The sequence below is a fragment of the Passer domesticus genome, chromosome 13 (genome assembly GCF_036417665.1).
Source record: "Passer domesticus isolate bPasDom1 chromosome 13, bPasDom1.hap1, whole genome shotgun sequence".
NCBI lineage: Eukaryota > Metazoa > Chordata > Aves > Passeriformes > Passeridae > Passer > Passer domesticus.
The window spans coordinates 2,717,802-2,789,890 of record NC_087486.1 but is presented as its reverse complement, the minus strand read 5'-3'; positions in this window follow the sequence as shown (position 1 = coordinate 2,789,890).

The window sequence follows — 72,089 nt, the reverse complement described above, 5'->3', positions numbered from 1 at the left end:
TTATGAGTGATGCTTCCTGCACCCAACATCTTATTTTCCTGACTTCATATCACATTGTGCCCTGAGGCAGTATCACATCTGGCAGCTGCCTGCCTCCACCTTACTGCTGCAGCAGCTTGAGGAAAGGGGGAAATGCCCTGACTGAAAAGGCACCCAGAGCAGCAATGGTTTTATGTGTGTTTTTCTGTTTTTCACACTCCCAAATCCTGCAGACAAGATGCTGCACAAGGAAAGGAGCTGTAGTAAAAGTGGGGTGGCTTTGCTTTGGGCCAAACACAAGCTCAGTGTTACACTCATTAAAAAACTTTCCTGAGGACTGAAGGGACTCCTTTGCCTTCAAAACATAAATGTACTCCTATCTCTATGGTAGGAAAGGAATCAACCAGATTTATTATAATAAAAATCCCACTCCTTTCTTTCCCCCCAGATGCAAACTGCACCTTAGAGATCTGTTTCCTTTCCAGCCCCTCAGGATGGCTGCCCTGTTTCTGTTGGTTTCTAGGCACCTTTCCACCTCAATCTGCCTTGCCAAAACCATCAGATATCTCTGTCATGTGAACTAGGCAGCGAGCCAGCAGGTCAGGGCTTACACAATTTGTGGCGCCTACTTAAAGTGTCTGAGATTCTTACCAAGCAGTCTGAACCTGGGGCAAAGTGTAATTCTTTCCCTCTCGACCCTATTTCTAAAATCACACAAAGGTAAACCATGGCACTGGTGGGTTGCTCGGCTTTTTTTATTTTTCTGTGGTGGGGGACTCAGAAAATCCTGCTTTGTGGTAAAGGTGCAAAGCAGCTCGTGTGACAAATGTCAAAAAAAAAAAAAAAAGCAGGTTGGGTTAAAAGGAGCTGTATCTAGAAACAGGGTATGAGAGCCTTGCCCAGGCTTTAGTGACTTCTTTCTCAGGCAACATTTTCATTGAGCTGAATTGGGGATTTCCTGTCACCAATGAATTTTTAGGCACAGTGCAATACAGGCTGGCTACGTTGCATTTAATTACAAATATACACATTTTCCCAGGCATGAATGGTATTATAATGCTTTAACCGAGGTGAACGTGGAAAAATTGAGTCTGCCAAAAAATGACCTGGGGAGAAAGAATTTTAAAAAGAACAATTCTTCCAGTTCCTGTTGCATTTTCTTCCTCTTTAGCTGCTGTCTGGTTCCACATAGTTTTGCTGTGTTCCTCCTCAGAGCATTGCCACACCGCTCCTGCTCTGACCCAAACACACCCACGCCCTCAGCCAGGTCCTGTCTGTCTTCCCAGCCTCAATTTTTACATTTTCTCCTCTGCAACACCTACCTACTCCACTCACACATGGCTTGAAAGCAGAATAAAATGGAAGAATAACCCTCTGCCTGCCTGTCATCTCCTGAGACCACAGGGACACTGGACATAAAGTGCTCCCTGATTGTTCTGTGACCTCCCCATGGCAGGAGCTCTATGGATGACACTGTGCAGTGCCAGAATTTAGCACTGGTGTTTTATTAAATGTTCCAGGCAGACTCCAGCTGGGTTTTGGTGCAGGTGGAGCCGGGGTTTGCTGAGGTTCTGAGCAGCTCCAGCCTCGCTGCTCCCTGCAGATGCTGGGCTGCTCCTCCACAAAAAAATGCACCATCACTCGCCTTTTCTTCTGCCAGGAGCTGAAACACATGGCCTGACTTGGGCAGGGATTTTTCCTTCCTCCTCTTCCTCCAGGACAGAGCTGTGAGACTTCAGTCTGGGCCTCTCTCACCATCCCAGAGGCAGCAAAATTGGGAATTGCTGCCAAGTCAGGGAGCCCCACGGTGCCCCTGGGATCCCATCCCTCATGTCTCTGGATGGCTCCTTTTCCTCCTGTCCTCACCTCAAACACATTGAGTGAAAGTGAATTCCCCTCCAGCAGCCACTCAATAATTGGAATTTCAGCTGCTGTGCATTGCCATGCTCTTACACATGCTCAATGCATTTAATCATAAAAAGAGCTCATGGATGGAAAACACATGCCCAGTGTGGGCAGGCCAGCCTGACAGCTCTGAGTCAAAGAAATTGTGGATATACCCCACAAAAAATTCCAGGAAACTTTTTCTTTAGGTTACACACAGAACACATAAATGAAGTTATAAAAATCAGCTGTGCTCTTTTGCTTCATTTCGTGTTTTAGTTGTTTGGGTTTCTTTCACCCCAAAATGAATATTTCCCTGGGCCTCTAATAGTTTATCCCTCAGAAATACATTTTGTTCCTCAGCAGCATTAATTTGTACACCAGAGCTGTGTTAGCATTGGGACGCTGGATGGAAGCCACAGCAGACTTGTAAATTGGATTTTTCAGACATCTGCAGGAAAGGATCACACTTCTTCAGTTTTCTAGGAACATGTAACAGCTTTTATGACTGGAAAAAACCACTGGGAGATGGTGAAAGCTGGGCCTGCATGGGTTGAACTTGGACGAGGGTCAGGGTTTGGGGGCTGCTGCCAGGACAGTGCCAGGGGGGAGCAGAGGGCAAGATTTAGATGGATTTTGGGCAAATAAAATGGGAAATTCAGCAGGTTGATACCAGCACAGAAGATCTGCTCCATGATGCTGGTGATGGCAGCATTGGCACCTCTGCCATGGCACTGGGAGTACCCAAACCCAGCCTCCTCCAGGCTCCCATTCCTCCATCCTGGGATCAACTGGCTGGGAAAAGATTTACTTGCCTTGTGCAAAGGTGTTGTGCTGCCACAGACACTCTGCCCTGAGGGATTTCAGAGGGATTTACAGGCTAATTAATAAGGAGCAAAGGCTGACTGGTAGAAATGCCAATTTAAAGCCCATCACTGCGCCCTGGATGGGACAGAAAGCTGCAGCACACGAGGGATGGCTGCACACAGCATTTTTGGGCTGCTCTGTCCCTCAAGCATGGCCAGAATAGGAGCATAAATAAAAGTTTTACTAACTCAGCTACCACGGGAGTGTTGGGAGCCAGCAGTGCAGGCCCGGAGTTACATCATCTACTCTCATGTTTTTCTTACTCATGCCCAGAAGTATGAGGAAATACTCTTCTTCAAAAGAATATTTTGCATCTCAATAAGCTGCTTCATCCAAGATCTCAAAGGGCTCTATATCCAGTCATTAAGTGCAATTCCTATCACGCTGGTGCTCGTGGAGAAGCTGGTAACTGAACTCAGAAGGATGCACCCAGGAGACCTGACCCCCCCTGCACTCTTTCTTAACCTGCAAATTACATTTTCCTTAAAAACAAATAAATGAGCCTAAAAATCCCTAAGAAGCTTTAGTTACAGAAAGAACAGCAAGAAGCACGGTCTGGGTTAGTGATACCACAAACCCTCATGCTTAGGCTGGAACTGTTGGAAATATTCAAGAGCCTGTATGGAAATATAACTGCAACCATGTGGCTTTGGGAAGTCATCACATGCCCAGCCTGTTACTGGCTTCAGGAGCTGGGTGCAACTCCTTCAGTGTTTATAGAAACAGAAAGCTGGCTGGGAAACAAGGCTGCGTGAATTCCTGGGAGTGCAGCACTTCTCCAACGTCTGATATTTCCTCTTTGCTGATATGATGATATCTGAGGCTGGAAGCCTGGAAAGTCTGGCACATGGTGCTGGCAAACTGGCAATGTATGACAGTATTCTTTTGATTCTGAATGCAGATACCTTGATAGTGTGCAAGAGTTTTAATCTTAATAATAACTCAGTGTGTGAGGATGGGAAACAAGAGGAGAAGAAGGAATTAACTGAAGTCAGAAAACTCTCTCTTTTGTTCCAGTCCTGCTGTTTTGGTGGTGGGAAGGAAGAGTAAAATTCCTTCCTGACAAGGCTGGCGCATTTGCAACAAAGAGCTTGGGAAAGGAGGGAGCAGAATCCTGAGAGAAAAAGCAAAATCTGTGTGTGTGGCAGATTAACTCATCCCAGAGACTCCTGGGACAAGGTGTGCCCACCTGTCAGTGCTTCAGCTGCAGACAGAGCAGGACACTGGCTCTAATGAACCTTTGTGACTCTAATTAGCCTTTGTGACTCTAATGAGCCCTTTCCAGGCTCTTGGGCTACGGTTCTGAATTCAAAACTTCAGACTAAGGGTCTGCCTGTGTTATAGTTCACAAGTGAAGATTCTTTAGGATGATGGCCTGTCACTGCTAAAATTCCTGAAGAATGCAGGTAAGAAAACCTGTTTGTGTCCGAGGCATCTCAGTTTGCCTCAGCCATGTGAAGGTTTTACCCCCAGATCTGTCTCCATTATTTGCAAACTTTTGTCTTTTTGTACATTCCCAGAGGACTCCCTGGAAAACAAAATCTCCACATTTATGCAGATTACAATCCTGAGCACTTCCTTTGTTTCTGAATTTCAAGTGAGTTGTGTGTCTCACAGCAGTGGAGGGATGTGCCATAAAATAGATTTGCACTTAAATCATGTCTCCATGCCTTCTTCAACCAGCAAAATGATAAAGGATTTGATTATACAAGCATTGCAGGGACTTCAAGAAGCTGGGATCCCAAGCCTCCCCTTCCCATCCTCAAGGGGAAAACAGGACATTTGCCATAATTTCAGTACCACAACTCCCCACCATTCTCAGGGAGAAGGCTCAGCTTGGGGACCAAGGTATGAAAAGCATCTCCTGGGCCTGGAAGCTCCAAACAAGATTTTGAAATGCTCCTCCTAAAGAAAGAGCCCAGACTGATATTATGATGTCCCTGTCTCATTTTTCTGATAGCTGACACACCCATAAAATGAGTAGAGAGGGGAGATAACTGAATGCAAATGTCATATTTAAATCCCAAGTGAATAATCCCAGAATTTGGAAATCCAACTATTTATACAGGACTTGTATAATGATTCCAAAATCTTTGTCCCAGTGCCTGGCTAGAATCTCAACACTGAGAAAAATGTCATTTTTTTAGTTCCACTGGCCTTTCAGTGCCCTCTTTGGCTGCTGACCCTGAGGACTTTCTTTTCATTTCATTGGTGTTAGACACAGGTTCCAATCTCATTCTTTCATCTTCCAAACCCACTCCTTATCATTACTCTATATTCCAACCCAGACTGATATAAATACAGTTTTGGTCTTGTTTCTCTCATTTCTTTTTATTTTTAACTACAAAATTCAATCAAAGCTTGACAAATAAAAGTTTAGCTGCTTGATTGATGCAAAATATGACTCAGTGGCAGATCTTGAAATGAATATGCAATATTTCAAGCAATTTTCAAGGCTCCCCCTTTCTTTTTAATGCAGGAAACTAGAAAAGAAGCGAAGTGAAATGAAATGGTCCCTTCATAGAAAGACTCCCATCTGAAAATTGTTTTAATTCAGGGCAGCCGTGGGTATAGTTTACATAATAAAAAGCAGTTTTACTAAAGTGTCTGTGGTTATACTTACCCAGTGTAGAGGTCCTGATCAAAGCTGCCTTGCAGCCAAAGTCATCAGCATCCCGACAGCGTGCTCTGCTGAAAAGGACTTTCTTTCTCAGCTGGGATGGCTCAGACCCACTCCCAAGAAACCCAAAGCTAAGCAGAAAAGATGGTGTAAAACCAGACACCTTTTTTTGCTGTTTCGGTATTGGGGAGAGCTGCGATGGAAATGTGGATTTTTCATTATTATTATTTTATTTTATTTTTATTTTTATTTTTATTTTTATTTTTATTTTTATTTTTATTTTTATTTTTATTTTTATGTATTTTTATTTTTATGTATTTTATTTTATTTTATTTTATTTTATTTTATTTTATTTTATTTTATTTTATTTTATTTTATTTTATTTTATTTTATTTTATTTTATTTTATTTTATTTTATTTTATTTTATTTTTCTCCATGAGCAGTCAGAGTTAGGGCTTGGTGTGAGCAGCCATGAGACTGGGGATGGTCACTGCTCCTCTGTTTCCCTTACCAGCTGCAGGGAGGGACAAGGCTCAGAAGGAGCATGCCTCGATCTCTGCAGAATAAATTTCAGAGCTGAGGATGTAAAGGCAGAATGAATTCCCCTCATCACAGAACAGATTAATTTCCCAACAAGTCAGCCTGTTTTCCCTTCCCTCAGCTCCCAGCTGTATTCTGCAGGCCTTGCAGAAAGGAAGGTGCACTATTGTGTTACAGTGATGTGACAAAGGCAGCCAAGGAGGGGCAGATATTGAGTGTACAAAGCTGCTTCCCCAGCTGATCCAGGACCGGGCATATCTCACCCCACAGGAGCCTTTTGGTTTTGGGTTGCCCCTTGGTCTTTTCATGTTTCCTCCCTCCCCTAAGTATGTCACTTCTAAACATCAACCAAATACTTCTCTGGGCACAAAATGAGGCCGCTACAGGCCTTGTTCTTTTGAACTGGGATCCAGTTTGATTGGCGTCTCCTGACTTTTGGTAAACTGTGTGTTCTGAAGTGTGAGAGAGATCCCTGCAGCAATAATGTCCATATCAAATCATAATTAAAAACAGCAGTGAGGAATGTGCTGAGATTTGAACTGTAGACCTCCCAGGCCTAAAGCCCAAACTGCAAAACAGGACTTAAAAGGCTCATGGAAGCTTTAAACATCAGACATTTAATCACAACGAGTCTGTAGGGATGATTTCCAAAAAAAGAAACTAAATCGCACCACCACAGAGAATAATAACAAGATCTGAGCTGTGTGTTAGAGCAGAGAGACAGTTCCTTCACAAAGGGGTCACACGCTGTGCATCTACTTTTCCATCTACCAACGACAGCTTGAACATTTTCAAAGACATCTGCAGTGGGAACCACATCGAGCCAAAGCTGGGGGAGAGGGAAGGAGGCTCTGAAGCAAGAGGATAACGTGCTTGTGATGCAGTGGCAGCCTGCCATGAGTGGGAGGGCTCCACCCAAAAGCATCAAAAATAAATTAACACACCTATCTTTTCTTAGACTTCTTGGAACCTCGACAGGTACTGCTGTCGGTTTCCTTTACTAAGAGATGCACTTCTCCCAAACTGGGTCAGCGAGGAGGTGAACGAATAAAAAAGGTCAAGTCTCTGGGTCTGCCTGCCTCAGTTCCTAAGAGCAGATACGCAGGGATGGCATAAAAATGGGCAAATGTCAATGGAATGTCCTGCTCCTCTTTAAAAGTGGACAGCTGTGGCTCACCAGTGAGACCAATGAGTGGAAATAAAGTGAAAAAAAGTTTGAACTGCTGTTTTTCTCATGGACCGCAATAGGACTTGAGAATCTCCATTGATGCCAAAGCAGGGCTGAGTTTAAAGTGTGGGATTCTGATGAAATGTTGGTGACAAATGAGCTGGGCTCTGAATGGAGTGCAGCCCATAGGCTGTGTGCCTGCTTCACTGGCAGGGGGGACCCACAGTATTGAAAAATCCCAAATTCACGTCATGCTGCCCAGCAGGGATCAGCCTGACCCTTTGCCTACAGGCACAGGTACATGGCTAAACACTGGTTTTCACACAGCCCTGTCAGTGCTGGGGAAGGATTTTCATTTCTGTGGCTTTTTTACAGCCCTGCTGATGTGCTTGGTGACCTTCAAAGCTCTCTGTGACACGGAGCCTGTTTGAGTTCACTGATTAACAAACTGATCACTCTAATTTAAGAGAGTGATGATTTTATTGCCTGTTAGGAAAAGGAGTTGGGTTTGTGGGGTTTCCTGGCCTCTTCCCACAACCTCTCAGCATTGCTGATGGGGATGGATCTTTGACTGATCCTTTCTATCAGCAGAGGTGGAGGGTGGGGATCAAGAAGACTCCCTGGTGCCTGTGTTTGTCCTAACACCTAAATACAATGAGATTTCTATATTTAAGAGAGGTTTTTTCCTTGGTGGCCATGGTGGATGTCTGCTCTCAAGGGTTCCATTGACCGAGGCAACAATGCTAAAGCCAGAACAAGAGTGGAATGTAACTTGGGGGAAATTAAATCATGGAGTCAATCACGGTTGGAAGGGACCTTAAGGTCATCTCCACTGTCCCACCATGGACAGGGACACCTTCCACTATCCCAGTCCAACCTGGCTTTGGATGCTTCCAGGGATCCAGGGGCAGCCCCAGCTGCTCTGGGCACCCTGTGCCAGGGCCTCCCCACCCTCACAGGGAACAATTTCTTCCTATATCCAATCTAAACCTGCTCTCTGTCAGTGTGAAGCCATTCCCCCTGTGCTGTCTTGTAGGAAATAGGAAAAAATCTTGGCTTCTCTTCTGTCCCAAAAAGGAGGGATGGATTAACTATGGAAATTGTAACCCAGATTTGAAATCAACCTGTAACCAATCAAACACATAGATCCTGCAAAAACAAAGAGTGAGACCAAGGATTTTGTTGCCCACAGAGACTTTTTTGGTCACTCAACTGCTCCCTGTCCTAGACTGAAGCACAGAGCTCCAGACATGGCTATGTTGAAACGAGAATGTGATGAGAAAAGGGAGACAAGGGAATGCTAAAGATGACAAAATAGAAGAAGTGGATCATGGGTATGGCTGTGAGAGGCAGGGAGGGAAAATGGGCAGATGGGTGTAGCCACATTCCTTGTACCTGCTCAGGTTAATGCTGTTATGGGAATCCCAGCTGGGATTTCACTGTTTGGGAAAGTGATTTGCAGACCTGCTGGGATTCCCGCCCCAGTCTCTGGTCAGTGCTATTATTTAAGAACTTATTTTGGTTTCTAAAGGGTTCTCTTTGATGCCCTTCAGCATCAGACCTTCCTCACTGTTGTCTTGTACAGGATCTCACACTTGACTTTTTGTAGGAAACACCTTTCAGACTGGTCTGGCCCTCTGGCTCCTCATGATATTTGGGAGAAAACAGAAGAAACATCTTCCAATATTCCTTTCACACCTGAGCCAGGAGCCCTGTCCAGCTGAGAAAGGTGGGACAAAGACAGGAGAGGCAGTAGCAGGACTGAAGGTCTCACAGGAGCATTAATGAGAGGCAGATAATCTCCAGGCTGATCTCTTCACGTGGAGGGAGGAATGCTACTGTTGGTACACGATATCCCCAAGCACACATGGGGCAAGAGGCTGCTGATGACATAATTATTGTGCCTTTACAGCACCTTCAATCCACAGCCAAGATCAAAGGCAAAATCAGGCTTGTGCTCTTACAGTAAAAACAAGGTGACAAAGGGAAGGATTACAGGAGTGAGGGAACATGGAAAGGGATCCCACGTGTGGCTTTCAGCCTTCTGGGACCAGGGTTCAGAGCAGATGGCCCTCACCTCCAGCATTCTTCCTCTGGCACTGTTGTGTTGCAAAGAGATGTTTATTCACCTGTGTGTGTGTAAACACTGATATTTGTCAGGAGCTATTTTTTTAATATCTTGGGATTTTTTGATTTCCAAATTTGTGTGCAGCTTGGAGGTTCATATGCCTATATGGAACTTGATCCAAAGGTGAAGCTTTATGTTGAAACAGAAGTGCTCAAAGTGGCTCAAACCAGACCACCTTGGATGGCAGGACTGGTAGAGCTTCACTGCTGCCCAGCATTCCCCCTGATCCGTTTGGACTCCCAGAAATGGGATCTATTCACCCAGAAGAGAGGCATATTAAGGGTTTTGGGCCAACCTTCAAGTCAGAGCTTTCAGGTCCAGCTTCTCAGGTAGAGCTGTGCCCTGCAGAGCTCACCCTCCATCCCTGGAGGGAACTGGGACAACAGGATGCCTCCTGTACCACACCAGGCTAAAAATAATCCACCAGAACAACAGGCAGCACAACAACTTCTGCGAGATGTTTCTGTCCTCAGCTCTTGGCCAACTTCCTTCCAAGGCTGCCACACTGCCCAGCCTGTCTGAATCCCATCTCCAGCTCCAGGAGTTTCCATCTCATCCTGTGCTCAGGCCATGAATAACTGCCTTGTTATGTACATGCAGGGTGGAAGGGTGGGGTGGAAAAAACCTCTGGTAGGAGCCTGTCTTGAGCTTGCAGTAAATACTTACCCAACAGAAATGAGATTTGGCAGCCGTGAGGAGAACTTCTGGAAAATCATTTCAGGTTCCTAGGAAGTGAGGGAGGCATTTGGTAAAGGGTGGGGACAATTTTCTTTCCCTTGATATTTCTTGTCTGAGAAAGGGGAAGATCTAATTGCTCATTAGTGATCTAAGGAAATCCCCTGTACCTAATAAAATACCCTCTGCACCTTGCCCATGCTTGTCCTGTCCTTAGGGAAGCTTCAGCAGGAACCTGGAGCAGGGAAGTGCCAGATCTGTCCCTCTCCACCAGTCCCAGGAGCTGTGGGAGTCACCCAGGGTGCCTGTCTGGGAATGCCAGGCAGAGAAAGGCAGAGAGCACAGCAAAATCTGTCAGGAGACATCGCTTTAAATCACTGAAAGGTTCCTGTTATTCTAAACCTTTTGACTACCGGGGAATACAAACAGCATAAAGTAATATTTTGTTTTGCTTTTCTTCATTGTGTTCTGTTCTAATCCTTGGAACTAGCCCACAACTATTTACCCAGCAGGGAATAAAATTTGAGGATTAAAGCTACTGTTTAATTCATAATAGATGAGCCTTCAGTGCAATATATTTGTTTTACTGTATAATTTATAAACACCTGGTCTTGCTTCTGCAACTTACAAGGCACCAAGGATTTCTGTACCAATAATAAAGGACATCACTTAACCTAGGCATTTGAATGGTGAAGGGCTTAAAAGTTATCAAAATTAAAAATTCATTGTTTCACAGATTTTTTTTTAACCAACAAAGTCCTTCAATACTTAACCACTTGTTCACAGATATAAACATGTGAAGTAATTGTTTCATTGCTGGGATTATGACTTAAGGCAAAATTTGCACCAGCCTGGAATAATTTATGGGAAATATGTGCATCTCAATCACCTAAATGGGCTGGAGATTATTTACATGTTTTTAAAATATTTTTATATATTATACATATTCCCTATATTTTATACATATTCCATTTAAAATTAAAAATCCAGCTCTATAATGCAGAAGGCCATAAGTGTGTGAGTGCACTCCCTTTAAAAGGAACATTTTTAATATGGAAGTACTCTATATACATTTTTATTCCTTATTTCACTTTGCTGCACTTTTGTTTTTATTCTTGCTGCCACAATTGTTGCTAGAGACCTGAAACAACACATTTGTCTTTGTTCTCCTCCTCCAGTCAGAAAAGTTGGTTGTCCAATCATGGAATTACCTTTAAGTGATGTTCCATTTGCTCTTTACACCACTTCCACCCTTTCTGGTGTTCCTCCTGAAGGGTGGGAAGGTTCTAAATATTAAAAAACGTAGAAAGCAGAACATTGTGGAGAACCTTGTGCTGTTGCGGGGCTGAGCTCTCACACCTGCACCAGGCTGTGAGGACATGAGACAAAATTTGGACATTTTGACTCCAAGGAGTCAAATCCTTTTGCTCAACAGCTCAACTCTTCTCAATCGGCAGAAGGAGCAGCACAAATCTTCACTACCAGAGTTCCACCTGCCCTCTGGGTGGTTGGAGTTTACAGCTCCTCTTGTTTTCCTCACAGCTTTTTTGTTTGCTCCGAGGTTTGCGCGGCGCTTCCGTCCTGTTTGCATCTACAACATCTCGCTCTCATGCAGAGGGTGGAGGCACCTCTGCAGACACTGATTCCTGTAAACTGATGGCTTTGATTAGTTTAGATGAAAGAAGCTCTTATTATAAACCAGCCCATGCTGGGTGCATGTCTGTGGGTGGATGGTTCACCCCGAAAGGAGAGAGAGGCTCCAGACCCAGGGCTGGGGTTTGGTGCTGCAGGAGCTCCATCTGGAGACTTCTAACATCACCCTTTCCATTCCATCCACTGCCTCCTGTGACACTGATAATGCTTTTGAGGTAAATAGGAATGACCACTTTGATTTGGCCATCCCAGAAGTGATTTTGCCCTCAGCACAGACTCAAAGGCCATCCTCCATCCCGAGCCTGAAGGCTGGGGGTAATCAAACCACCAAACAAATTCTCTGCTAATTCAAGGATCTTTATTTGGAACAACTGATTAATTTATTTTGTTCCTCTCTTTTATTTTTCATATTGGCTGTCATGAAGGAACAGAAAATGCAGACAATGCTGGGATTATTGACTATTTGTGATTTTTTGGGGAGCTGTACAGGTGGAACCTTTGACAGGGGGTGCTACATTTGACATTGTTCTGACACAGAAGGAGGATTTTTTGTCAGCTGGGTAATGAGGGAGTAAGGCCTTGTCAGGCTTTAATTTGTGTGAGCAGAATGTGTTTAGACTGGGTGAGGAGGATGTTTTGGCATTGGGCGATGAGGATGTTTGGTTAAGCCGCTTGATAAGTTGGGTAAATCTGACATCAAAGACTTTGATAAGGTATTTCTAAGATCTTTGTGGCTTCAGTGATGTTGTTAGTACAGAAATGATTTCAAGATAAATGAACTGACACTTCACCAGCTAAATAGGTTTCCCCCCCAGTGTATTGTAGGGTGGATCAGTGTACACAGCTCGGGGTGAGCTGGGGAAAGGAATGGTTTCCCAGAACTCTTCCTAGCAAATTGAACAACCACCTGCTGGTCATTTCCTTCTGCTGGGCAGGAGAGGTGTGTACGGGAGGAATGATGAGCTGACACAAGCTCCTTGGATTCTGGCAGCAGAAATCAGGAGACTCGCTGAAATCAGCATGTGATGACTTGCAGGGCTTTCGGTGCAACCAGCACCAAACCCAGCAAAGGCAGCAGGGCTGTAATTAGATCTTACCTAGACAGGAGGCCAACGAGGGCCTTGGGCAGCAGAGCTCCAGCAGGGAGCTACGAGCAGAGCAGGAGACCCAGAAGATGCAGGGATGGTGTCAGATCTCACCCAGAGCTCTGTTTGCTGCAGAGAAAACCCTTAGGGTCCCACAAAGGTCTGTGATCCAAACTCTCTGTGACCTCGTGGGACAGGACAGCACAGCCCCTTGGGAGGCACTGGGGGAGCACTGATGGGCTCAAAGCTTGAAGATGTCCTGGAAATAACCAGGTTGTGGGGCAGGGCTCCCAGGGAATGGGGAATGCCCTTTCCGGGGCACTGAGGAGCAGTGTTCTGCCCGTGGGTAGCCCAGACAGGGTAAAGGTTTCTCCTTTCCCACCAGCACGGGGGGTGAATCATGGGGCTGCTTTGCTTGGCTTCAAGTGGTAGATGACTGTACTCAATCTCAAATTTTCTACCTTTTCCACCACAGCAAAAGGTGATTTTAGTGCAACTAAAGGCAGTGATTTTAGTGCAACTAAAGGCAGTGATTTTAGTGGACTGATGGGGCCAGCAAGGTTCTTCACCCTCAAGTTTGAATTCTGTCCCAGTCTGCCTCCATTGTGGTGGCCCAGGGCTGCTCCAGCTCCTGCAGTTGTTTCCCACCTTCCCCAAGACCTGGTCAAGCAGCTCAGGGGTGGAACTCACCCAGCTGTCCCCAAGGTCTCTGAGAAGACTTTCTTTCACCTCAGTGGGTATTAGAGCACGAAAGCAGCAGGAGGGGTAACCCTTTTTTGGTGCTCTCCACTTAATTTTGTCATGGGATCATTTTTGGATGTAGGTTTTCGTTCCTAAGCTGTGACTGGCCAGGGAATGAAGGTGATGGAAAATAAGGAGAAAAGGAGTTGTTCTTCTAAATAGTAAAAGAGATTTTCTGCGCTGAAGTAAATGCCTGTGTCCTTTCTTTTCCAAGGACTCAATGCAAAACATGGGCCAAACCCAGCTAATGAAATTCTATTTATCTTAATGATCCTCTGGGCACAGGACATCCTTGATGATCAAACTGAGTTGACACCTGCCACTATTAAATTCTGCTCCTCAAAACTCTGAGACAATCCCAGCAGATAAACAATACAACATGGTTCCCATTATGATATTACCATAAAGCCAGACAGCCTCATGTTTACCCCATAAATAATTAGTCACCAGGCAAATCAGAAAAAAAAAAAAATCCCACCATCACCTTAAATTACCTGTCAAACATTTACCTCTGTTTGTCTTTTAGGGCATCTATTTTTTTTGCCGTGTGGTCCTGGTCCTTGATTAGTTTAACAACCCCCCTGCATTTTGACAGCAGAAGAAAAGAAGAGGTGATTATTACAGTTACTGCTCTTGCTTTGCCTTGAAAGTCCATTCTAAAGAAGGCATTAGAGGAGGCTTTCTTGTGGCTGAGAGATCAGATTACCACAATTAAAGTAAAAAGGTGTGGTGCTATTTACTCTGCATGTTATGACACATGAAAGAAAGTGATTCAGGCAAGAAAAATAATTACACATTAATTTGTGTTTGGCAACTTCGTTTCATATACGTGGCCCACAGAGCTTAGATAAAAAGCTATTTTGTCCAGCTTTGTGTAAACTGGGAGGAGGGTTTGTGCTGCAGTTTACGAGGAGGTGTCTGTGTGTGAGTGGGGATGGGGAAATAACCTCCTGATCCTCCACCACGGCTGCATTTTCCACCACGAGGCCCCACAGTGCCCACTGGGTTTCACCCAGCTGAGAAATGGTCCTGCAACGCAGAAACTCGGCCTGGGTTTTGCAAAATTCTCGCAAATTTGGGAATTCCTCAAGGTTTTGAGCAGTTTCTGAGCCTTGCGGGTGATTTGTGTGAATCACAGGCACAGGGGGGATTGTTGGGGTGCCCTGTGCAGGGCCAGGAGCTGGCCTTGGATCATCCTTGTGGGTCTTTTCCAACTCAAGACATTCTGAGATTCTGGGAATTCTGGAAACCCAAATTCACACAGGTTTCTGTAAACTCGGGGTGACTGCAGTGTGGGCTCAGCACAGCTCGGGAGGAAGTTCAGCCTTCACAGCTGAGCAAAATGTGAGCAATAAATTGTGTGGCAGCTCCTCTTGTGCCTTGAAAATATCCCCTTGATCATCCTGGCGATGACACAGGGATGAAAACACAGGGAAGAAAGCTCCAAAACACCCAGGAGGGTTTCAGGGGTGTCCTAGAGAGGCAGGATGTTAGAACTGGGAAGAATGATTCAATCTGAATATGACAGCATGACCACAGTCCCGCTCCCTTACTGTAAATGATCCCACAATAAACCCTTGACAAACTCTCAGACAGTGCAGTTTCTGTGCTAGGCAGATGTTAATTTTACAAAAATGATCTCAAACTGGCATTCCTGCAGCTTTTCATCAAATGGTACACAGACATTTGTAGCAGGTCTGTGAGCACAAGAGCCTCTTCGCTGGGGAAACCACTCTCAAAATTGTAAGAAACAGCCAAAGAAGCTTCAAAAAGAAGATTTGCCATCTTATTTTCATTTTATATTTTCAGAAGAACTCTCTGTAAAAAGTTGTGGAGTCCTTTTGACTTCAGGACAACCAGAAGTTAATGGGGCGATGACAACAGCAGAAGGTTTGGCCCTCAGGAGAATCTCCTCAAATCCCTGCAGGAATAATTGAGTTCAAGCAAACAGCAGGAATTCATAACGTGGAGAGGACAAATGCATGAAATGCAAACCCACAAAACTTCATTTTCCCACAAAGTAAGCTTTTTGCATAAATCATCATTACCCATTGCAGAGAGGAGGTTTTAATATTAATGAAAGGTTGGCCATCCTTATATCAATATGTATGTTGGACTGGCTGCCTGGGTATGGAAATGGAATGTATTTACATTGGTAAATAAAATAAAATTTCTGAACCTACAGGGGGAAATCCAGCCAATGGAATTGTGTTTGTTTCCTCATAAAAGTTTGTGGGACATTTTTTACAGCGCAGTTTAAAATGGTATCATTTATTCTGCGTGCTGATTAAAAATTATATTGATTTAATTTGGCAATTATTGTCCCTTTTCTTACTGCCAACCTATTTTTAGCTTTCCAGACGAGAGACACTGAGCTTTTTTACATACCACTACAAAGCATTAATTCTAATCTGTGAGCTGCAGAGCAGAGGGAACGCAGGATCCTTTGCAAAATGCTTTTCTTGGCATGGCCCTGGCATGGCTGCATGACTGGCAGAGCTGTCAGTGCCTTCTGTAAACTCCACCGGTTCCTCATAATCCCCTGACACTTCTGGCAGTCGTTTATTCTGGGTATTGTGTGGCTCAGCAGCACCAGCACAGCTGCGCCAGGTGAAATGCGAGTTTTTTTTCCTGGTTGTCCATCCCCAGCACGGCTCAGTAGCAGATTTTGTGGATTATTCCCCAGGATTTGCTCCAGCTGTTTGTGGCTCAGGGGTATCACCAGCCAGAGCTGCCTCCTGCCAAACCAAGAACATCAAACATGCAGAAAGGCACTTTCATGTGCAGGACAAAGTGTGTTTATGAGAGCTGCAGAATGTCCATTCTGAGCCACCAGCTGCTTCTGATCCAAACGTTTCTCTCTGGAAATAAACACACGAGTGGTGCAGCCCTTTCTGTGCTTACTGGCAGGTGTCAGCACTAAGAAACATAATTAAGGTCTGGATAGTCCTGGATCATCATGGTACCTCTGCTTGGGAGCTTCAATTCCTTAACATTCACCTGCCCCAGGGACTTGGAAGGTGGCCAGAGCCATCGACAGGTTCATAAAATGTAGGTGGCACCCTCTAAGGTCTCAGAAATGCTTTCAGAAAAACAAACAAAAAAAAAAAAAAAAACAAAAAAAAAAAGGAAAAAAAAGAAGTGTGGTGTTTCCATTGTGCTCCAGAAAACAAACCCTTCAGGAAGAAGAAGAAAAAAAAATAATGGAAACATATGAAACATAAATTGGATACACTCAAAGTTAATGAAAGGAAAATCTTTTTTCCATTTTAGTTAATGTCTTAAATTAGAATTTTGGTATAAAAGCTGGAAAACAGATGGAGAGGATATAGATTTTTTTTAAAAAGAATAATTTGTTAGTGAATTTGAGGCTTGTGAATGAGAGTACCTAATAATAGCATTGGCTTGAGCAAGCCTTGGTGTAGACTGCAGCTACTTTGGTTCCTGCACTGGATTTCTCCCAGTGCACTGCAGGAATGTGTCTGTGTCCTGCAGCCACATCTAGCACCTCCTGTGGGTCTCATTCAGCCAAAAACTGCTCCATCCAGTATTCATGACTTGGATGACATTTTCCTCTGTTTCTCCATTCTCCCTTGGACCCCAGCACAGCTCACACTATGTGTGGAGATCTTTTATCCCACCTTGCCCAGTCTGATGTAGATTGTCTTGAAAATATTAAATTGTCCTCAATTACTGCCCTTCCCAGTCTTTGCTCACCTTTACCTGTGGGCATCCTATGATAGAATTCAGATTTTCCACTACTTTTGGTAAAACCCATCAAGCTGTACCTTAGCAATTTACACAGAAAAAAATAATAAGGAAAGGTTATAAATCCTTATTTTGAAATTGCCCATTACTGTTTTTCTTTTAAAAATACCCAATTATTCCTCTTTTTCCATTCCACAGAGCTTCTCATATATTCTTTCCTGTGTGTTTATCACCCATCTTGTTTGCATAGCTGCTCCCCAAGAGATCTGTCACGGCTGGCTCACAGCACACTCTGCTGATTTACAGCAGCAATTAATAATTCCACATCTCTTGGGAGGGGATGGATTTCTATCTCACGAGGAAGAGCAGCAGATGATACCCACAAAATGCTGATGAGCCTTTTTTCCATCTGAATCCAAACACAGGGTTCATGCACGGGTGACAAGGTGGGGAGGAAGGTGTCGAGCCAGTCTGGAGGGATCAGAGCTCCAGGGAAGCCCCAGGTAGGGAAGTCCCAGGGAGTGGGGCTGACATCCTGCCCTGACTCCCTGGGCTCTGTCCCTCCACCCCTGTGGGTCCAGCTGGCCCTGTGGCCATCCCACACTGGGACTGGCTGGCCCTGCAGGTCAGCAGCTCCGGAGCTGGGAGCTGAGTTGTGCAATTAAACTTGCAAAGCACCAGCCCACACTCAGACAGCCCTATCTGATCCTCCATGAACAACCAGGCTGACACACACCATTGATTGGTAGGCAGAGGGAAGGCAAAAATGACCAGGTTTGCTGCTTTCATTAAAATAATTCTGGGCCTGAGTTTTGGTCTCTGCCCTTCTTCTCATGCCACCCTCACAAAGGGGAATTTGTGGGGAGCTGCTTTCCCTGCACAGCAAAAACCAGGGGTTTGTACCAACACAAAGCACCAGGAGACCCTTCCTTCACCCTGGCCTTTGGTTGCACTTCTGGGCATTCACTCAGTTGGAGAGCACCAATTTTCTCAGACAGTGGACTGTGAAAAGCCTGCGGGTGCAAGAGGCACGCAGACCCCATCGATAATAACAACAATCTTACTCACCAGTCGTCCATAAATTTTTCCTGCCTCAAACTCTGTTTATTCCAACGTACCTGAGTGTTCCTTGGCAACAGGAAAACTGGACATCTTAAAGCTTCCAGGGCTGTCTTTGCCCTGACCTTGTATGGCATATAAACCCCTTCACAGCTTAGCACATTTTTGACCTTGACCCACGTAGGCTGCATGGCTTTCCCTTCCCTCCCCGCTAATCCCTCCACTCTCCTTTTCCAAAGTTGTCCCACAAACACGCTGATCTAGGTTTGGGAAGCAGCAGGAACAAGAACACTGAGCTAAATCTCCAGGTTCGGCCCAGTCTCTGTGGTGGTTTGTTTTTCAGGGCAGAGGAACATCTATCAGATGAGAACAATCTTTGGGGTTTTGGCTGTCCAGTGCCGAGCACACAGACAATACCCAAAATGCTGAGGATTGACCTGAAACATCAGCATTGTTCTAGATCTTTACAGGGATAAACTGGGAACTTCTGGAGGCACAGGCAAAGAAGGAAGGGAGAAAGTCTCCCTGGGTTGCTTTTAGTGATTTGAAGTGATCCTAAGCTGAAGGCACCTCGGCTAAGGCTTTGCACACACATCCAGATCCGTTTAACAACCTGGATGTACACAATTGCCTTTCAACCTAGAGCATTATATAACACTTCACATGGTTTTGCAAGGAGTGTACCAGGGAGTATTTGCAAGGAGCTGAGCCAAGAAGCTGTACAGACAGCAAGGCGTCTGTGTTGCCACTACAAAGTGGATGTTAATTACCTAAAACAATACATGTAATAGGCGAAGAGAAAAATGCTCTGCGCTGCCTTGCCATACCCACTCATCTAGTGCATCTCTAACTGCACAGTTATTTAGCCTGCAGGGATCATAATTAGCTGCTTCATAAATTAATAAGGGAAAGGAGGAGGGAAGGGGGAAAGCTACCAGTGCAAGAATGGTGGGAAACTTTAGATAGGATGTTTCTCGAAGAATGTCGTTAGCAGGCATAATTGCTTCATTAAATAAAGGCACAGACAAATGCACAGGGATCCTCTGTCCCTCGAGAGAGGAGGGTTGGAAGGGTTGCTTGATAGGCACTGTGAGGATCTGAGTTGAAGGACACCCTGGAGGTGCCACCCAGTGCCCAGCACGACAAAATCTTCCCAAAAATCCATGAAAAAGTGACGTGTGCCTAACAGATTCATGACCCCCTCTAACACCCTCCATCCATGCACTCAAAGTTTTGCAAAAACCAATTAGGGAAGTCCTGCAGGGCCTGCCAGGAGCAGGGTGAAGACACTGTCCCTGTTGTGCAGATGGAGAAACTGAGGCAGGCAGTGACACATCCTGCTCCGAGTCCCCTGGCAGGTCAGGATCAGGCCAGCTGCACCAACCAACCTGGGCATAATGAACCTGTTGGAATCCCATTTACATCGCTTCATTACGAGTTCATAAAAACAATGGGGTTCATTTCCTCTATTATGCAAAGAATTTACAAGGTGGGAGAAGCTTCTCCCCGCTGCCATCAGACACCAGCCCCATTTAGGTAATTAGCTGGTTCCAGGCTGGCATTCACACATCCTCACACACCATTACCACAGCCTGCTTTGGAACCAGAGCCTCCTGTGAGGCAGTGGAAATAACTCCAAAATCCCAGGAAAATGGACAAAGCTCCATCTGACTGGAGGTGCTGCACCATGTTCCTCCTTTTGTGAATTTTTATCTTCACCGACTTCCACACTTTTAATCTCTTAATCCACCACAACTCTTCTTGGATCCAGAGCCTGCCTTTACGGGCTCTTTCTGCATATTTTTTCCCTTAAAAGCCAGGCTTCTTGAATCACAGGGAGGTGAGGGATGTGACTTGACTGTGCTCCAGCAGCAAGTCTCAATGATTCAAAGTCAGGAGTGGAATTCAGCTCCCAGGCTTCAAGGAGAACTGGGCCAAAAGGAAACTCTGCTTTTCCCATTCTCTCTTGGCCAGCCAGCTAAAAGTGAGGCAAATGGGAAGCCTGTCCCACCCTGAGCAATGTGGAGAGAGTGCTTTTTAAAACTGCAGCTGGTCGGGTTTGGTGGTGATCAGCTTTCTCCAGGAATATGTGGGATTTTGAGAGAAAGGCATGTGGAGTATTTTCCACTTGATTCTGAAGTATCCCCTGTGTGTGCTTGTTTGCGTTCATCCTTGCTAAACACCTCATCTCCTGAGCTTCCTCCTTTTCCCTCAGTGCTAGGATTGGGTTTTTTTGCTGTTTTCAACTGTCTTTATGCTCTTCCTTCCTTTTCTCTTCCTGGCCAAGGCTCTGGCAGTTTCTCTAATGAAAACAGTTGCTTGCATGCAGAAAGTATTTTTGCTGTACATTAAAACCTTCCATTCTTTCTTCCCTCCAGAATGCCCATTTTAGGATCATGTGTCTCTTGCAGAGTCTTGCTTTATTTCCTGAGCTCCCCACGTGCTGCTCCACCATTATTTGGTTTTATCTTTCCACATTTTTTCTCAGTGTCTAACCACGGCTCTGTTCCTGACTGTTCTTTTTTCCTTTTTCCTCCCTCTTCTTGAAGTTTCCTCTGCCTTTCCCAGCCCATCTTGAGCTTCCCACCACCCTGTTAGCTGAGGACACAACCTCATTGTTTTTATTTGCCCAGAAAAGTAACTTTCTTCCCACGTTACCGAATTCAGCAGAGCCATTGGGATGTACCAGCCTGCCCATGAGTTAAACTTGTGAAAAGTGAATCTAGAATCTTATTTGAGGAAATTTTATTTGAGGAAAGTCTCACTCTGTGGGACTGACTTTCTGTGGCTGACTCTGCCAGGTCCCTGGGTCTGCCCTCTCCCTTCCCCAGGGAGGATTTCCATCAAGGACTGAGCTGGCAACAACAAACCTCTCCCCTCCCACCCCTTTTCTCCTTCTAAATTTCCATGGCACAATAAAACATTTTCCAACCAGGACCAGTGCTGAGCATTCTGACAGAGCTGAATTCGTTGAGCCGTTTAGATTTGGGGTTTTCTGCTCGGTTGGCTTCCTAAAACTGTTGACCTCCAGTGGCAAAGTTCCCACTGACTCCAGAGAGCCTTGGATTTCAGCCTGTGTGTGGCTGCAGCATCTCTGACCCTGATCAAGTTCCTAAAGGTAAACAAGCACAAGTGGCAAAATAAAACTTCCAGATCATTCCATCTATAGTAATTCAGTATTAATTTCTTACAGTGCTGTAAAGTGTGTGAAGTATACCCCTTAAAATAGATTTTTGCACTCTTATTGATGTTTTTCCATAAAGGATCTGCTTTTTGCCCTGAGGATATTCAGTCTCAGGCCTTTCACCCACCACAGAAGCAGTGCAGAGAGCTTTATGATAAGCAGGAACTTTTTCAAGATTTATTCTGCCTGAGTTGCTCTTTGACAGCAATGATAAGGAACCTATAGTTGTCAGAGTTGGAAAATCTCCTATACAGAAAAGCCTTGCAGTGGTTTAGGTCTAAGTAGCTCAGATTCCTGACTTCAGGCCTCATCTTAATTTCATATATTTAACTTAATTGATTTCAATGGGCTTATGATGACTTGCAGTGGGGGAGGTGGGTCAGGCCTCTCATTTCTGTTTTGATGGTGCAGTGAGATTCCATAAGCACCCAGATAAATCCAGTTCTCCCTGTGAGTGTGAGTCATTCCCTGGCTGGTGAGAAGGTGAGCTCTGCTCTTCTCCTGGCATTCCCTGCATGCCAGAAGGGAGCTGGAGTGAGATCAGGAGCTGTGGCATTGCACCAAGGGCTCACCAAGACCAAGAGAAAATGGAGACAAACATGGCACAGTCCCCCAGGATCACCAGGGGACAGGAAATGACCTTTCCGAGCTGTCCCATTCCTTCACTCACTGCTGGCAGGAGCTGGGGATAGCTCTGGCCATGCCCTGCTGAAGGAACTCCCTCAGGAAAAGTGGCAGCTCAGTTCTCCAGGGATAAGAACAGTCCCATGGGGATGGGTACTGTGGTCAGGCACTAACCCTAATCTCAATTAATATTAACAATTAATAATTCTGGTGCATGAGGCATTTGATTCACTCTCCAGCTGTGAGAGGGGTTTCAAACCCCTTTTTCTGTGGTGGCTGATGGCACTCAGGTCCAGCCTGCAGCAGCAGCCAGTTTTGCCTCCCAAGTCAGTGACAGAGCTGTAGCTCTTCACTCAACAACGTCCCAAGTACCTGAGCAGCACTGACCTTATCACTGCAAAAATCACCCAGCAGGCAAAGCCTCTGTCAAATAGAAACCCAAATTAATTTCAGGAGCTATGAAATACAGACCTATTGGACTCAATTAAACCCCAAGCATTTAATTTGTGCAAGCGCAAGAGTAATTAACTCTTCCAAATCCTGAGTTCTTGTGTGTGCAGCAATTCCAGTTGCTCTCAACACAGCCACATATAGGCATGGATTTCTGTCTGCTGAAAGTGCTGCTGGAACCAGGGAAATGGGCTTTGATTCCAGCCCTGGTGCTGTTCAGGGTTTGCAGTGTGGCCCCTCTGTCCCTCCCTCTGCTCTTCTTCAATCCCTTGCAGCCAGAGCATGGCCTGAGTCCTCCTTCCTCTGCTGCCTGCCTGATGTCAAACCTTGTGGTGTTTATTGGTGATACCCCAAACCCCTCCTGCAGTGGGAGAGGAATCAGGGACTGAGACCACGGCACAGAATTCTGCATTTAGGGAGCACTGGTGCTTTCCCAGTGCTCCTTTTCTGAAAGGATCTATCCATCCTGCTGTTCTGGGATCATCCTCAGCCTTTCCACGGGAGGGTTTTGTGTTCTGCATCCATTTGGAGAATCAGGACCCTTCCAGCAGAGCTCTGCTCTCAGCCCAAATGTCAAATGTCTCTTCCACCCTGCAGAGTGACTTGCTGCCTCTGAGATCACAAAAACCCAGAGCTCTTTGCGTTTCTCTGCTGCCTCTGCATTTTAAAGCTTTAGGAACCTGCAGAGGATCCTTCAACTCCCCCTCCCCAGGAAATGTATGCCCTGCACTGCTGAGGCACTGAAAAGTTAATTGGTTTAATGTAAGTCACACCACATCCTTGGCAGAGCTGTGGAAGGAACCCGGGAGAGCTGGGCAGGGAACCCCTCCTCAGCCTGGGGGCTGGAGGGGCAGGAGATTTCAGCAGCACAGAAATGCCACCGGACTCTGCTCACAAACAACTTCTGCATCTCCCTTGGGAGAGCCAGCGGATGACAGAAGTACAAATAGGGATGAAAATCTTGTTGAGGAGGGGATTTCAGTAATGCCAAGTGGCAGCTGAGGTGTTGGGGGGTTATATTGCAAAAAAGGGGGTTTGTCATGGATGGTCCAGAACTGCAGCACACAAATTTCCCGGTTCACACAGTGAAGGGCTCCGTGTCTCTCCCTCAAAAATGTTATTTTGTCTTATAATTCAAATAGATGGGTAAAAAAACAGAGTGGGAGACCAGAGAAAGAGAACTGATGAGGCTCCCCTCATGGAAAATAGAAAGCTTTGCTCTTGTAACAATTCTTGTAAAAAAAGGAAAATAAAAAATAAAGAATTGCAAAGCTGGAAAAGACAAACTTAAATCTGAATAAAAACTTGAGCAAGCAGGACTTGAAAGAGAGCTTGTTTCTTCTTCTTTATTTTTTTTTTCTTTTTTTGCCTTCTGGAGAGATCTTGGGTAAATAAAGCCTGGCACAAACCCTCCTGCTCCAGAAGCACATTTTGAACAAGGATGAAATCAACACGTTGAAGTGGTATTTATATATTAATTAGTCAAATTAGCTGAACCAGAAGCAATCATACAGCTCAGATTTGTGGCTTCTTGTGCCAGCCATGCATGGGACACCTGTCTTTGACACTGAGCACTCTCACACAAGGCTCTAAAGGAGAAAATCACTTCCTTTTTTCCTTTCTCTGGCCCAGGAAACTCTGTTTTTTTTGGGTTTTTTTTTGGGTCTGCTCTTTTTCCCCCTATTCTTTTTCTCCTTGTCTCCAAGATTTCTGACTCACAGCACATGGAGAGGGAATTAGTCACAAGCTATTTCCTGTTTTCCAGATAACCTCACAGGCTGGGGCTTCGTGGTCAACAGCACAACCAGGTGGAGTGCAAGGTAGATGAGAACCAAGCACTGCCATAAAAACTCCACAAAACTCATTGTTTTATCCTCACAGGCAGCTTTTGTGTTGTTGTTGTTTTCTAGAAAGGAATGGCATTAAAGTAATTTTAAAAGGCATTTTTAAAGGCATTTTAAAGTCATTTTAAAGTTCTTTATATTCATGGATTTGCCTCCTGTGAGGTTTCACAGGCCAAATGTGCCTTTGCTTGTGCTGCTCTTGGAGCAGATTTGATCATCAGCTGGTGAAGCTCCTGCCTTGTTGCAAACCTCTCAGGGGACAGGAGCATGCCAGGAAATGTTGGGAATAATTAGAATAATTTCCTGCATCCAGGGCACCACCTTTGCTCTGCCACCCCATTCCTTGTGCAATGTTTGCTTTGCAAATGCCAGCACAGAGAGGTGACATTCCCCCACTCAGGCAGGGTTTCTGTCCAGGCTGCTTCAGCCCTGTGCCCTCAGCTGCTGCCAGCTAAAACCCAGACCCGCCTGATGCCAGCTCAGCAGGCAGGAGAGGATTCCATGCCCATCACCAGGGAACCTGCCTGCTTCAGGGAGAGCCCTGAGCTGCAGTCAGAACTGCCCTGAAATGGATCCCAAGTGGAATTTTAGGGGTGCCAGTGGGCACTGAAGGTGCTGGATCAGCTCCACCTCTTTTCCTGCTCCCAGCTCAGCTCTGACCTCGTGGCCAGGCTGGCAGTGTCATCACACCTTGGGTGTCATCCCTCAGATTTTTGACACAAAATCAAGGCTCCCTGAGCTCCTGCTGGACTGAAATCCAGGCTGTGACAGCCACCAAGTACAAAGACAGCAAAATCAGAGCTCCCCAAGGAACACTGGCACCCCTGACTTGCACTGGGAGCTCTGGGGAGGAGATGTCGGCCCTGATTTATTGCTGTGCATGTCGATAGCAAGCCTGTAGTGCTTTCTTTCCAAAACACCTCAATTTTCAAGTGTACTGGCACACGTGTCCCCACCCTTGGAAGTGCAGCTGGCTGGGGGGAAGATGTTTTCAAGCAAGTTGCAGCATTAAACAAGCACCTTGGATAAGGAGACGAGAAGACTTAACCTAAAAGGAACTGCAGGAGATCTGAAAGCAGGAGGCAATTATGCAAATTGCAATTGGAACGGGATTACTCAGGCTGGAGCCATTTAGTGCAGCACAGGCTGGGAGGTGGGATGTGCCAGGGGCAGTGGGGCTGGACATTCCTGGGACCTGCCACTGCCTGTCCCTGGAGATGCCACAGCTGCAGGCACAGCAGAGAGGGAGCTGGCAGCAGCTCGGGCTCCCCTGGACAGGGCAGCACCACTCCCTGTGGTCCTCATCTCCATCAGCAAAGGAATTTTCAAATGTACAGGACAACCCTATGGCACGAAGAGGAAGAAAAGGATCAGGATTGTTGCTGAGCCAGCCAGGACTTGGCTCATTTTTTTGGAAGGAAGATCCCAGAGTGTTTTCATGGCCCAGGCAGATTTAAAGGGTTTTGCACCATCCAGCCCTACTCAAATATACTACTCTATATGGAGAAAAAGCTCCACTGGAAAGCTGGGCTCTTCCCACAAGGAAAACACCCTGGTGGTTGTCATCTCTGGATGTTGTTTTTGATATAATTCACCCAGCATTCCTAGCGCTGCTCACTTGGGGATTCAATCATGATGAATCTTCCCAAACATCTCTGGGTTTTGAAGAAAAAAAATAAATATCAATGAAAGGTGACTTCATAGGTGCCTTAAAATAGAAGGAATGGAAAGCAACTCATTAAGCTCATAAAGATGGGATAATATGTGCTGAAAGTAATTGTTATCATCAAATGTGGTTAAAATTAGTCACCAGCAAGTTAAAACTAAGCCTTACATCCAGGTTCCCTGCTGAAATGCTCTTGCTACTGTGTGAAGTGCAGAAAAGAGAATGAGTGCAGGAAAAATCTTCCTCACTTGTTTGGTTTTTTTTGGACAATGCTAACAGAGCAGGGGTGTTCACACTCAGACATGAGGAAAGGTCAGTGAAACTTCAGCTTCTGAGCTTGGCCAAAAGCAGGGAAAACAAAATGAGGATTTTCAAATCTTGAAATGCTGATGACAGTTCAAGCCATCTATTACTGCCTCTGTAATCTGGGCTCTGTGCTTTAAAACCTGTTCCAGAATCACAGAATTATGGAGTCATTTAGGCAGAAAAAAACCCCTCAAGACCATCAAAGTCCAACCTCTAACCCAGCACTGCCAACCCCACCCCTGAACTCTGAGTGTCACAACTTCTCAGCTTCTGGTCCCTGCAGGGATGGCAGCTCCACCACTTCCCTGGGCAGCCCCTTCCAGAGCTTGACAGCCATTTCCATGAAGGAATTGTTGATGAAATCCAGTCTAAACCTTTCCTCTTGTCCTGTCACTTCTTACTTGTGACACTACCCAGCTGTCCCCTCCTGTCAGGAGTTGTGCAGAGCCACGAGGTCCCCCCTGAGCCTCCTTTTCTCCAGGCTGAGCCCCCCAAGCTCCCTCAGCTGCCCCAAATCCTTCCCCAGCTCCATTCCCTTCCCTGGACATGCTCCAGCTCCACCTGGGTCACCCCATCAGAGCAGCTCAGAGCTCAGTCCTGGGGGTACCACTGCAAAAAGGACAACCCAAATCATTAGAAAACATGAAAAGTGACTTTTATTTTTTTGGTGCAAGACCTCCCACCTTTGTGAGGTCTTTGTGAGGATCCTTTGTGGTCTTTGAAGGTTTCATTTGTCACGGGTTTGTGTGCCTGTGAGCTGTGCACGTGCTGGGGGACGTTTGCTCTCCCATCCCCTGACAGACCCGGGCACACCTGAGGCTGAATTCACTCCAAAATGAGACTGTTCTAAACTCTCCCTGCCAAAACTTCATTAAGTTAAAAGGGGTACAATTATAACTTACCTTGCACCAGGAAGGGCAGGTACAAAGCTTGATCCTGCAGAGTTTTGGACGGGATCCTTGGAAATCTCTTGGTTCTGGGTGGAAATGACTCTGGGAGCTTTTGGAAGTACTTTTGCTGTAAAAGAGTGATTTGCACATAATCAAAGCCTCTTAAACACCCAGACTGGCTGCCCTGAGGAGACTCCTTTAACCTGCTGCATTCATACCCTGCTTAGGACTGGACAAACCAAAGCCCCAGATGATGAATCCAATGTAATGTGAATATTGACAGACTCTGCTAATTACTCATGGGTGCTTGTCATCTGAGGCTTATAAAACCCAAAATCCCTGCCAGAAACAGGATTCCCCTCAGTCTTCTCCTGACAGAAAGTTTTGTCCTGGGTGAGGAGCAATTCCCCAGTTGATTTAAGGACTGTTACACAACCAAGGAAAATCACTGAGGTTTTGTGATAAGTTCCCTCATGGTGTTCCCTCCACTGAAAATCAGTGTTTGCAGTCCCAGGAGTTGACACCAGTTTTTCCTCTGGTGTCCCCCTGAAATTCCAGCAGCTAAAATTCTGTCAAGCTCCAAGCACTCAGGGCAGCCACTGAGTGAGGGTAAAATAAAGGTCAGAGAAAAGCAGATAAAGCCTCATTTTTAACCTGCCCAAGGAAAAGTGGGACCCCTCGGGGAAATACATCTCTGAATCCTGCCTGTGACACTCTGGTTGTGGCAAAAATCTTCCTAAACTCACAAACCCACTCAGAGCCCAGCAAGAAAAGCAACATGGTCAGTGTGTGATGGATAATTTCAGAGTGTTGGTTTTGTAGGTTGCAATTTGCAGTTGTACACTGGAGTTATACAAGTGAGAAAAATGTTATTCTCCCTCTCCAAAAACAATCTTTTGCTACTTGGGGTTAGGTTGGTGTAGTCCTAAATCTCTGTGAATGTAGTTGCAATTCCTGTTTAATAAAACTCCAGAGGTGATCTCGTTTTATCAGCCTTCATCTGTAATTAAGGCATTTAATATTCAAACTCTTTGATGTCATGTCATCTTTGAAACATAAATAAGAAGTTTGTCTCCATCTTCAAAATTAAGATAAATGAGTTGGAAGGGCAAGTCCCCAGAGAAACTTTTAAAAGCTCTTTGGGTATTTTAATAGCTACCAAAAAGAAATAAAAAACAACAACACTGATATTAAGAAAACACATTGGTAGAAAGCTGAAAACAGTTTTATAGGAAGTGAGCAAGACAAATTCCATCTGAGCAGAGAAGCCTGGACACAGGCAGGCTTGTGACTGTTTGTTGTTGGGTTTTTTTGGTCCAGGTGATTTGTTTGCAGCGAGGATCTCAAAGCACTGCAGTGCATTCCCAGTCACCCTCCCCGCTGCTATCAGATGGCAAAACAAGTCCTGGCACCCCGTGGAGCTGTGCCTGATGTGCTGAGATACCCAGGACACCCCCTGGGCTCTGCCCCCATGTTTAATAAGGAAATCAGTGGGAATGGGGCACCCACTCTGCCCCGGTGCTGCCTTGGCTGGAGCACGTGGGATGTCTGATGGAAAAGGGATCCCCTCTGTCCAAGCTTGGGCAGAGACCATCCCACGGGATCTGAGCTCTGGGGAATGCTCTCCTCACCCCTCTTCCTCCCCTCACCTGCCCTGGAGTGAATCTCACCCAGGGCAAGCTGGAAGTCTCTCTCAGCAGACCCAGGCTCCAGAGCTGCCTGTCCCTCCTGCCTCAGCAGCACCACTGTCCTTCACTCCCACCCACAGGCACTCAAGGATGTGCACTTCCTTTCCTGCCATCACTTTTCCCTTCAAACTTGTCAGGAATCTCTCAAGTTCTTCTGGCTGCAGGCCCGTTTCCACCCTCTCCATCCAGTGCTGGGATCCCTGGGTCTGAGCCAGCTGGGATGGGAGCTCTCCTCCTGCCTGCTCCTCATTAGAACCTGCACACGTTGAAGTTTGTTTTCTTCCCAAAGCCTTTCTTGGAGGGTTGGAGGTGTGTAGGAGGGCAGGCACACAAATCCTGTTATTTGTAGGTTCAGAGCAGTGCGTGGGAGGAAGATACAGGAATCCCATTAGTCATTAATAAGATTTTAGAACAGATTTCTCAGGCAAGACTTGGAAAAGCTTCTCCTGGCTGCCTTCTGATGGTGTTTAGGTCTTCCAATGCTCCACCAGTCCATGTCCAGTCAGGCTGGGAGAGTTCCCTCTCCCCTCCCTCCCTCTTCCTCCCTACTTCCTTTTACTTCTGTTTTGAATCACGCAGAATTCTTCTCAATTAGCAAAAATTTGCCACCACTGTTAATTAGATGAAGAAACAAGCAGCAACATTTGCATTAAGGCCTTGCTTTGAGCTCTGCACCACGGTCTGCACAGACCCTCTTTCAACCCTAAATGATGAATAATTCTCCCTGACACAAACTTTTAATTTCCAGTGTAAAGTGGAAAAGTTTCCAGGACTAAACTGGTAAAAAATAAACTTGGTAAAAAAGCCAATATCCAGAACTTTTGATCCTCTGAGGACCCGGCCTCTTTCAGATGTTTTGAAGCACTTGGCTGAATTTTTACGTGACTGTGCATTCCTCTCTCCTGAACACGAGCCAGGGTGATTGATTGGAGCACTATTAATCACAGGAGAGCAAGGCATGATCCCAGTGAAGTTCACAGAGGAGCTCTGAGCAGTGAACACACGAGGAAGAGCAGGTCAAGTGCCAAAGAGATGAGTGGAGCCTGCCCTGAAGTGATTGTATTCCAAAGGCACAAGGGAAGAGGAAAAAAACAGCCAGACAAGACACAACACATCCAGAGTGGGAAGTGGGTATTCAGGCTTGGATGTTTCTTGAAATAGGTGGGGTGGCAGTGGCAGTTTGCTAAAAACAGTGTGGGAGCTTGGCCCAGAGCAGAGCTCCTCTTGGCAGGTGGGGCTGGGGAAGGCTGCCAGGATTTTTGGGTGAAGGAGACTCAAGGATTGGTGGCTGATCCTTGGGCAGAACTGTCACCCAGTGGCTGATATTCCGTTTTCTCTAAGCCCATTTTGACACCTGCTTCTTCCTGGATGGGATTTTTCTCCACTTGCTGGATCAGGTGGCGTTGCCCAGTTATCTGCCACGACATCTTCAGCACATTTTCCCTGCCCCTTATCTAAGGGAGTTTGAGGGACTCAGACCAGCTCCTACCTCAGCATCTGCAGCCTTTTCTGTCCCCTGGGACTTGGGGGGCTCCAGGGAGAAGCCTCTCCCAGCAAGGAGAGCACTCTGCTGCCTGGGATGTGTTTCCCATCAAGCACCAGATGTGTTTTCCATCTTTTCTTAGCAGCTCCTCTAAACTGGGGATGAAAATCCCCAAAGTCCATCTCCAGAGCCCCACCTGAGCAGCCTCCCCCAGCTGCAGGAGCCCATCCTGGAGTGCAGAGCCACGTGTGGGTGGCAGCAGAGTTACAGTGGCTGCCCCATTTGCTTAAACAATTGCTGGTTTTGAATTTACAAGTATTTAGGAAGTTTTGAGATTCCCAGACTGGAAATGCTGGTATCTCTTCCAGCCTCTGCCTGAGCTAAGGTGTTTTTCACACTGATTCAGGTGGGGGAAAAGGTTCCTGCTGTTATTCTGCTCCTTTGCTGGTTTTTTGCCTGGGAGATGAGGAATCCTTTTAGACATTGAGCCTTTCATGCTCTGCTTCATCCACTTGAACCTTTCCTTCCAGACTTCAGGCATATAAGAAAAAACCCAGATGTCTCAGGAATAAAAAAAAGAAGAAAAAAAAAGCCCCCAAACCCCTAGCTTTACATGCACTTGGATCTTTCATTTTATAAAAACAGTCAAGCCACAACCACAAGATTTCACAGATAAGAGAAAAAATGTGGATTGTACTTAATTCAATATTATAAAGAAATGCTCTTACAGGGAGACTGCAAGCTGAGCCAAAGCCAGACCAAGACTGCTGACTGATCTGAAAAATGTGAATATTATTCACACTGGGACACCACATCTCATAATGCTCCATGTGTGCTATAGTATATAATTATGAAATGTTTGCATTAAGTAACTTGGGTGCCTAAATACAGATGTTCCTTATTGACATTAATTGGACTTGACATATCTTTGGCCTGCTTTCTAGCAGTCACCAAAGCATGCATTTCCACTTTACCGTACATATTCTAAAGGAGCTCTGTTCCATATCCAGCTTATTACCAGAGAAAAACATTAGTGCCTCAGCTATCTGTCACAGAGTTCAGGTAAAAATGCAATTGCTTTGCATTAAAGAGTGTGGTTGCTGGGGACTGACCACAAACATTAATTTCTGCTCTTTTTTATTTTTATTTACAGTGAAAGCTGTCTCTGAGACTTAGAAAGTGAGATTTTTTTTTCTTTCCAGAGCTGTCAATGTGTTGTGGTGCCTTTTGCTCTGATTTTTTTATTGCTGTGGCTGAAATGTCAAGTTTCTGAGGAAGAAAGGAAAGAGAGAAAGACAGAAAGAGAGAAAAAGAGAGAGAAAGGAGAGAAAGAGAGCAAGGAAATAGGGAAGGAAGGAAGGAAGGAAGGAAGGAAGGAAGGAAGGAAGGAAGGAAGGAAGGAAGGAAGGAAGGAAGGAAGGAAGGAAGGAAGGAAGGAAGGAAGGAAGGAAGGAAGGAAGGAAGGAAGGAAGGAAGGAAGGAAGGAAGGAAGGAAGGAAGGAAGGAAGGAAGGAAGGAAGGAAGGAAGGAAGGAAGGAAGGAAGGAAGGAAGGAAGGAAGGAAGGAAGGAAGGAAGGAAGGAAGGAAGGAAGGAAGGAAGGAAGGAAGGAAGGAAGGAAGGAAGGAAGGAAGGAAGGAAGGAAGGAAGGAAGGAAGGAAGGAAGGAAGGAAGGAAGGAAGGAAGAAATTTCCTTATTTTTCATATGAAATATAAGTGGTTTTTGCACTTGTTAGTTTAACTGTTTTGCATTACTCTGCAGTGATGTCTCATCCCAGTATCTGGAGAAAAAGCCCAAATATTAAATTAAAACGAGGTACTCATAAACTTCACCTGGCCAGTTCCAAACATGTTCTACAAAAGAGAACCCAAAAAGGGCACCAGTTTCCTTTGAGAGGATCTTCTTTGGATGTATTCTGTAGCTGAGATTCAGATCTCAGCTTCTTCAGAATCCCCATGGAACATTAGGCTTTCAGCAAACCTTTCCAAATGGGCTTTTTTTTCAAGAAAAGATCAGTTTGGTCTTGACATTTCCCTGTTAAATTGGGGTTTTCAGCTGGTTTGTGAATGAGTGGGAGGTGTTTCAGTGGAAGTTTGTGCTTTTAAGTGAATACAGAGATGAAAAGACATTTGAAGTTCAGTCTAGAAATTCAGACATGAAAATTTATTCTCCTGATATTGAGGAGAAACTTCCCATCCATATCATCCCAGGCAGTTGATGGAGCAGGAGAGATCCCTCATGGAAAATGCTGCTTAAAATTGAGAAGAATGGAAATGAAAGCACCCAGAGCAGAGAGTCTGAGAATACTCAGACCCTTCCTTGTAAGAAAGGAAAAAAAAATCTTGCTTTTACTGCACCAAAGAGTGAAGGTACAAATTTTTTCTGACTTAGATTCAACTTTCCCAAAGCACATAAATCTCCTCTAAAGACAAATACCTGCTCTTTCCCTCAGTATTGTAGGAGAACTTCCTTCCATTACAGGGTCTCTTTTCTTTTAAAAAATGAGTTAAAAGTGATTCAGAGGTTTTGTACCTGAGAGCTTTTGCCTGACTGAAGAAATAACTTTACTCTCTTTCTTAACAAAATGCCACTTTCCATCCTAAAACTTATAAAGAAATATAGATATTAAAAATTATATTAAATATATTTTAATTATAAAATTTACTTATTATGAATAATAATAAATCATTTAAAGTAAATAATGAAAATTTATTATGAATAATGAACTTTCTTATAAATATATATAATATATTTTAGAAAATACTTTTAATTTTTTTAATGTATATTTTAAAAAATGCCTTTTCTCTTTGATGCTGCCACTGCCAATTATCACAACTCCAAGAATCTCCTGCTTGGGACATGAGATTAAAAGGGAGTTTCCCAAGTGCAAGCACTGATTATAAAGAGAAAAAAGGCAAATTTTCCACAGCACAAGTCATTGCTTTGAAATGGATTTCAGCACTAGGCACACCTGATCACATCCAAGGCAGGAATATCCCTGTTCCCAAAGTCCCTGGGAGATGTGAGGAATTCAGGAGCAGCTGGAAATTGATGGTGAAATACAAATTTTTTAAAGGATCAGTGGGTTGGTTTTGAAGTGAAGAAAGATAGAAATGATGTGATGTTAAACAAAAAGCTATAATCACTTCAAAATGCAGAAAAATCATCCCAGAAATCTCCGATCTGCTTGGAGCTTTGCCACCAAGGAGGTTGGACTTTGCCACTTGTGTTTGACTGGTGCTGAGTGTGACATGAGCACTAAAGCATTCCTCTCCTCTCCTGTGGACCATTCCAAATGCCCAAAAAATACCTGACAAAACCATCTGGAGTTCATCACGGGTCATCCCAGGGAGTTTTTGTCCAGGCACATCCATTAATGGACTCATGATCTGCTGTCATTTATGAATTAAGGGGAAAAAAAAGAGGTTTTTATGTTCAGCCTGCTTTTAAACAAACAAAGTGACAATTCACAAACAGAAATGTGCTAAAACCTCGAAGTCACTCAGTGTCCCAGTGGCTCAGGTAAGCAAATGCTCGCTCCAAGTAAATTCCAATTTTATTTTCTCCAAACCTGCCCTTCTCAGCCCATCTCTGTCACTGCCACCAGCAAAATTTCCTTATCTACATCAGTTCCACAAGCTGCTGGTTTTTCAGCAGTATGTCTCTCTATGAAAACAAATTTTACTTTCTCCAAGGCTTTTTCCTCTGCTGGAGGTTAATTTTCATTTTCCACCTTGAAGATGGGAACCCCAAGCCAACCAAATGAACAAAATTTCTGTCTGAATCTCTTCTTCCAGAGGCATAGTTAAGATCTGAGAGAATGCAGCTGGTAATTAGTTCTGACCACAAGAGCTGCAGCAGTAAATCCTGTTCATCTCTGACACCATTCCAGCCAGGAATTTTTATACAAATCCATGAAAGCAAAAAAGGTTCTTTAAGGCCACAAACAGCACATGAATAAAACAATTCCACTCCTATGCGAGGCTGCAGTAAATTCAATTTATTTCCAGCGCTGGGTTACCTTGTCAAGAAATACCAGACAAAGGAATTAGGAGACAAAAAAGAATCTTTGCCTTCCAACTCACTTATCCTCTCAGAGCACACCCTGATGTGCCTTGTGCTCCATTTTGCATTCTGGGAAACCACCACAAATTTGGGTAGAGCAGGCAGAGTGCCCAGAATTCCTTCCAAGTTTGGGGAATGAGCCCAGAAGTCTTTAAGTAATGAATCACCTCCAATTCTCCATAATGGCCCTGGCAGCAGCCAAGACACAAAGTTCACCTCTCCTTGTCCTGCAGGAGAGGCACAGACTTGCAGCTCTGAGGTGCCAAGAATCAGGAAAATAACCCAGGAATCACAGCCAGATAAACTGGACCCATGGCTTGGAGAGGGAAAACACAGGGTAATTAAAAGATTGAGGTAATCCAAGTAAATCAGCTCTGTTCCAAGGGCTGGGGCAAGGCTTCCCTTCCCAGGGATCAGCAATCCCTGCCCCTGCCCATCCCAGGCTGGCAGTGCCCTGCAGGATGGGATGGCTCAGCCTCTGGACCAGGGGATGGGCACCAGGCACACACAAAAAAAGGATATTTCTTACTTTTAACCCTGAATTATTCCAGTCTGGCCAGTGGGTTTGTAGTCCCTTGGCCACCCATCCCTCTGAGCAGCACAAACCTGCAGAGGGGCAGGTGAGGCTGTGTCAGAATTCAGCCAAACAGCAAAGGAGGAGTCCTGGCAGCTGCTGGCCAGGAGTGTTTGTGCTGCTCCCATTGTGTGCCTCTTTCTGTGAGAAAGATGGGCTTGGACACAGAAAGTGTCTGTGCAGCAAATAAACCCAAATAAACCTGGATAAACCCAGATAAACCCAAATAAACCCAGATAAACCTTTCAGGCAGCAGCACTGCGCCTGCCATGAGCTCCCCTTCCCACAGGTGATTTCCCAGGTAGATCTGCAGCCCTGATTTGGTGTCTCAGACCACGTCTGTGTTCCACCAGGTGGGAGCACAGACAGGCTGAGGTAACACAGAGCCTTTGTCTGGGAAAGTTCTTCATGTGTGCCCTCAAACCCAGAGTCAGGGAGGGTGGAAAGTGCTTGGGTAAATTTGGGTTCAGGTAGTTCCAAAATGCAGTCAGAAATCAGTTTATTGCTCGTTTCTCTTTCCCTGGATGTATCTTGGGGATCTGTCAGCAAACAAATGACAGCTCTGATGGCATTGCCTGCCTTTATTCCTGATAAAACTGGGATCACAGGGATGAAGGCAGGGAGCTGAATGGTGCTAAAATGGTGCGGGTTTTGCAGGCCACCTTTCAACTCCACACATTTCTAAGGCTTTCCTTTCAGGGCTACCTATATTATGCATTTATTATTATTATCATAATTATTATTCCTGGATCACTGTGGCCAACACTGAACACTTTTCCCTTCTGCAGGAGCTTGGAGGCTCTTGAGCAACATCAGCAGTGCCAGGAAGGGACAGTTTCTGTTTTGGCCAGAGCTTATTCTGAGGAAACAGGTACTGCTGGCCAAGCCTGGAGAGCCCAAATTTCCTGAGGAGATGAATCAGAGCAGCTCCCAGTGTTCTAAATTAGGCCAGGCAGGTACCCAGGAGCTGCAATGAGCTCAGGAGCTGAAATGAGAGCTTCTCATGCTCAGGAAGTAGAAGAGGCAACCCACCAAGGTGTCTGTAGCCAGCCTCTCTCCAGGACACCAGCTGGAGCATGGCTTGCCCAAATTATCCCTTTTGGGAGTGATTTACTGCAGAGCAACAGAGCCCTGGAGCTCATAATCACAACAAAAGGCAGAGGCAGTGCTGGAGGAGGGGGTCTGTGATGAGTGCAGGGTGAGAGGGAAGGTGGGGTTGTGTCTCCTCTGCTCCAGAGCTGCCTGCTGTGCTTCCCACTGCCACTGGTCACCGGCTCAGGCAGCAGCAATGGGCTGGAAAAGCTCCTAAAATTGCTCAGACAGCGGAGACTGCTGTTTGAGCTGGGAACAGACAGCTCCCTTCAGTCCTACAGCCTTTTTTTTTAAAAGATGGTGTAAGTTTTCAAGGAAAAAAGGAAAAAAAAGGAAATATTGCGGTGGGAAAAGATGCTTATTTTGTTGGTTGGAAGGAAAAGTCTGGGAGGCAGCAAATTAAAAGGATATTGAAGGTGTTTAGTGTCTGTCTGTTCCTGAATTTTCCTGAATTGCAGAAAAGGAGGTCTTTGTTGTAGAAGGAAAAAAACAATGATCATCCAGCTTGTGCTACGTTTTACCTGCAGAAATGTCTGAAAGTCAAGTCCCTGCCTTGATCAGTGCATGAACCTCCACAGGCAGAGGTGGAAGGGAAGGACTATTTACTATTATTATTATTATTATTATTATTATTATTATTATTATTATTATTGTTGTTGTTGTTGTTGTTGTTGTTGTTGTTGTTATTATTATTTTCCTGCATTTTGACCCCATCCCACATTCCAGGCACAGGTCAAGTGCAGCACTTTATCTTCACCCCGGGAGGAGCCTGAGCTGCCTTTGATCTGTCCCAGGGCGATGAGGCTGATAATGTTTCCATCTGAGAGCACCAACGTCAATAAATAGCAAAGCCCAAAATTCCACCTCTGAGGAGGGTAGGAAACCTCCAGGTCCCTGCTGTGTGGGATTTTTTTCCCTTAAGAAGCAGCAGTAGGAGCATTAAATATGATTTCCACTTAAAAACTCTCTATCCAAATACTCTTCTAAGCATCATTTTCCTTGATCAAAGGGGGTACAAATAAGCACCATTAGCAGAGAAATCTTTGTTTCCAAATGTTTCCTTGAACTTTATGCTGGAGTTTCAAGCTCTGGAGTCAGGGTCTGCACAGAGTTTTTCACTCTGGAATTTGGTGTGCAGACCCTGACTCCAGAGTGAAAAGTGAAATCAGGAGTAGGAGGCTGCTCCAGACTGAATTCCTGATTTCGGGCTCAATTGAAAACCACAGGAAAATCTATTTAATTTAAGAAGGGGGATGGTTTTCCTTGGGAGCTGATCATGGACAAACTGTGGCTTCCAGAGCCTCTGCTTGGTGCAATTCCAGGAACAGGAGAAAAGGTCTGGAGCAGCTCTTAGATTCTCTTTGAGGAGAAAGCCACATTGTCTGTATTTTGAATTTGTGATGGTGGAAGCTCACAGGGATTGATCCATGGAATTCATGGATAATTGGCCCAATATCTCCAAAAAGCAAGGCAGACCAATAAGACAAGAAATTGCTTCAAGAACACAACCCCAGACAGAAGCAGGAGGACTCACTTCCGATTGGTAAAAGCTTGTTGGAATTAAATTGCTTTTTAATAAAAAGCTGGACTTATTCTTTGTGAAACCGAGAATCCAAAAGAAGAAGAAAAAAAGGAAACAAATTTGGGGCAGCTACAGCATCTCTTTCACCCTCAGGGAGACACCCAAACCTCCAGAAATCTGCTGAACTGTCTCCAGGCAGGCAAACAAAACCTCCCATCAGCACATTTGCACAAAATGGTGCAAAATGGAACAACAGCAATTTCCTATTGCACAATTCCTTTCTCAGAGCCCTGGTTGTTCCCTCCCTCTTCCCCTGCCATTCTGGACCTGGAGCAGGGGAAGTCTGGACATTTTTACTCCGAGTGTCTCCCTCAGGACTCAGCCTTGCAAACATTCTCTGGTCCTGTAAACAGGAGAACGTGTTGGGCTGTTTGTTTATGCCACACTCTAATTCACCCTTTGACAGAAACCAGTTCCAAGGGATTTTTTTCTTCTTTTCCCCCCCACTCTCCTTGTCTGGAAATCCACCATCACCTGCAGGCTTTTCTGCTTAGTGAGATAGCAGAAATAGCAGAATATTGTCCAGGAGATGAATGTTGTTTATGAGCTTGTGGTGGAACTTGGAGAAAAGGAGACTCAGGGATGCCCTCATCACTCTGCACAGCTCCTGAAAGGTGCCTGTGCTCAGCTGGGGCTGTCTCCCCAGGCAGCACTGACAGAACCAGAGCACACAGCCTCCAGCTGCACCAAGGGACATTTAAGTTGGATATTAGGAAAAAGATTTTTACAGAAAGGTGATAAAGTTCTGGAATGGCTGCCCAGGGAGGTGGTGCAGTCACCATCCCTGGGTGTGTTTAACAAAGCCTGGATGTGGCACTGGGGGCCAGGGTTGAGTTGAGGTGTTGGGACTGGGCTGGGTTTGATGATCTTGAAGGTCTCTTCCAACCTGGTGATTCTGTGATTCTGTGGCGATGGAAAGGAAAAGGGCTATCAGTGTGTGCAGCTGCTGCCACAGCAGATGAACCCCTGGCTAAAGAATCAGCTCTCCTTTATCTCCAGAGTGGCTGAGCCTCGTGGCTGGTCAGGACCCTGTGTTTATTTACAGCTGAATGATCATTGCTTTTTTATATAAATAATCAATACATGTTCTGCTGGTGCTTTCTTCCCTCTAATTTCCTTCTGCAGGAGAGCTCTGGCTGGAAGGATGGTGGTTGTGTGGAAAAGGCAGAGTCATGAGGCTCTTCTGAGTCAGCAAAGGCACCTCAGCAATAAAAATAACGCTGAGAAGCAACAATTTGCTTACGAGGGCATTCCCACCTTCCTCCTGTGCTGACTCGGGAAACCGTGAGAATTCGGAGGGAGGGAAAGCCATGCAAATAAGAAATACCCAGCAGTAGTAATGCATTCATGGCTGGGGAATATGGGCCATGCCTGGCCCTAAAACTGGGATTCACAAGGGAATGGAGAGACAGAAAACACCTACAGGTCTAAAGAGCTGAGAAATAATCCCTGAGTTACTCAGGGACACCAAAGCAATTTGGATCTGGAACTCTCACGGATTTCAGCATCATTCTAGGTGCTTGTTAAATTCCTCTCACAACTTTCTCCAACTGGAATTCAGATATTGTGGATGAATAATTCACTCAGGGTTTTGTTTTTGTGTAAGGAGCAATGGAGCACTTTCCTGTTCTGATAATTAAAGTACTAAAAGATGTTAGCCAACAATAAAATCTTTCTGTTGTGCCCTAGGAAGGCAGGGAAACTTAATTTATCTGCACCTAGATCTCTGTACTGCTCTGTTCCCAATTAAAAATGTATTTTGGGAGAAAAATGTGGGGATTTTTTTTCCCCACCACCAGATTATTTCTGATTTTAACCGTGCTGTACAATCACTCTGTTTCTCAGTAACATATTTCTTTTTATTTCTCCAAAGGAAAGTAATGGACAGCTTAAAAACACAGTGAAGCAATGTTTATCCCAAGGGCATCATATGAACATTTCTTGGAGCACTGAGTGTTTGCAGTTCTCTGATAAACAGCCTTAGTTTTTGCCTTGGCAGCTAAAAAAAAAGGGCAATAAAACTCTCTGTGGGCAATTGGTTGATAGGACCCAGAGCTCTTGCATTTGCCAATGGGAGCAGCAGACAAATCTTGGGGGAAAGAGAGAGGTGATTTGTAAAAAGGAGTCAATATTGCTGCTGCAGAAGCAAGAGGGCCAATGTGGCTCAGAGGAAAGGTGGGAATTCCTCAGCGGCTCGGAGTGAGAGAGGCTGGAAAAGGCTGATCCAGGCCCTGAGTTCATCCTGGGCTGGAAAGCATCAACATTCTCCTAGCTTTACCCATGGATTCGAACAAAACCAAGCCAGGTTGTTCCCAGGCAATGATTATTTCAGTCTGGAAGCTGGAGCAGGAGTTCAGGGCATGGAGACAAACCCAGGTCTGTTCCTCAGCGGGGTCAGGCTGGAGCCTCTCCCTGCCCCACTGGGCAGGTCTGGGTGGGATCTGGGTTCAAGCATCTTCCCCTTCCTTTGATCTCAGGAGCTCAGGAGCTGCTGTGCAAAATGCCTGGCATTTTTATCATTTAATTTAATTTTACTGAATCCACAAGGAGCTGGGATGAGGGAACAAACTGCTCCAGCTCCAAAAGCTCCCTCTGGAAATGCTGCTTGGTGGATTTATTTCCCCACAAGCAGATCAGCTCTTCCCCCCTCCTAAACACTTGAGCTTGGGTTAGAAAGTGAAACTGTCCAGGTGAACTCTTGTTCCTGCTGTAAATGGGCCTGTCCAGCTTCCTCCAGCAAAGGCACAAGACTGCTGAGTGATATTTTAACCTGGGCATGCTGTGGAGCAGCCAATGGCTCTTAATTCCGTTTGTCCATGTGCCCTTTCCAGCATGTGCTTCTGTAAACATATTCAGAGCTCATAAAATGTTAATTAGGAATAAAATAAAATAAATAAGGCAATAATCTGAGCCTTCCAGTCCCTTTTGGCCCAGAGGACGTGCTTGCTGTTAACTATTTCCAGGCCATTCACAAACAAGCAAAAATTTACCAGAACAAGAGTTCTTATTCAAGACCTTTTTTTTTTTTTTACGATGCAATGAAAAAAAAGAAACACAGCCCAGTAAATCATATAATTAACACAAGCTTGGTGCTCGGCGTGTGAAATTAACCCAGGGAATAAACAAGTGGCTGGGTTAATCCCAGCAAAACTCCGCCGTGCTGGAGGGGCAGGCGCTGGAACGCGGCCTGTCCCAGGGTGGTGCCCACTCTTCCCTCCCCAGAGGGATGGACACAGCTGAGCTGCAAATCCTGAGGGATTTTTGGGTCCTGTGTGGATGTTTTGGTGTGATCATGGCGTTGGGGTTTGGAAGAGGGGACACGGAACAAGCGGGATTTGTGGGTGAGCGCTGTGCGAAATCCCGCGTGAGGTGATTTCGGTCCTGAGGGGTTTGTGGCAGGGATGGACCCAAAGGAGTGAGGGGAGGACAAAAGAGGATGAGGGAAGGATCATGGAATAGAATCAGAGAATTGTGGAATGGGTTGGGTTGGAAGGAACCTTAAAGTTCCATCCCCTGCCATGGGCAGGGACACCTTCCATGGTCCCAGGTGCTCCCAGCCCCATCCAACCTGGCCTTGGGCACTTCCATGGATGGGACAGCCACAGCTTCTCTAGGAATTCTATTCCAGGGCCTCCCCACCCTCACAGGGAACAATTCCTTCCCAATACCCCATCTATCCCTGCCTTCTATCAGTGGGAAGCCATTCCCCCTTGTCCTGTCCCTCCATCCCTTGTAGTTTCCCTTGGAAAGCACCAAACCTTCCAAAAAGCCCATCCACGGTCACAGACACACAAAGACCTCCCCAGCCAACACACATCAGCTGCTTCTGAACAAAAATTCAATGCTTTGCACTTTACTGTCAGTAATACAGAGCTGACAATGAGAATACTGAAGTTACCATCCACAATTAACAGGTATTTTATCAAGGTGCATTCTTGATTTTGGAGGAATTCAATGCTGCACTAAAGAGGAAATCAATTTCTGAAGAGCTGGAGGAATTAAGTCAATGATTTGCAGCCAGCCAAGCTAGAACATTTGTGAATCAGCATTCAGGTTTCTGCCTGAATGTGACTGAAAATATATTGAGTTTGTGGCTTGTTTTTCAAACTGTACTGCAAGGGAAGGCTCACCTCTGACTGCCAATTTTTGGTTGAGGACTTCACTGTTCTTTTAAACCTGACTGTAGAACACAATGGTGTCCCTGGGAGCTCTTGACCTATTTTTTGAGCTTAATCTAATGAAATTCCTAAATGCTGAACCTGTTCTTGGTTTCTCAGAACTCACCCAGATGAAAATCTCAGTGCTCACTGAAAGGATTTGAAAAACCCCAAACAACCAGGCACCTACACTTCAAATCATCTCAATTAGAGCAATATTGGAGCTGATATGAGTAGAGATTTTCCAGAGAAAACTGCTCTGAAGGATCCCTGTGGAGTTCTGTGGGACTGGAGCCTCAGTGCCTGCTGCCAGCCTCAAGTAATGATGTAAAAGTGCCTGCCCAACATAAAGATTTATCAAATGCTTGGACAGGCTGGGCTGGTGATGGCTCAGCTGAAGTTTAGTGGTTTGCTTTTAAAACAACCCTGTTAGTCAGGCAAAAGGAGGAAAAGGTCTGTAATTTACTCCACATTAATTGGATTCTAAAGAAAGACTTCTGCCTCAAACCCAGGTTCCTGATGGGCACCTATCATTAATCTCAGAAAAAGGCAAAACCAAGGAGACTGAATTGTTCTTTTTATTTCCTGAGAATCACTCTCCATCTTCTGCAAGGCTGCAGAAGCAAACTCTGAGCTACAGAGGCTTGGGTGAAACCACAGCAGCAGAAGCAGAGAAGTGAAAGAGCAGCACAGGGGAAAGTTTATTTTCTCATTACTCACCCTGGTCTTTCTGCATGGACAAACTGCAGCACCAGCAAGTATTCACCAAAAGGCTTCTAAAGGATGACCAAATGTCTGTGATGAAATGTTTAATACAAAGTGGCTGTTAGAAAGAAGGAAGAAAGAGTAGAGAAACCACACTATACACACATAAAATCCATTTCCAGACTGAGTCAAGAAATTTAAGAAGCCAATATCTTAATGTAGTTATTTGTTTGTTCTCTGGCTCAGTTTCTAATATGAGGGATTAAAAAAAAGTTCTTTACAAAGTCCAAAGGGAAAAGCTGAGATGTGGACTGCATGAGTGCCATCATGTGCAACAAGGTCATTAAAACTCTTTGAAACCAGGTTCCCTCCCATTTTCAGTGCAAAATTTCAGGCATCCAGAGGGAGAAAACAAACCCACCAAAGGAGCAGCCATTCTGAAAAGAGTTTTCTGCATTGCTGTGGAGCTCAGTGTCCCCTCAGCATATCCTTTACATCCTTTTTTTGGTTCCTTTTCCTCCCAAGCAGCCTGCTAACAGCTTATCTTCAACAGCCTTCTAAAAACAGAGCTCAGGGATGGCCCAGACCCGGGGCAGCAGTCAGCACTTCATCCTCCACGGCCTCTTCAGACTGGGCAGGCTGCTCAAGGAAAACCCTGGCGGGGGCCAGAGCCCAGGGTGTGCCCTGGGAAGGGTATCAGGTGCCACAGGAAATCGGGAAGAGCTTTGGAGAACAGGGAGGTGTCTGCAAAATGAGAAGTGGTGCCCACTCAGAGGCTGCAGAGCTGCTCCACGGCACCCACTTGGGCAGCAGGTGAATGTCAGACATCAAGGGCCACGAGCTGCCTTGGCTTTTCTTCCCCTCCTGAATTTATATCGGGGGAGGATGGTTGGAAGGACTGACTGCAGGCAGGAGGAATTCAGGAGGGGTTAGTGAAAGCTGCTTTCATCGAGTCTTGGTTAAGCCAGGGTGTCAAATCTAAAGTCATTCCACTCCTGAGCTCCACAGAAAGCTTTTTTGTGTGCATCCCAACCATCCCAGCCCTTTTGGAGTTCCAGCCTGGTGCTCCCACACAGCTCTGCCTGTCCAGGGAAAGGCCATGATTAGGGGTCACAGCTCATGTCAAAATGGGCTGGAATTCTGGGATCCTTTGAGAACAACAAGGCTTAAAAAAAAACCCCACACGGATAAAAAGAACACCAAGAAGTTCCATTATGTGATTAAGTTCAGGCAGATCTGAGCAGTTTTCCAGCTCTTGGGATGCTTGTGGGTTTGTAAAACTACAGCTCCTGGAGCCCTGTGATTATTTGAGAATTATACCTGGCATTAAAAAGTAACAACAATTTTTTAAAAATTCAAAGGGGTTTGAAGATGAGTTGTAATGCCTGAATAATAAATATTCAGGATTCAGAGAGCAACAAAAATAATCCATATTGAGAATTAAGTCCCTTGATTTCCATTCTGGGGACTTGTACCATTGTTTTTTGTCACATGGGACAGGTATCCCATGAATCTTTTGCTTGTATAACTCCTTTTCTCCTCCCTAAATTCTCAGGCAAAGCCATTTTTCCTGACACAGAGAAGGAATACAGTTGATTGAGATGTATAATTCCCAACTTGTTTCTAAAAAGGGGGCAAGGCATGATATTGTACCTTTTAGAAGTACAGCCTGCACTTATTTATAAATTAGAACTAATTACAGGTAACCTGTCTTTGGCAGGAGTAAAAAGAAAAACCCAATTTTCCAACCTTGGCAGATGTTTCAGTGTCTTCCCATTATGATCTCAGTTGGCTTTATCAAGTGATACCACATTATAATTAGCTGAGGTAAATGCTACAATTCAAAGGAGGATGCCCAAGAGCAGGAGCTGGAGCTGCAGAAGCCTCAAGCAAAGAAGCTAATAAATGATCCTATTTCAATTAGGCAATTATGTGTGAAAGAGCTGAGAGAGCTGGACTGGAGACAGCATTTCTTAATGGGTTGTTCAACACTCAGGGCTCTTAAGCAAGATGTATCCTAGGAAAAAAATGAAAGCGTTTTTTGTTCTAGGAGAAGAATTTTCCCTGTATTTGAAATGAGTTTTGAGTCCCTTTTCTCATAAACCACCATAAGTGTGTCTGGATCAACCATGAGAAAAGGTTGCTTAATTTATTCTTACATTTTTACCATAAAAAGAGCTTTCTTAAACTTCTTTTTTTTTTTTTTTTTTTTTTTAAGAAGGTCTACATTTAAGAATAAACATCCATATTACATATTTTAGTTGCCTCCTGACTCAAGAATATTCAGCTTCCCTGACAAAACAGAGACATTTCTGAGGCTCCTATAAAATCCCAAAAGATGAAATCTTTACTCATTCCCCAGCACGCTTCTGGCCTTTACAAGAACAACTTCTAAGCTTCAGGATTTTAAATGCTTCACCCAAGATTACTATTATCATAAAACAAAGCCAAACAGGCTCTTGGAGAACACTTAAGGGGCTGGAATAAACTTGTTTCTCCCATAAAATACCTGTACAAGCCCCATGTCCACCTGAGTAATTGGAATTTGTGCATCCAGGCGTAGGCTGGGAAAGCATCAAATGGAGTGGACACTCATTCCTGGCTTTTCACCACGTCTTGGTTGGTGTCTTGCATTGATAATGTGAGAAATTGCTGAGCTGCCTCTGAAAATTTCAGATGTTTCACTGCCCATGCAGATTTGATGCCTCCCTGCTGACACCCCCAAAAAAGGGATCTCAGTTCTTGAGTGTGGCTCCTCAGAACCACACTGGTGTCACTCCAGTGATTATGGAAATATTAATGATGATGGTTAGAGAAATGGTAATTAAATATAGTGATGTGTACAGAGCATGGTCTTCATGGGAAAGATTCTCTTAGTGGCTGCAGCCTTTTAAAGGAGACCTTTTAGTATTTTTATATTGTTATTCTCGTTGGTTGAGTGTGTCCAGGGAAGGGAATGAAGCTGGGAGAGGGTCTGGAGCAGCTGAGGGAGGTGGGGAAGGGGCTCAGCCTGGAGAAAAGGAGGCTCAGGGGGGCCCTTGTGGCTCTGCACAACTCCTGACAGGAGGGGACAGCCAGGAGGGCATCCAGGATGAGAGGAAACTGCAGGAATTTCCCCATGGAAAGGGGGCTCAGGCACTGGAACTGCTCAGGAAGGTTTGGAGAGCCCATCCCTGGAGGTGACATTCGGGGCTCTGGGCTGGGGACAAGGTGGGGATGTGGCACAGTTGTACTCAATAATCTTGGATGTCTTTTCCAATCCAAATGATGCTGTGATTTAAAACAAAGTTTTTCTGGCCAAATAATGCATTTGTTCCTTTTCATCCAAAGGAAAAGCAGGTGGGAAATGCTGAGCACCCTCAGCAAGAGCAGCTGGGGCTGTTTGCCACACAGCCCTTGGGTGTCCTGGTGCCTGGTGAAGGATGTTTGAGAAAAGCAGCAGGAATGCTGAGGCTGGGCCAAGCCTGGCCCGTTTGCACCTCGATTTTTGGCCCAAGAAGGAACAAGGACCCCCAGATATCAGTTTAGGGCCCATTCCAGGAGCTCTGGGCTGTGCTCTGGAATCCTCTCCTTCAAAAACAAGCAGCAAGTCTGAGTTAAGTACCTACAGAGAGATGGCAAAAACACTCCCCCTGCATCTCCTTTCAATGCCCCTGAGCCAAAACGTTCTGAGATTTAATCTAAACTGAAATAAAGCCTGGCTGTGTGATGCTATAAAACAAACGTGGCAGCTCTTTGACAAGACGAACAATAGGTCAGGCCTATTTGTAGAGAGGGAATGCTAACATTAGCTTGGGCCTGCAATAAACTTCTTTATAAACAACTACTTTTCCAAAATGATTGCGTTTGAAATGCTGCAAGTTCACTTGACCTCCATCCTCTTTGGGGTTAAGTACATCCTTGGGCTAGAGTTTAACACAGCACTTTGGGAATGTAAAGACTTAGGGTGCCTTTGGCCTTTCTACCAGCCCCATAATCTGCTTACAAGCTCGTCCTGAACTTTGACCCTTTGGAAAAACGTTTGCTCCACTTCAGCAGGGACAATCTGGCTCTGTCCTGTGAGAGCCAGAGCCATGGGAGAACTTGCTGACTTTGGGAATTTAAAGAAACTGAGAAGGGCAGCAAGGTTTTCCCTGGCTGCAGAAGCTCTGATTCCCCCTACTACACAAGAAATATTATCAGTGACCCACAAACCCTACAAAAGGTGGTCAGTGGTGCTGCTCCAGAGGGCACAGAGGGCCAACCTGCTCTGAGGGGGAACCAAAAGCTCACAGAGATAAAGATAAAGCTGCACTTCCCAGCAGACAGCACAGCCCATCTCCCTCAGCCCTGCCTTTCATACCAGCATTTATCTTCTTCTCCACCTGCCTGTTGCTGGTATGACCCCAGGTTTCTCTGCACTGCAGAGGGAGGTGTTTATGTGGGAAACGGAAAACTTCTCTCTGCTTTTGCCTGAACACAGCAGTGGTGTTGGTCATCTCTCCTCTCTCACATCCTTCCATCCATCAGCACCAAGGGCTCATGCCATGGTGAGGCTCCCCTGCAGCTCCATTTTGCAGCGGAGTGGGTTTCACTGTGGGGCTGGAAGGTCCTTCTGGATGCTCTCCTAGGACCTGGAGAAGAATAAACAAGGATTTCTGAAAGGTTGGAGTTACCATTTATTTTCCAGAGGTTTTTTGTGGCCAGGGATTCCCACCCCGTTTTCTCAAGCAACGACTGCCTTTCAGCTTGTTACTTGCAATAGACATCCTGAGGCCCTGAGGTTGCCCAGACTGTATTCCCAACTCACACACACTTTTATATCCAAATACCACCAGAATTACAAAACCCAGAGAGCATTCCTGAGACAGCTTTTGTGCCATGACTACAGCCTGTGCTCAAGAACGACAGAAATCCGAGTGTGGGGCCTGCTGCCTCCTCCATCTGAGCTGCCTCCTGTGCAGAGCGTGTCATCTTCGCCACGAGTGATGTGATTGAAGAGAGAAAAGTGTAAAATAACTTTATAATCACCGTTATTTATTTTTATTCCTGCAGGCCTTGGGAGCACTGATCATGGACACTTATTCCACAGAAGGCCTTTGCCCACAAGGCTTTAGAGGCTGTGTTGTCCCATTCCATTACTAAAATCCCTCTTGACCTCTGGGCTGAAGAATTTGATACAGATTCTTTTGGGAGATTAAAATTTGGAAAGCCACAGCCCTGTTGTTACAGCTGGAGTTAGCTACAGCTCCACTTCAGACCACTTTTGTTTTCCATAGCATTTGATTTCTCTCCCCTCCTTTCTGTCTATCGCAGCCAGGGCAGAGCTCCCAGAGGGGAAACACTGCCTGGATGGAGCTCACGGGGAAAGCAATGATCAAAACCCCAGAGGATTTCCCCACAGAAAGGCCACAGCAAGATTTTAACCACCAACAAGTGCACTTCTTATTGCAGTTTTTCTCTGCATGGCAAGATTTTGGGATCTCTTTGTCTTCCCTGTGAGGGAAATGGCTTAGTGAGCTCTCCCTGGCCTTTTGATTTTTTATTACATTTTTTCTCCCCTGCCCAGCTCAGGAGGGGAGAGTCAGAGCAGCTTTGGTGGACATTGACATCCAGACAGCGTCAAGCATCACATTCCCACTTATTCCTGAATTAACAAACATTATTTTTGACATTCTTTAGGAAAGCTCCATTTTATAACTCTCTCCCATGCGGCCCCTGTGGATAGAAATAGATCTGTGATGGTGATACTGGGAAATTCACACTGGGAGCACTGGGACCTCTGAGTTGTCCAACCCAACAGGTGAATCCTTGCACAGATATTGGTATGAAAGCTAAAAATATTTGAGATGGTCTGCATAAAAATCCATCCAATTCCATCTACCCTGCTCAAAGTCCATGGACAATCTGGAATACTGGGAATGGGAGCAATATTCATGGAAGTTCCCAGACTTCCCAGTCATAGAGTTCTGTGTTCTATGGTTGGAGTATAGACCTGTCTAGAAGACAAAAAATTACCATTTAAACCCAAGACAAAATCACTTCCAGATGTAAAAAATTGGTATTCCACCTATAGATTAGCTGCTAGCTCATCTGAGATTTTGCATCCCTCTCTGCTAAATGTATCTGACAAGACAATATCTAAAATAAAGTAAAATAAATGTATTCCATGAGCTGCCTGCACCTCCCTGTTTTACAGGAGATAGCCTCCAGGAGTTTGGGTGTGCCTAGGAAAAATAATGAGAGAAAAATCGTTCATTACTCCATATCAAAAGAGTTAGAGCAACCTCTTTTTTTTTCCCTCAGGATGGCAGACATACATATAATGTATAATAATTTCTATTTATTCTTCTCCTGTGGCAGAACAATTCCATCTCATTGGTATCACAAAAGGCAGCAGTGGTTCCATTCCAAGCCTCAGCTTCTCATTTATCTCATTTGGTGGCTGGTGAAGATAATTTTGAGGCAAAGTCGTGCTGGCCAAACTCAGCAGAGACAACTTTCCACCAGGACCCAAAGGCTAAATATTTCCACTGATTTCCACAAGAAACAGCTCTTTATGAGGCCCAGACCATTCACTTTGCAAGAGCAATGGTGGAAACATTTTTAGTTGCTCAGGATCTCTGCCAGCAGCCCGTGATGGACAGGTCCCAGCAGTGTCTATGGTCTGACTTGGCTTCCTCTGGCTGCCACCAGCCCATTTTCATTTGTCTTCATTTGGGTTTGGCAACAGTGCAAAATTCTACATCTTTTCCAAACCTCCTGCATCTCACAAAATAAGCAGACGTTTTCCTCAAATAGACTCTTGTACAAGGAGAAATGTCAGTATGGTTTTAGAAATGACCCATTAATGTCTTTTCAAGTAAAATCCTCACATTCTTTTCAATTACACTCCCAATCCGTCTCATTTGTTTCTTGCAAAACTTTCTATGAGCTGCTGCTGAGTGAAGAATATCTGGGCAATACACCCTGAGAACCTTCTATGGCTGCTTGAGTAGAGTTCATGCTCTACTGCAGTTTAATTTCGAGATTTCTTTTTCCATTTTCTGTCTACCGTTGCTTGATCAGAAACAACTTCATTTTTCATCATGAACAACGACTATTCAACAGCAGAAATATACATTAGATATAATAGTGGTAGAATGACAGTGGAAATATATGTTAGATATAATACTAGTAGCAAACCAATGGAGAAATTTCCCTGCCTGCAAGATTTAAACAATTCTGAGTACTGAACACATTTGCAGAAAATCAAGATCTAGGAAATGTTAGTTCATAATCTCCAAGACAGGACTAACAAGGAAGTTGTGCGATATGAACTGGTGAGAAATGCTTTGCTGGATCTCTGAAAACACAGAAGTCACATCAAAGCTACAGAAATCTCCACTCCAAATTCTTAGTGACTAGTTTATATTATGGGGAGTGGGAAAATAATTCTGTCCAATCACTGTTGATGAGCAATTTGCAGCACGTAAGTTCAGTTTTGACTTTTTTTGCAGCCATTTTGGTGAAACACAAGCCACCATGAGAAGGGTTTTTTCTTGCCAAACCCCAAATCACCCCGCAGGGACCACACCACACCACGTAAGATCCACCATCCCATTCCCAAGGCTGACTGCGGGGCCGTGGTGTCTCCTGCCTGGTAAATATCTAAATTACTGAAACAATTTGGAATATCTCAGATGTAGCTGCTCAATTAATCTTCCCAGATTGTCAAACCTGCCCGTGGCAGAACATCTTTGGCACCAAATTTGTCGAAGCGACAGGGCTTTGTTTCCAAGAGTCAGGAAGGAGAACATGTTAGCAACAACAAAAGGTGAAATATCAAAGGTTCTCTCGAGTTAGCAGCTTTAAAGCTTTCTCATAAAACCATCCTGTGACCCTCCAGACAAAATGGTGATGTTTCAATCATGTCATTACCTGAGGCAGATTACAATTTTTTTTAATTATTCTTCCCCTCTGCTTTCAAAAGGTTTGTTTTCAAGTGGGAGGAGAAGAGGCTGAATAGTGGAAAGGGCGTGTGCAGCTGTAGCATGAAAAGTACATTTCAATACACATAAATACACCCAAAAGCTTTCTAAATGTTGCAACATCCCAGACACTGCTGCTCCCCAGCAGAGCATGAAAGAGGAACTACCCTAAATCAGATAAATCCCACAGTAAATCAGGTTCAGGAGAGAGGAGAGGGGAACAGACTCTGCTTGAGTCAAGTGCTGGGAGTCAAAAGCAGGGAGTGGGGTGGGAACCAGTTCTCCTGTTCCATGCTGGCACGGAGCTGTCCCTGCAGGGCCCTGCTGGCTTCACCCTGGGTGGGAAGGGGAGACACATCCAATCCCTCCTGTCTGAGCCTCGTTTTCTCCCATTTGTGGTGGAGAATTATTCCTGGTCAGACAGGCTGTCCATTTCCATGGAAGTTTTGGGTTCAGGAAACTGGCAGTTTCTCATGAAAAGCACCCCTAAAATCCCCAAGTCAATAAACCTCCAGCATCAGTCAGGAAACATTTCTTTTTCTTCTCTCTCCGACATTGTGATCTCCAGCAAGTTCATTTAATTGTCCTTGGGTTTCCCCAGTGATAAAAAACAAGTAATAACAAAAATAACATTCACTTACTTCTTTGAGGTCCCGAAGAAAGTTCACTCTGCAAATTAACATAATTTTCCTGAAATTTTCTGCTGTTTAGGTTGGGTTTTTCCTTGCAGAAAGGTTAACTGGGGCTGCAAGCACAAGCTCTGACCCAAACTCAGCAGAACATTGCCCCAAGCTGCACCAGGAGAGGGTAAGGCTGGAACACCAGGAAGAATTTCTTCATGGAAAGAGATGTTAAACATTGGAAGGGGATGCCCAGGAGCCTGGAGGAATCTGGAGGTGTCCAAGGAAAGCCTGAGTGTGGCACTCAGTGCTCTGGGCTGGTGACAAGGTGGGGATCAGGCTGGATTTGATGGGCTTGGAGGCCTTTTCCAACCTCAGGGATCCTGGGATCTTTATTTGCTGATGGATAAAGCCTTGCCCACATCCCAGGGCACTGCTGGGCTCTGACAGATGCCCAGCACAGAATGAGGAGCACACAGTTCCCTTCAGAGCTTCTCACAGCCCTTCTGCCCCCAAAAATGAGGTGGTTACAAAACCTCTCAGTGGGGGGACACCAGGGGCTTCATCATATCAGGGATTTCTTTATAAAAAGAGCAGAGTGTCCTTTTTGTTAAGGTGGAAAAACCATCTTTAAAGCCTCAGCCATATGAGGGATGCTGCTGCTCTGCATCACTGCACAGCTGGAAGTGCCACCGAGGCTGGGCTGGGCTCACACAGGGACTGCAGGAGGAATTATCTACCAGGAGCACACAGCCACGAGCTTTAATAGCTCCCAGCTGTTCTCTGAGGGGCAGAAATTACTTTATTCCCAGTTTATTGAAGTATAAGAGGGCCTAAATCCTCAAAGGTATTAGGAGTTAAGGCAGGTTGAACTCGGCTGCAGTCGGGCACGCACACGCTGGGGAGCCAAGCAGCACACAGGAATCAGGGGAGCAGCACAAAGCCAAATTTTGGCCCTGGTTTTGCCTTCTTGAGCATGTCTTCTGCCTAGCTAGTGCTTGGTCCTGGGCTTAGGGCTAGGGAACTCCTGAGCCAGCATTCCACAGGAAAATACATTTGTATTTTTGTACAGAATGTAGAGGAACAAGGAGGAAATTCTGCTTTTTGTCACATTTTGAGTTACCTCTTGAAAGTGTCCTTGCTTTGGGTTATCAGTGGCGAGGTTCAGAAGAACAGGGAGGAAAACATCAGAGCAAAGAGCTGAGGGCTGATTCCTGGGGAAGGTGAGCTGTGAGTTTGGGTTAGGAGTGATGCCTTAAGGGCACAAGGGGAAGGCAAAGGTTACTGGAGCAACCAAGAAGGTGCAATCCTGTGCCTCTGGGCATCTCTGTGCCCAGAGATGGACCTGGGCACCAACTGGCCATCAGAAAGGGGACAGAGTGGCCTGGTTTGCCAAAATATCAGTAGCAGATTATTGGGAAAAGAGGGATTTATATGGGGGAAAACAAAGAAACCCCTGTTTGGCTGTGATGCCTCAGAGGAGCAGTAAATGTTTGCAACTCTGAGATGCCCTCAGGATGCAGAGGACCTCTTGTGCCAGATGGGAGAGAGGAGTTGGATGTACAGTGGTTTGTCCATCTTTACCTCCTGACAGTCTGTGCTGTGCCCTTCTCAATCCAGGAAGGAAAGAAGGATTCCAGGAAACCTCTTCTCAGGATGGTTCTGTTTGAAGTTCAATGGGATATTTTTTTCTTTTCTTTTCTTTTCTCTTCTTTAATTTATTATTTTTTAAATTTCTTTTTTCTTGTCCCTCTTGGCATGTGACTTTTTCATGTCGAACTAAGGGGGTCTAACGAATGGAAAACTGAAATTGGAGGATTTTCATTATTTAAGGAAATTAACCTCATTTAAAGGAAATGAGTGTTCAGAGGCAGAAAGGAAAGTCATAATTTAAATTATATCAGAAGCTGGTTTTCCTTATGTAACATATTATTAAACAGTGGGGAAAAGCTTTCACTAGGCAGCCTCAGGGAGCACTCAGCAACTATAAAGAGGGTTCACATGCATGGCTCTAATATGTTAATAAATTATGCTAATTACAAGCAAGGGATTAGAGAAGGGGAAATCAAATAATGGTGCAGTAACTGGGCCTCTTTCAACTTAATTTGCAACATTGCCTGTCTGGGCTCCTCGTGGAGTTATGGGGTTTGTTTGTTCCTTTCAAAGACTCTGAACCCCTCTTTGGTCTGTGGGAAGATCGGTGGTGTCACCCTCCAGAGACAGGGGCTGAAAAAAATGGAGTGGGAGAGGAGCAAAAGTGAGAATGGGCCCTGTCCCTGAGGAGATTCCAGGGGCTGGGAAGACCCAGCACAGATCCTGCTGCTTTTGTGTGGTGCCAGCCTGGAAACCTGGGTGAAAAATGCTGGAAAATGGAACAGCTTGGGTCAGGTTCCCGCCTTAGAGGAGCTTTTAGAACTCCTGAATCTTCTCTGAGCTGCTGGAGGAGAGTGTGTTCCCTCAGCTGCCAGCCCTGCAGCCTTTCTCCCTTTGCTTCACAGCAAGAAATTCCCACATTTCACCTGAATGGTTCTTCTCCTTGAGAAGCAACATTTCTTTTCTTATTTTGAATTGGAGCCATTCCTTGCCTGGGCGTTTCTTTTTCTCATTGGGAGAAACATTTTGATTGGTTTCTCAGTGGGTTTTGGATCACTGATGTCAATGAACATTTTTTGATGGACGCCTTCCCCTGCTGATGGAGTTTTCCCCCTTTTTTTATCCTTCACATGAACCTCTCTCTAAACCTTCGTGATTTGCTGAAATTTATGACAGGAGGAATTGGAACAAACTAGAACAAATAAAAATTAAAGTAAAACTGTGTTTTATTTGTAGTTTTGTTGTTAATCCAGGATGCAGAATCCCACTGTCTGGCTACAGCTGGATGTCCTTCAGAGAAGGGTGGAGGTCAGAAGGAGAAAAAGCTGAGTGTGCTAAGGAAGGATGACATTGGTACAGAGATGGCAAAAGCTCTGTCTCTGCAGTGTGCAAAGTGTGCAAAAACAGCTCAGATCTTACTGGGAAGAGCTAATGGAAATAGACACAAATGAACATTCACAAGCCCCAATTTTCTCATTAAAAAATACAGAGTTGAAAAAAAATAGACCTAACCCGACTGTGTTTACTGCCTTTAATAAGACACTGCCTTTTACCCTTAGGAAAAGGACAAGTATTCATTTTCATAAATTCCTTTTTAATGTTTTTTTCCTTCTTTTTCCTCTTTCTTTTTTTTTTTTTCTTTTTTTCATTCGCTTTTTCTCTTCTTCTCTCTCTTTTTCCCCTCCATCAGCAAGGGGGGTGGTGAAAGAAAACAGAGACAAGCCAGATGCCTTTCAGTGCTTTGATCAGTTCCTCTGCAGACAGCCAGGCTGCCTCCTAGCACCTCTTTAACTACAGCTTGCCAGTAAGAAAATGAGCTGTTTTAACTCTGCAATTACAGTGCCTGCTGAATGCCTGTCATCACAGCAATAGGAACCTGATCTGAACTGTATATCCACTGGAGAGAGAATTACAGCAACCAGGGCAGAAAGTTAAATACCCCCTGTGGCGCTGAGACTCATATAAACGAAAAAAGTCCCCATCCCAGGCCTTCTCTGCTGGTGTAAATACATAAAACACTGACAATCCCACTCAGGGCTGCTCAGGAGAGGCAGAGAACTGGGAGCTTTAGGGTGATGCCATCCTGGTTTTTACAGATGTTCTTGGCAATGATGGCTGTGAATGGCTGGGGAGGGAAGGCAAGGCATAAACGGGGTAAAAAATCAATATAATAAGCAGAGACGTGTGTGCTGTGGGTGCTGCTCTATTCGTGGCACAAACAGAAACACATCTGTGGAGTCAGGAGGCAATTTGCCTTTCAACACCACCTCTGCCTTGCTCTGCTATCGGCACACAAACGTGCCTGGGTGGGTGAAATGGGCCCTGTCCCTTTTCCGTGGGCCAGGCGTGAAAATTGGGGTGACTCCCGAAATCTGCGGCCATCAGTGGGGCTATAGGGCTGGGATTTCCTCCTCCCTGCAGGCTCGGCTTTCATCCCCACCTCGGCCTCCCCCGAGGCACACAGCGACTTGTTTGAACCCCTGAGAATATTGGATAATCCTATTGTGTGCATTCATTTTCGAGCCACCCTCTCTTAAATTATACAAATCCCAAAAAATCACCGCCTATTTGCATTCATGGGCATTTAATGTGCTGGCGTTTCTTTGGGAAATATGCAAACCAATTGCAATTTGGGGCTGATCCAATGCATATTCAATCAGGCAGCCCTGAACTAGACCTTTGCAAGATTTAATTTTTGCAGCTTGTTTCATTTATAGTTTGTTTAATTTACCTGGAAAATAAGTGGGTAGCAGGCACTTCTTCAAGGCTTCTTCCATCACAACAAATGATCTGCCCATCAAGAGAATCTGAGGTTAGAATTATACAGCTTTAACTGACTTGAATATGTGGGAAAAGATGGATTATAAGTAGACAACTTGAGCCAGAATGTTATTAATTGGTTAATGGCTGTTTTATAGAAGTATTTTCCCATGGATCACAGCCTGTTTGAGGAATAAAATTAGATAACTACTCCTCTAGTGCACAGGATAAAGGCCTAAGAGTTCAATCTTACGGGCTTTGTTTCTAATTCTTTCAACATGTATTTTTATTGGGGTGATTTTAATACCTGCATGCTCAGTTTTCTATTCTGGGACGTGTGTTCCCATCCTCGGTTATCTCGGGCTGAGTTACAAGCACTAATTGCCTCCTGCTCTGTTTACAAACACCAGGCCAATGTTTTCACACCCAAATGGCAGCACACAAGTGCCTTGCTCAGCTCCTGGCCACTGCCAGGGCTGCCTTTGAACCACCCTCCAAGGGGTCCCGACAGCCAAAAAACAACAGGATTTTGGAGATTGCTGCTTGGGGAGCTCTGTTTTATTTGTTTTGGGTGAAGCAGAAATCCCTTTATTAGACTCTCCGGGCTGAGGGAGCTGGAGGAATGGTCAGTGCCAGCCCCCCGTGGGCTCCCAGCAGGGTGGACACATCCCTGGAGCCCCTCTGGCTCCTCAGGACACTGCTCAAGGTGCTGGTGTATCCTAGAACAGCCTTTGGACACTGCTGTGCCAACCTGCAGAGAGAAAAACCCCCAACAAACCTCTTTTTTTTGCTGATTCTCTGTCCCAGCTTTTTCAGCCTGGCTGACTCCATGAAAAGCCACATTCTCAACCCCAGTTCCCAAGAGGTGGCACCGAGGGTACTTCATCCCATCCCTGGTCCAGTTCAGACCTTCAGCTAATTAAACCCACTCTAGTTTCACCCTGTGCTGACTAGGACCAGTGCAAAGCCACTTTTCTGGTGGTTTCACCCCCACCTCAGGCTGCTCTCAGACCTGAACCCCACCCAGAGCCCCTCTGGGGCAGGGCTGTGGGGTGGGGGCATCCAGCACATGTTGGATTGCTCGATGCTCTCTGATCCAGAGGGATGAGCAGCTTTTCTGAGCTGTTCCCTGCTGCCAGGATGTTGAGATGTTGCTGGGTCTAGAGTCTTCAAAGAGACAGCAGCAGTTGTTGGTAGCTATAAGGTTGTTTATTGCATGAATACATCAGTCTCAAAGGCAAAGAGTTCAAATGTTAAAGTCCATGTTAAAAGCTCTCTAGTAAAAATTCTGAGCTGCAGCAGCAGCAGCTGCTACCTGGCAAAGAGTCCCTGGTGTAGAGTCCAAAGTTCTGAGCAGGAGCAGCAGCAGCAGCTTCTTTCTTCTTGATCTTGTTGTTCCTTGTGTTGTCTTCTCCTTGCTGTGGTTGTTGATGGTTGATGGTCGTGGTTGTCGTGGTCATTGATGATGATCCCACCCCGTTACAGGACATTTTATTCATAAAATATTCAATCAGCTAAAAACACCATTCTAAAACATTCTTTCTAAACCAATTTGAACTAGATTCTGATGTGTGAAAGCAGTATGAAAGTAGTGCCAGTTCTTACCTAAAAAACTATGTATATAATATTATCTATTTATGCAAATGTACTGTATTCTTGCTTAAAATTTATGTGTGTAAGTTTATCTATTTACATTAATAGTTCTATCTATTTATTGATATGTAAATCTATTTATTTATATGTAGTTTTATCTGTTTTACATGAATAATTCTATCTGTTCTGGTGGCAAGATTCTGCTAAGTTTCTGTTATGTCTAGGACTAAGTTGATGAACTTTAAACTAGGATTTATGACTTTTGCTAGTTAGCACAATTTCTAAAGGCACTTAGAATATCTTTCTGCTTACTTAAAACCCAAAACTTAAGCTTAAACTTACCTAGACCTACACTTCTACTTCATATCTATGTGGCTTAATATATCTTAATTTCTCTAAAGGCTTTAATTCAACCCCTGCATTTCTTTCTCTCTCTGAAGGGCTCAAAGAGCCTTCTGGCTCATACCCTCCAACACCAGCATCGCTCTCCTCCTTCACCTGCGGGTGTCCGTGGCACTGCGGTGTGCTGAGGAGAACAAGCCCAAGGGAAGCCAGCAGTTCTTGCTGCAGACTCAAGCTCCCTCTGCTGAGGAAAACCAGGATTTTATCAGCCTGGTTGACTCGTTTCGGTGTCAGATTAAAGCCCTTAATGATCCTCACGGCACAGGAGGAAGGAGAGAGATGCCCTTGTGAAAACCCAGCTCAGTTAAATCTCTCCTCACCTTCACAGTCTGGCTGCTGTGGGGGGTGAGGTTTGGGGCTATTGCTGGAGAACACCACAAGTCCTTTTCTGTATAATTCTAATGACAAGGGACTGTGCTCATCATCTGCAAAATTCAAGAGGACCAGTGGCAAGTCACACACGGATTGCTATCATATGGGATAATGCACAGCCTAAATATTTACAAGGCTCTGCTCTCTTTCAGGAAACCACATGTATTTACTGACGTTACTGAAGGCCAAATTCAGCCAGTAATATCTCATCCTCATATTAGACCATTAAATTGCTGTGGCTGAAGCTGTTTCCTTGCTGAGTTGATGGGTCCTGATGTATTTATCCTGCTTAATTTGTCTGCTGTGGGGTGTAGAAATGTGATGCAGAGATTTATTCTTTCAAACTGTGGGTTATTGTGGATATCTCAGGCAGAATTCATTTGTCCTGTCATAAATGTCTGAGAGTGAGACACCAAAAGCTGAACGATTCTCCCTTTGCAGAAGGAGATCTCCACAAAAGAAACTCTGTTGAATATTGCAGAAATGCCTTTTATTTGTTATTGAGAGGATATAGAAGCAGACACAATTGATCAGGCAGTTTAAATATTAACCTGCTTGGGAATTTGAAATAGATCAGAGCAGCTGCTTGTGTTCTATGATGTTCTTGCCTGAAAGCAAATGTTTTCCTGAGAAAGAAATATCAAAGGTGTCTATAAAGGCACTGGAGATACTCCTGACTCTCCTGCAATTTTCAGCACCCTTTGTCTAATTGTTTATGATGTTTGACTTCTGGGTTTAAGTTCTTCAGAGGAATCAGACCTCCAAAAATATCGAACCTGAAAACAGATGTTGCACTTCTCTCTTCATTCTGTGCTGGTTTTTGGTGAATAATGGATTAGAGAATAGGAAATGTCGTTTCTCTGATTGTACTTTAATTGTAGCCAGGGTGGTTTGGATGGTGGCAACAAGGCTCTGAGAATGGGACACTGTTTTCATGATTGTAACCATTACAGGAATTCTGTTTTTCTGATTGTTGGCTGCTTTTGCTGTATAATTTGCACTTTACATCTTCAAGGCATAATTTCCCCTGCCTGCATATGTGAAAATAAAGGAGCACCTCCACTGCCAGGGGGACACATGAGTGTGCTGTGGGTGTGAATGGAAAGAGAAACACCTCTCAGAAATAACTCAGCAGAGAAGAAAATGCTCCATGCTCTGACTCCAAACCCACGCTTTGTACCTCTCTTTCAGCATCAAGTTCTTTTTTGCACTCCAGATTTGCTTTGAAAATAAATAAATATTCCAAATTAACTTGGGGTGTAAGATGCAGTGAGATATTTCCATTGATTGCAAAGGGCTGGCATCAGGTCTCAATTAAATCCCCCCAAACTCAGCTGCTGCTGTCTCTTGGCACATAACCTGTTCTGAATCTAGTCCCTGTGTGTGACAGATTATTTTTTTTTCTAGCAGGGTCATGTGCTCAAGAAGGAGAAGCCTTAAAATCTCCTACCTGCTGTTGGCCTAGTTCTTAACTCCACAAGTCTTTCTCCTTCTTAAGATCATCAAAAGCCTCTGGATGTAATTAAACCCTGTGTTTCAGTTATGTTCATCCAGTCCCACATCACAAACAATATGAAGGGATTAAGGAATCACAGAGCAACAATAAATCCACCCTTGCTCAGCAAGGAGTTTACCAGATGGGGCAACTTTCCTTGCAGTGTTGGACAAATTGTTCTGATTGAGTAGAAAAACCGCAGTTGTCTTTGTGTGGGGGCCACAGAAAATTGAATTAGGTTAAAAGGATCAGATGAACATTTTATTTTCTCTTGGATCTACCAGGTCCATGTCATTTTTGTGTGAGGCAGTCATAGATCATCAGTGACTACACATTGGCCAGTGCAGACTTTTCTTTTGGATCTTGGGTAACTTAACTGTATTCAAGACCACCAAAATTGTGAGCATCCAAAGGGAAAAAGGTCATTTACTCCAACAGAGAAGAAGTCAAAAAGTAACTTGAATTTTTAGAGAAAGCTGACAAATAAGGGAAATACTTAGGGGCCAATCTGACTTTTGTATTTTGTAGCTGTTCACAGTTGAAGCCCAACAAATCCAGCTGAAAACCAGCCCAAAATCTCCAATGATACTCTTGTCTAGAGGTGTGAAGGCCTAAAGCCAGGAGAAGGGTGTGTTTCTGAAAGGTAGGATTGCTCTTTCTAGTCCAGCTCCATACTCTGTGTCAGACAGAGGCTCCTCAGAGTGCAATCTTCCATTTATATTGAGCCAGAACAAGAGTTCAGATGAGAAAACCAAGAAAGTCCCCTCTCACCTCAAAAATCTATGTATTTATTATTCATTTCAGTTAGGAAATTTTGGGTGCAAGGTTGTACAAATTCATCAGGTGAGGGATAACTTCATTTCAGTGCAGCCCTGGGTCTGTGCTACAGAGGACAAGCAGTGCTCACTTCAGCTGAGTCAAAAAAGCTGAGAAAAGTTGGATTTCTGGGAAAATGGAGATATCCTGAGCCTGGAATGTGGAGGTGGGCCTGTCAGTGCTGAATTCTTTCTGGATTCATCAGGGCTGGGGGAAAGGCCAGTCCAGTGGTTGTGTGGTGTCTCCTGTGCTCACACCATCCCTCACCAGCAGTGAACAGCCAGGGAGAGCTCCAAGGTGCAATTTTAGAGGACTCAACGCCAACCTGCTGAGAGAGAAACCATGGGCTGTGATTGACACCTGCAAACAGCATGGTTTGAAATCAAACACTGCATTCTTGTGACATTTAATATAATAATATTGCACTTTGCTCATGGTCTCACTTTCATCTTGAACAACTCTCTTTCCCCTGCCCCCAAATGGAGCTCATACAGAATAATTTAAAGAGAGTATTTGCTGGGAGAATTACTTTGTTGGTTCTCATTCAGAAAAAAAAAACTGCTCTGCAAGGTACCCGCTGTAGTTCTGTGAAAGGATCTCAAATCTCACGTGCCATTATTCCCCTGATGTGTCCCCTCTCCTCCTGCATCTGCTCCCCTTGGCTGTGCCTTTCTGAGCTGGTTTGCACAGCATTTCTCCCTGCCCATGCACTTGGCTGCTCTCTTGCAAACCAGGCTGCTCTTTTGGCTGTCAGCAGCTGAATTCATCAGCTGGCAGAGCAGAAGGACCTGGCAAACCTGCGAGATCTCCTTGTCCAGCTGCTGCCAAACGTTTGTCAAAGGACTCAGAGTTGGGGGCACCACCCTTGGCTGACCCAGAGCATCTCCCCAGGCTCAGAAACAAATTCACACAGATCATGATCAACTGCCTTGATCATGGACTAATTTCCTTTCATCACATGCTCTGCAGTGCTTTCATTTTATAGATTATTTCCTTCCCAGCAGCTTTGCAATGGCTCAGTCTTCTTCTAGAAATATTCTAGAAATAGGGGGTGTTTTGGTCCATAGTCTGTGAAGGTTTCCTCTAAAGGAACCTCCACCACACAGTGGTCAGAAGTCTCCATTCCCTGGAGTTTTGCCACAGTGCAAGGGAGGAGCAAAGAAAAGGAGCTGAGGACACTGAATGGACATTAGGAAGAGGTGCAGCAGCAATAGCCAAGGGACAGGACAAGGATCATTGTGGAGAAGCACTCAGTGGATTGTGTTCTTCAGCTTTTATAGGGTTTTCATGTTTATCTTGCTTTAATCACTAAACTGGGCTATCACAATGTCCTTTCTTTCACTTGGCCCCCAAAACTGTTGCCCAATATTGTGGCCAAAGGGATAATATTAAAAAAGGACTTGACACATCATCAGCACTGGCTAATACCTTGTTTTATTTTTCTTGGTGCTGGGCCTGTGTGTGGATTTGCATCTGATCAGCCTCTGTGTGAGCTGTCAGTCCTGCAGGGCCCCTGGGAGCCATGGCCTGGATCAGCCTGTCCAGGGAGGAGCTATCTCCGAGCTGGATTAATTCTCTGATTGCTCCTGTGGGTCACCTTCACCCTTGGCTTGGCCTCCTGGGTCCAAGGGCCTTGCTCTTGCTGGATCCTGGTCTGCTCCTTGCTCAGCAGAATTCCTGTGCATCACTCTGGTTTTCAGTCTCCTCATTCTCTTCCTTTTTTGAGTGGAAAAGTCTTTGGCTCCCATTTCTGATCTGTCTTCTCCATCAGTGTCTCCTGTCTCCAGGCTGACCCCAAGCTTAGCCCTAACACAGGTGTCCAGCCTCCCTGAAGGTCCCATAGCAAGAAAGGATGAGGAACTGCACTGGGACCTCTCCTCCACAGAATAAGGTCTTCTGGAAATGTTCCTCTCACAGGGTGTGTGGCCATCTCTTTTCCTGCAGATGGTGTTTCCCACAGGATTGGATCCCAGATCCCAGCCTGTTCCACAGCTTCAAGGTCCTTGGGAGTTCTCTTTCAAGCCATTCTAAAAGTAAAGAACAAACAGAAATTTGTACCTGGACAGGCAAAAAAAAAAAAAAAAAAAAAAAAAAAATCTCTGAAGATAAGGAGAGCTATGGATTTATAGAAAAGAGAGTCAGAGAGATCAGAGAGCCCCACCATTCCCACTGAAGCTGCACCCAGGCCTGGAGATGAACACAGCCCTCCCCAAACTGGCTGGCATTTCATTGATATTAAATTATTGCATTATTTAAAGTATTCAACTCAGTTTCTCTTGTTCCTGCTGAGCAGAGACTTCTCCACCAGCCTCACATCATTTCCTCATGACCCATTAAAAGCCTGGTGCTCACAACCAGCGTTTTGCTGACAACTCTGCAGTCACTGGGGCACTAATTACCCCCTCCCCTCCCAGTGTTTGATGTCATGAAACTCACAGGAGCATCATTACTTTGAGGATTAACACATCCAGAGAAGCTGCCCTCCCTTGGGGATGTACCTGGGGAGGGTGCAGGGGCACCCCATGAGCAGCTCTACCCCTTGTTTGGGGCAAAACCAGTCTGGGGCAGCTGAAGTTGTATAAAGGAGCAAGTTTAGGTCCAATGAAATGCTTTGATTATAAACTCAGTTGAATCTTTATGCCCCCTTGGTTTCTTTTGGATTATTTTTTCCTACCTTGTTTTCCTCACTCTTCCATTCATCTGGGCCCTGCCATCTTATAACCTGTCCCAGGTTATAATGCCTCCACCTCAAATCATGTAGACCTTTTGCCCATCTGAAAAATCAAAGATTGTGACTGTGCCAATGCAAGGATAGGGAGAAAATCAAAAACTAGGCCTAAATCCACTTTCTAGACAACCCCAAAAATAAATAGTTGAGGTTGATTCCCACTGAACTAAGCTGTGGTGGCACTGGTGGCTTGTGTGCAGTAGGGGCACACAAACTTATCTCAGGTGTTGTCTCCAAGTTGTCCTGAGTGAGCTTCTGCTGGAGGCTGGGTGAGTTTGGCTGCATGTTCTTTTTGGACTCAACAGGTTTTCTTTCCTGACCATTAAACCCATGCTGGAAAAAGAAATCTGATATAAACCCTGAATATTCTGTGGCCACTCATGCAAGTACAATCTGTGTGGAGTTGTATGGACCCTTGTCTTACAGACCCATATCCCATCTGCAGATGATTCCCACACTTCTGTCATGTCTGGGACAAGCACCAGAAAAGAGATTGAAGTTTGAGCACATACTGGCAGCACGTTGATGAAACACAATTTGCCTTTTTTTCCCCCCCCCCCCCATCCATCTGTCTTGCACACTACAGGGAGTAATTAGAAGATAATCTCCCTCAATTCCACAATATATAAAGCAATAAAACAGATGCCAGGATTGAACGATGGCTGGAGCCAAGTTACACCACCTAATCTCTTTCAAAATCTGTGATTTTGCCCGAATGTTGCAAAACCAGGCAGATTATGCTTAGGATGCAATGCAGGAGATTGGGACAAAGGAGCCATATCAGCTTTCTCCATATACATTTGGAAGGAACTGGAAGCTTGGCTTTCAAATGGCAGCTTGGGAACAGATCAGCTGGGGACATGGTAATCTTCAACATAATTAGCACACTTATGACATTTTTAATTAGCAGATTTCTGTAGGACTTTTACTCAAGTGTTTTCATGAAGTCTGTGTGGTTTAGGCCCAACAGAAGCCCAAGGAGGGGAAGTATTTGCCTGAAGTCAATAAAAAGCATCTGGTGCTGAGTGTGTTCCTTCTCTTCTGGACCACTGCTTTTCTGGCATGTGAGGCACCAACTGACAGTGGGTGTAACTTGTCTGTCTGGATAATTGTTTGATAATAAATAACAGATCAAAGGGAGATATTCCTCTGGATGCTTAGAGTCTCTCTGAGGGCATTAGTGGCAGGAGGTAAACTCAGAGAGGGCATAACCAGTTGCAATATTAAAAAAAACACCCCAAAATAAACCCTCAGAAGGTGACAGGCTGAGAAAATTGGATTTATTCAGGCAATTCACATTCCAATGCAATTTTATCTTCTGCAGTGCTGCGGAGGAGGTGAGATTGCCCAGCTCTGCTAATAGGGCTTGCATGACATCTTACACACTTAGAGTCTATTCCTTAGGCAGCGCTGCATAATAAGTGCCTAATTATTATTATGATTACACTTGGCATTTTTAATAACAGCAGTAATTGGGTGATGTTGACGGCCTCATTTTAGGATCCTGGATTTGGCCTGGAGCTGCAGTCATTAAGGGCTGGCTGAGGGAAGAATAACGTATCACGAGATGCATTTCACATCCCAGCTGGTGCCAGGCTGCAGGGGGAATGCTGACGGTGTCCTCAGCCCTGGGAGGGGTCTGTGCCTCCTGACAGAGTCCTTAGGCCTGGGTGACGCAGGGAGATTTCTCATGGAAGCACGCTCAGGTCACTGGGAAAAGCTCATTAAAGTGGATTTCACTTTGATCAGCTCCTTACAACCACACAGTGGTGATAACATCAAATGAAACTCTGCTGTACCATAATGTGATTTCAAATGGAGAAGGGTGTGGGCGGGTATTACAGAGCAACGTGACCCAGTGGTTTAAGGCCCGGCCTAGGCCTTGCAAGGCGCAGCTCTAAGTTGTCACAGTTGAGATGGAGACAATCCAAAGAAACACACTCCATTTTCAGAAGTCTTCAAACTGTTTTTATTCTAGCATGCATACTTTTTATACATTCTTACAAAGCTGCTAATTTTACACTTCACTCATCGGTCATGAAAGACAAACAAAGTGCTCATTGGAACAGGCAGTTGCAGCTTTCCCTTATTTATCCTTCTTTCTTTCTTGGTTTCTATATCAACAGCCTTGGTAGAGAATTCTTTTGGGGGTAAACATGGATTATCAAACATCTCTCTGGCTCACAGCAGTGGCTGTAAAACCTCTTCCACACGAAGGAATCAGGCTGGGTATCCCAACAAGACATGGAGGCTGCGATTTTGGCAGGGAATCTCAGCAGATGCAAAGGTTGCCCTGAGAAAAGCACACACACAAGCACTTGACTGCAGGCAGATGGGATGGAAGTGCTACTTTGGGGTGAGCATATGCTTTACACGCTCATGGAATGGGAGCAGGTTGCCAAACCCAAGCCTAAGAAAGGAGCTGTGGTGGCTCTCTAATCCTAGAAGATATTTAATGAAATTAAAAGGCGACTGCTCTTCTCTCTATCTTTGTCTCTTGCAGTTTGTCACTCACATCTCCCAGTGAATTTTGAAGTTTTACAAATGTAACAGAGATGCAAAAATCTGAGGGAAATATCAATGGGAGGTACAAATCAACATCTAAGAAAAAAAAGGAGAAGGAGAAGGAGAAGGAGAAGGAGAAGGAGAAGGAGAAGGAGAAGGAGAAGGAGAAGGAGAAGGAGAAGGAGAAGGAGAAGGAGAAGGAGAAGGAGAAGGAGAAGGAGAAGGAGAAGGAGAAGGAGAAGGAGAAGGAGAAGAAAAGGAGGAGGAGGAGGAGAGGGAGGAGAAGAAGGAGAAGGAGGAGGAAGAGAAAAGGAAAAAGGAAAAGGAAAAGGAAAAGGAAAAGGAAAAGGAAAAGGAAAAGGAAAAGGAAAAGGAAAAGGAAAAGGAAAAGGAAAAGGAAAAGGAAAAGGAAAAGGAAAAAGGAAAAGGAAAAAGGAAAAGGAAAAAGGAAAAGGAAAAAGGAAAAGGAAAAAAGCCCAGATTGGACTCCCAGCTCTCCAAAACTACTTTTGGAATATATGAGAAGGAAACAGGGGAGCACACTCAGGCAGTGTCACCCAGGAATCTCCAAGGGTTTAGGAATGCAGCAGCACTGAACACACACTGAGGCACGTGCTAAAATTGGGTCAGTGTTAATGAAAAGCCAAACCCCGACCTGCTTGGAAGCACCAATGCTTCAGGGCGTGTTCCTGAGCTCCAATCCACAGCTATTATCAAGCCCAGATGTCTCCATCCTCCAGCAAATTCCCTTAGTTAGGAAAAATTCCACCAGAGGCCACTGTTGTTAAATAGATGTGGGAATTTTTGCCTGTGCAACGCAAAAAAAATCCCCATTCCTTGAGGTTTCAGGGCGTTCTTTCCCTACCTGCTCATTTTAAGAAAGCAGGTAGATTATTTCTGAAATCCATGTGTATTTCTCCCTCCTTTCCACAAGATTCCAGCAGATAACAATCAGGATTTTTCAGGAAGCACAGCACACCCTGGAAAACCACTGTCTCTTGGCACAGAAATTTGCAGAAAATGCAGAGATATGTGAATATGATTCCATAAAGAAAAGGAGGATAACAGACAACTTATACTTGATTTCTCCATAATATAACAACTCTTATTTGAACAGAATCTCTAAAATAAGATGTCATACACTGTATAATTTCACTAAAACAGAGCTCTCTTATTCCCCATCTCCATGATTCAGTCATCTTGTGCATTAAAGAAAAATCTCATTATGATTTGCTTTTGTAAACATCCTGGAGCCTACAGGATGATTTGTGATATCGAAATACCATTAAAATAAAACCACCTTCATCAAAATTCATTCATTTTCACCTCTATGGAGAGTAATCTTCCAGGAGTGACTGGGGGCTTGCAGTTTGTCTATTAAAATTCCCACCTTAAAATGAATGTCACCCACACGGACCCGCTCAGCCTGATTAGGTACCAGGACTTGAGGGAACAAGGTGTCAATGAGATATTTAACTCTTGAATAAAAAGAATATTTTTGCCGGGAAAATGGGACAGCCCAAGCATGAATTTGAGCCTGGAAATGGGTGTGGGGAAAGGAGATTTTTCTCCCTAACATGAAGCAGTTCTGGGACAAGAAGGAGCTTATTCTTCAGGAAACATTTAGGATCACACAAAGCAATATCAGTGATTAGTTCTACAGCCTAAAATCAAGTTATTGTTGTTTTCCCCACCTGTTTTAAATCTGAAGTCTTCTGATGTCAATTTAGACAGCAGGATTTATTTAAAGAAGAAAGCTGGGTGTGCTCTGGGGCATTAAACAAAGCTCTATAAATGCAGATGGAGAGCTGCGAGTTTGGAAGGGAGGGATTTAATTTAACACAGAGCCTGATAAAGATGTAAAGCCTGTGTGTTTCCACAAGCCAACAAATTGATATTGACTGGTCTAACACATCGAGGACCTTGGAATTCTGCAGGATGCAGAATGTTTAATGCTGCAAAGAGCTGGCAGCTCCTCTGCCATCCTAACAAACGGCCCCGGACAATCTGATGGAACAGTTTGCATTACAGAGCTCAATTTCCCATCTGCTGCTGATGAAATCACTCTCTCCAACTGCTTCCCTGCTATTTGACTCAGGATATTGCTTCTTGGCCAGGCAGCAGCTTCTCTCCAGTCATCAATAAGCATTTTAATTAACAAAATAAAATCCTAAATGTGAATTGAATTTTTTCGGCAGCTCCAACTCCTGCCCGAGCTCGAGATTCCAGCCAGGAGTGCAGAGCAGCACTAGAGGGCATTCGAGGCTCACAGGCAACACCAAATATTCCCTCTCCACAGTTCTGGTGTGGCTTTTTTTCCTGGAAAAGGTGAACAGTTGAGCAGTGATGTGTGTCTGAGCCCGGGCTCTGCATGGATGGGCACTGCTGCCACCAAATGCTTCACCTCCCTCCTTCCTGGGAATAAAGCAGGGGAAGCTGTTGCCTTTCTCACACAGAAAATCAGAGAAATTTGGTTTTTTAGAGTATTTGCAGCTCAAGGACAAACTCCCAGTCTGTGTCTGGGTGGGTTTATCCCAGTGGTTGGTGCTGCTGGGAGCTGTGGCTGCTCCATCCCAGCCTGGTGTGATGGTTTGGGGGTCAGCCCTTGCTCACCCCATCCCAACAACTGCAGCCACCATGTCCAAGGGGTTCATCAGCAGGGCTGGCTCCAGACACTGCACTAATAAAGATATAATAAAAATAAAAATAAAAAATAAAATAAAAATAAAAATAATAAAAAAAATAATAATAGCAATCAGTACATGATCTTCAGGCCCTCCAATGTATGAATCTCTGATGAGATTGTAGTAAATCCTCCTGTAATATTCTCTGGACCACCTTATTTAAATATTTGCTTAGTGCAGCAGATAACCCTCGTAAAATGGAGTGATCTGTCAGAAGGAAATAAATGTGATTTCCCCCTCCTCCAGCCACGCAGCTGCCTGTGCTCCAGCACATGCTTTGAGCACAGAAAGTGCTGTGCAGCATTTAGAATTTCTGCATATATTTTGGGTTCAAGCCCAGCCCTGTGGCTGTGAATTCACAGCATCTTCCCCCAATGCACACACACAGGAACACAGCCCTGATTTGCATCACATCTGCCTGTCAGAGGGTTTTCGCTGGTAATTGTAGAGAATCCTCCCCTGTTTGGCTCTGCCCAGAATGAAAAGAGGGGCTCTTTGCATTCCCTGGAGTGCTTGCTCTGTGCAAGTGTTCCAGTCAGTCCCATCCCCAGCCAGCATTTGGGAGGGAACAACACACTGGAATTCAAAATCCCTGAATGTTAATGGAGCTGTGGTGCAATCTGAGAAAGAAGCAGCCAGCCCCAGCACGGATCAGTGCTGCTCACCTGGTGAGAGCTGAGCCCTGCAGCCCAAATTGTGTGAGACCTCCTGCAGCTACAGACTCCTTCAAGAGCAGGAGTTTAAGAAAACCACTCTCAGGAAAGAGGTTTTATTCTGCTCCAGCACAAGGCAGGGTGGCAGCCACCTGTCTTGCTCCAGGGAATAGTTCCTACAGCCAGAGCTGAGCCAGTACACAGATTTTCTGTTCATTTCTTACAGATTTATTGGCAGTTGGTTTGATCTTTGTAGATATCTAGAATCTAATGCATGTTGGTATTTTTTTTCCTGTGCACAGGGCTCATACAGATGGCCCAGAACTCCCAGAAATTCCTCGAGCTGATCAGATTTGCAGTTTTTTAATGATCACTGAGCATGAGGCCTGTACCTCATGTGAACTGTGCATTCTCTGCATTCACTGATGTGGTTCAGAGCCCTTGGTACAGAGATCTCATCTCTCTGCTTGCAGATCTCCTCCTGCAAGAGGTTCTACCCTTGTCTTTAAATAAGATTTAATGCTTGAATTGCATGACCCACAAATGCAGCTAAGCCTGACGTATTTCCAAGTTGGAAGAATCTCCTGTCAGCTGAGTATTATTTTCAGGGTCTGTGGGAAGGAATTGGTGACCAGCACTCTGAAAATAATCACATTTCCCATTACACTGGGCTAGGAGCACACTTCCAGTCAATTACCACATCCCAGCTGAGCAGTGGAAATCTGTAGTAATGAGCAGAGCTTCTTCAAACCACACCAACTCCCTCACCTGTGATGATCTGACCGTGTCCTAAAGCACCTAATTTAAAAGGTATGAGGGCCCCACATGGAATCTAATACACTGGATGTGCTACAGCAAACAAAATCCCATATTTTTTTAGAGCCTTCAGCCTTTCCTTATCCATGCTAAACTTCCCTGCTCTCCCCATCCATCCAAAGCCTTGTTCTGAGGCTGGAGGTGTCTCTGCAGGGTGGCCCGGGCATCTCTGATGAGCTCCCCTGGCACTTCCCACAGGAAAATCAGGCATTATTCTCAATGCTGCAGCCAAGTTCCAATCCAGGCCATTACCAGGAATTTAATTCCCCCCAGTGGCTTCATTTGGGTACGTCCTGAAGGATGCATTGCTGAATGTTTCTGTCTGCTGGCACAGGCAAGGCTGGATCAGGACAACCTGTTTGGTTTGTAATGGGGATTTATGTGTTGTCTTGAGCCGTTATTTGTGTCCAGTGTTACAAAACAAAGACATTTTTCTTCCAGCTGATTTCCACAGTGTTAACTTTATGGTGGTGGTTGCAGTGGAGATGGCTGGGTTTGAGCACAGCTGCTTCTTGCTCAAGAAAGGACAATGCTCAGTTCAGGTGTCCTCACTGGATGTGTGCTGCAGTGGGCTCCAGAGTCCCTGCCCTGCTCGGGCACCTCAGGAGACTCAGGAAAAGTTGACACCTTCTTTTCCCTACTGTTATTCCCTGATTTGCTCCTGATGAATACCTCTGCTTTTTTTCATTAGGTTTTTCTTTTCCCTAAATGCTGGGAAACAGCTGCTTGGCTAAATGAGAAATGCCCCTTTTCCAGCAGAGGAAACTGGAACAGCCTAACGATGCAGGATGAAAGAGCAGCCTCAGCATCAAACAAAGCACAGGGCTTTCTTACCCTCAGTGCCTTTGGGAAGTCACTCTCCAGGGCCAGCACAAAGAGACTTCATGCCCTATTTCTGCTGCCAGAAGATGATCACCCCAATAGTTGACATCATTTGCACTCTGGAAGGCAAATATTGTTATTTAGAAGCGCAGAACAAGTAAAAATTACTGATTCAGCTGTGTTAGTGAATCAATCCCTGTCTCACAGGTATTTTGTAGGAGCACTCATTTTGAAGTGTTTTCCCAGCAGAGCTGCTTCTCAAACCCATCCTGCTGTTCCCAGATTGAATAAGGAGAGGGGAATTGCTGCTCCTTGTGCTTGGGAATGAGCTTTGACATTCCCTGTTTGCACCATTAAAGGCAGAGCTGGGGAGCTCTGGTGCTGGTGGAAGGCATCGATTGCATCACCCCCTTTTAATGATTCCTCTGAAGGATGGGTTTGCCTCCTCCTGCAGGATTGCAGAGCAGGAACTGCAGACTTCAGAGACTTTCCATGCCCATCACGGGTTCTGTGCGTGCCTTACTGCGCTTATTAACGTCTATCACCAGCACATATGGAAGAGCAGCTACACCAGCCCTCTTAGATCATCACTCAGAGATTAGAAGTGAGTAAAAAACTGCAAAGCATCCCCCATAAATATTCATTGGAATAGTTTGTAATGCAGTCACTCTGAAGACAGCCAGGCATCATGGCTGGAGGTGCTGGATCGATTTTCTCCCACAGATATCAGGATTAAAACTGCTCCCTAAACCAGGCAAGGGATTTCTTTCAGAGAGGAAGTTCATGTGGAGCCAATCAGTCCTGCCTCTGATGAATTGAGCCTTTCAGGAAGTGCTGAATCACAAACCCAAAGGTGTTCCTGGAGATCTCTTTGATTTTATACCTTATTTTCCTTTGGAGCATTACTCATACCCACTTCAGAATTTCTTATCATGCCTGGAGGAGACACACACTTAGAAAGAGCTGGAAACAGGGAAGGTTGGTCATTAGCTTAGGATTTGGGAGAGGACTGAGGTGAAATCAGGTCTTTGAATGATTCAGTGATTGGGGCAAGGAGTTGAACAGGATCCCATCCGTGTTTGAGCACTGACTTTAGCAAAACAAAATTCTCCTTTTTTCCAGCTCTGTTCTTTACATCTATTCTGAGCTCAGACGCATCCTTAATAAACTAATTATAATTAATAATTCTAGAGACAATAGAAAGACTAAAAAGCCACTCTGGGATGTAAACTGGACATGTACAGCAGTTTGCTCAGTGATCTTATTCCCCACACAGTAGCTCAAGAAAGGAGCTACTCCAAAAATTCCTTTTAATTCAGGCAGCAATAGGGGACAAGGCAATGAAAGGAGTGAAAATACCCACGTTCCCCACAGGATTTTTAACCCTTTGAATATGTTATTTTTCCAGCATCACCTGTAACTTTGGCTGGAGAAGGGTTTGGGAAGGGGCTGGATGTGCACCCCTGAGCTCAGTGGATGGGTGGGATGGGGCACAGGGGCACAGGGGAATAGGGACACAGGGACAGCTCAGTGCAGGCTGCAGCAGCATCTCTCACCATCTGCTGGTGCTGTCCCCACCAGGGCTCCCCTCCCCTCCCAGCTCAGCGTCTGTTGTCACCCACCCCCCGGGTGACAGCCGAACTGTGCCTGACAGCAGAGATGTTTTGTTCCCCACCTCCTCCACAAGCCCTTCCCTTTGTCCTCTTTTCAGCAGCTCTGGCTCCTGCCAGCAGATTATGCTGACAATTCCGTGTGGAAAGGAAATTAGAAATGCACCGGCGTTCCTCGCACGAGCAGAGCCACGGCTTGAATGGGAGCATTAATTCAGATTAAAGCTGAATCACTCAACAATTCATCTTTTTTT